This window comes from Bidens hawaiensis, unplaced genomic scaffold (genome assembly GCF_021521415.1).
Source record: "Bidens hawaiensis isolate Kalapana, Puna unplaced genomic scaffold, B.hawaiensis_p1.1 tig00001463_1, whole genome shotgun sequence".
Lineage (NCBI taxonomy): Eukaryota > Viridiplantae > Streptophyta > Magnoliopsida > Asterales > Asteraceae > Bidens > Bidens hawaiensis.
Genome location: NW_027491083.1, coordinates 1,132,822 through 1,204,910, shown reverse-complemented (window position 1 = coordinate 1,204,910; position 72,089 = coordinate 1,132,822). Strand labels below are relative to the sequence as shown.

At 35.2% G+C, this 72,089-nt stretch overlaps 4 protein-coding genes across 7 annotated transcripts; 3 read left to right on the top strand and 1 right to left on the bottom strand.

Annotated features, from left to right (window-relative positions):
• Positions 1-7,214: 7,214 nt before the first annotated feature.
• LOC143579872 (serine/arginine-rich splicing factor SR34A-like) lies at positions 7,215-11,346 on the top strand. 4 transcript variants are annotated; one of them, XM_077063057.1, is made up of 13 exons: positions 7,215-7,268; positions 8,396-8,522; positions 8,791-8,856; positions 8,956-9,030; positions 9,118-9,244; positions 9,486-9,532; positions 9,605-9,662; positions 9,959-10,008; positions 10,102-10,158; positions 10,360-10,481; positions 10,554-10,625; positions 10,968-11,028; positions 11,120-11,345. In XM_077063057.1, exons 2-13 carry the CDS (start codon positions 8,436-8,438, stop codon positions 11,132-11,134), a joined length of 837 nt encoding a protein of 278 aa, XP_076919172.1. In that variant the 5' UTR covers positions 7,215-7,268; positions 8,396-8,435; the 3' UTR covers positions 11,135-11,345. The 4 variants fall into 4 exon arrangements, with proteins under 4 accessions (XP_076919172.1, XP_076919168.1, XP_076919176.1 ...); XM_077063053.1 differs by lacking the exon at positions 7,215-7,268 and adding an exon at positions 7,925-8,245; XM_077063061.1 differs by lacking the exon at positions 7,215-7,268 and having other exon boundaries at positions 8,301-8,522; positions 10,968-11,037; positions 11,128-11,345.
• Positions 11,347-14,670: 3,324 nt separating this feature from the next.
• On the top strand, positions 14,671-15,259 carry LOC143579622 (uncharacterized). Its single transcript, XM_077062873.1, has 3 exons — positions 14,671-14,771; positions 14,853-15,065; positions 15,151-15,259. Exons 1-3 carry the CDS (start codon positions 14,703-14,705, stop codon positions 15,202-15,204), a joined length of 336 nt encoding a protein of 111 aa, XP_076918988.1. The 5' UTR covers positions 14,671-14,702; the 3' UTR covers positions 15,205-15,259.
• A 32,435-nt stretch (positions 15,260-47,694) lies between these two features.
• Positions 47,695-48,361, top strand: LOC143579612 (NDR1/HIN1-like protein 26). Its single transcript, XM_077062866.1, has one exon. The coding sequence runs from the start codon at positions 47,716-47,718 to the stop codon at positions 48,349-48,351; it is 636 nt and encodes a 211-aa protein (XP_076918981.1). The 5' UTR covers positions 47,695-47,715; the 3' UTR covers positions 48,352-48,361.
• Positions 48,362-65,540: 17,179 nt separating this feature from the next.
• LOC143580171 (uncharacterized) lies at positions 65,541-66,502 on the bottom strand. Its single transcript, XM_077063275.1, has one exon. It carries the CDS (start codon positions 66,500-66,502, stop codon positions 65,696-65,698), a length of 807 nt encoding a protein of 268 aa, XP_076919390.1. The 3' UTR covers positions 65,541-65,695.
• Between the last annotated feature and the right edge of the window lie 5,587 nt (positions 66,503-72,089).

Below are 72,089 nucleotides of genomic sequence, written 5' to 3'. Positions count from 1 at the left end.
ACTCCAATGTCTTTCTTATGAACTACCCAGAACACCACTATCCGATAAGTCGAATTCCGAACTGACCCAATCCCAGGAACAACTCCTATTACCCAGGACTCTTTATCGTCTGACATTCTCCGAAATGTAAAAATTATTTAGCTAGCTACAAGAATTATTAGATAAAGATGTCATAGGATCTAGCTATCCTCATTCGGGAGCACCGGCAAAGAAGAATGATGGAAGTTTTATGAGGTGCGTTGATTACTGGGAAATACACAAAATGGTTCTCATAGTTCTCAATTCCCAAAAAGTTCTCACATGATCCTGATCCTATATGTGTATGTGTATATATATATGTATGTATGTATGTATATCTTATTATTAATAATAAATCATTATTATTTTATTAATAACCAACATTAATATTAAGGCGTCTCGTTGTTAAAGTATTTTTATGAAATTTACTTTTATTTATTGGACATATATATATATATATATATATAAACACACACACACACATATGTATTATTTAAAAAAAAACTATAATAAACGTATTAAAAGTATTAATTATATTTTTTCCATCGAAATTCGTTAACGATTTTAAGATATAAATTTTACTATGATTACATATTTAAACGATTATTATTACAATAGATCTCAACTTATATTTATTAAACTAATTATTTGTAAGTTCGATTATACGTTAAACAATGATTTTTATAATGAAACGATAACAATAATCCGTAGAGATCAATCGTTCAATCCATAACAGACCAATCATAATTGTAACTCAAATCACATCGAAATCCCAAATCCATTATACGTATTTATAATTCACTTATAACATTATTTAATTAGGTTCCTTGTCGGTAATTCTCGAAGAGCGTGATTATCGTTCTTGTCGTAAATATTCCCGTTTGGCTTATTCGATCAGGTGAGTTTGATCATTCCCCTTTTTATACACTGTTTTTCTAACGTTTTGGGGACATATGCGTACTTACTCATATGTTCTATTCTATATATATATATATGTATACTCAAAATCGCAAACATAATTATTGTGTGAATATCAATTGAATGCTATTTGCTAATTGCTATATGTTTAATTGTTTACTTGATAACGTTCGGAGAGGTCCAACATATCCCCTTGTATAGGGTTCTCATTAGTATGATCATACGACCGTCTTAGTAACCGGAGCCCGATTTGCTTGGCGAAGGTAAACCGACAATCTAGTCATTGTATCAATGCCCGGTTCGCTTGGCAACGATTCATTGGCACACGAGTACAACTTGGTTTTGGTTTGTTAAGGTTTGGTTGATTATTACCACATAGATTGGTTTGCGCATTTAACACTTGTTATTTATTATTTATTTATTATATAACTATTTGTTATGTCAAAATTGGTGATCATCTCACTCAACATATTTGTTGACAAAACTTCATTTTCTACGCATATGCAGGTTGTTTGAAGTTGAAGTATGAACGCTTAGAAAGACCTAAGGGTTATAATGAAGACAAACTTGAATTTAAACTTGTTATATTTATTTATTTGAATTGCTTTTGTTCTATTTGATTATTGTGTGTAATATTTGAATAAAATAATTAATTAGATATTGTCAATTATAATTATGATAGTATCTTCGAGCTGTGAGCAATCGGATCACACCCTGGCATTTCCGCCTTAGGTTGGGGTGTGATAAATTAGAGTAAAATGTCAAAATCGTCCCTAAAGTTTGGTTACTTATGCGACTTTGGTCCAAAAATCTTTTTTTGTGCAACTGAGCCATTGACGTTTCTCACTTCTTGCCATTGACGTCCAAATCGTTAACTCTATTAGTTTTTTTAACATTAAGTAAGGGGTATTTTCGCCTTTTCAGTTTATTTATTATTTTATAATTTTCGTATTTTCTTTTATCCCTAAATCCTTCTCATGCCCAATGTAACATTTCGGATTTTCTAAACCCATATTCGTTTGCGTTTAACCCAACCCGGAATATTTTGGGATCTTTATTACAAATTAAAAATAAAATGTTTATAAGTAATTAAGTTTATAATGTTCACTTTAGGCCCTTTATCCTTTACATATTGTTTATTTTCTATTTATTTCCTAAAATGTTCAAATATTGACCAAATAACAAACTACAAGGACTAAACATGTACAAAATAAAATTCCCTCTCATTTGGCCGGAGAACCACGTGTTGGGGTGGCCGAGGCCCACCGTGCGGCGCTATGGTGCCTCTGCACAGATCGTTTAAGTTATTTTGTTTCCTAGTTCATTTTTAGCATGTAAATCGCTTATTTTAGGCATAAATCGAGTGAATTAAGGTCCAAGAAAAGGATATTAACTAAAATACAAGTCCATACCCTTAGATTACTGATAATCTTTTGGTTTATTTCATCGATTTGGTCATTAAACTTTTATTCGGTTTCTTAAACAAGTAAATATACTAAATATGGTTCGTTTTTATAATCTCTATATAAACGCATCATAATTCTCCTGCCACAAACTTCCTCATACCCTAACTCACTAATCCCAGCCGTCACCTACCTCTGATCATCATAAAATCCTTCGGTTTTTGCTTATTCATTAAAGATACAATGCTTGTTCGTTTGACTTTGCTTATGCATGGACCTTTGACTCGTCGTTTCTGTTGATCCTTTCACTTTCCGGGTAAGTTATAAACATAGGAATCGTTCATACAAACATTCCCTAGTCAATAACCTTCAATCAATTTTAGTGGTTGAAGGGTGTTGACTGGTCAAATCATTTAAAACTCGTTAAAGGGCAAAATAGTCAACTAGTTTGACTTAACGTTTTCTCATACTTTTGGTCGGATTCAACGTTCGGTCCAGAAGAATTTTATTCTTGTAACTTAATTTTAAGGCTACTGACCAAAACCCGACTTCCGACTCGCTGTTCGGATTCTAGTCAGTACGAGCTCACTTAAATCTTAAAACAAACATAACTTGAATTCTAAACGTCTGTTTGGATTGATTCCAGCGTCAACGAGTTCGTTTTACTTATATTATCTTATCTCAAAATTCCAGATTCTGAATTGTTTATATCGTTTGACGTGTAGCGGACGACTCGCTTATTCGTATTTATATTCGTTTGTCAATAATCTAAGGTGAGTTTATCATTCCCCTATTTTACCAAGTTTTATAAACGTTTTGGGGATATATATATATATATATATATATATCAAACAATAAAAAACGTGTAATTGTGTGTGACTTAATCAAATATACGTGTTACATGTTTACTTGTGTTAATATTCATTCATTCGTATATTCAAAGGGGTCCAACGTATTCCCATGTATTGGGTGCTCATGCTATTGACCAACGCCCGATTCGCTTGGCAACGGGCTACATACTTGTTTATGGTTTGATTACATTTACCGCATTTATCACGTTATGCTTATTTATATTGACATCAAAACTGGTGATATTCTCACTCAACTTTATGTTGACAAACTCTGTTTTTTACGCATATCCAGGTTGCTTGAATTGAAGTTTGGATATTTAGTCAAGACCATAGGTTTTAATAAAGACAATTGTTAAATCATGTTTATAATCACTTATTTGAACTGTTTTGTAATATTTGTAAACTTATGTGTATATTTGAAATAAAATAATTAAATAGATATTGTCACTTTTATATTATGATAGTATCTTTCAGCTGTTAGCAATCGAATCATGTCCCGACATTTTCGCCTTAGATTGGGGTGTGACAGATTGATATAAGAGCCGAAGGTTATAAGATAGGTCGTTAGAAATTGTCCTAGTCATATGATAAGAACCCTATACATGTTTATCTGAACTGCCTTATGTGCTACTTAATTGTTTGTATAGATATAATATAAATATAGTACAAAAAGAAAGTGAATAATTATTAATCTATTACATATATTAGGGTCAATTAAGATCTTAGTTTTGGAGTGAAAATAATTGTGAAAATTAACCAAAAGATGATAAGTGTTAACAATCATTTTACTTTATTAGAATACTAGCTTTAGAGCCCGTGTAACACACGAAATGACCCAAATAATAAAATTATAAATAAAGCAAATAAGTACATACTGTACAGGTAAAAATGGATACATCTATGCTTATATCTATACTATGTCTATATAAATTGACTTTATTTATATCAGAAAATGATTTTTTTCAAAAAAATAAATGAACTTAATAAAAAATAAAAATAATAATAGCGCAAATGCAAAAACATACCTGAGAACGGTCCATTTATTGGAAATTTGATTCTCTCATATTATATAATTGAAAGAATTTTGGTTATGAACCAATTTCAAAAAAGACTTTTCAGACAATAATAGTTCTGAGCTACACCATAAAAATAATTTTTATAATTTTGAGGGGGCTTCTCGACTTTGCCATAATAACAACACATAAAAATAAACGTTAACATGTTCAAATTTGTGAATGTTTTACTTCGCTTGAGCATAATTTTGTATGGCATGTTTCACACACTACATTTTAATCACCATTAAAGGAAAAGTCAATGCTGACACAAATGTTTCAAATTTGATAAAAGTCATAAGCATTGATAGGCCTGGAGGTAGCATGTCGAAAGTGTTCGCCGTCTTTTCTTAAATTTTAATAGTTGTGGAAAAAGAGTCAATTAGCCAAATCCCCAATCTTTTCATTATTTACAAAAATGTCATTGAAAATAAATTCGAAACCTAAATCACATTTAAAATTCTAACTTTTTTGTTTGACATTTTCAAGTCAAAACTTTGAAACCGTAACAAATTTGATGATAAATCTACTTGCACTCTCAAACTTTTAAAAATACTCATATTACCCCTTTTTGACCCGTAACAAATTTTGAGCCAAATGTAGTTAACTTGTACCACACAATCTATTTACCAACTTTTGACCCGTAACAATTAAATTTAAGTTCCACAATAAACTTGAAACAATTATTGATAAAAAAAAAACCAAGAACCTGACCATGAAAAACTTTATTATATATGAAAGTGAATGATATATATTATAACAAGTCAGCATATATATAGTTTAGTAGATTAACTGAAAAAAATAAATGGATAGATTTAAAGCATATTTTTATCATTTATAAGAATATTTATTTTTATAAAAATGTATGGTATATATAATAAAATAGAGTTTAAAGAAAAATGAATAAATTAATCATGTTATAGATATAATATAAATGAACTGTAAAAGGAAAGTGATAATTATTAATCTATGAGATAGTTATTAGTTTGGAGGGAAAAAAATTATGAGGTTTAACCACAAACTGACACGTGTACACAGTTATTTTACTTTATTAGAATAGGTAGATAGGTGTGTGTGTGTGTGTGTGTGTGTGTGTGTATAATATCCAAAAATTATTTCTTTATATTTATCATGTCTGAGTGCTCTCCGAGTACACCCAACTAGCCAGTCAGTCGTCTAGGATCTGACTACCGACTTTTGCTACCTTGCCTATATAAATCAACAAATCATCATGGATAACAAAAATATTACAGTGCTCAACAAATCACCTTATAATATTACTGACTTATAATTGTAGTTTTTCGTTTCTAACGTTTTGAAATGTAACTATAGCGTTTTATATGTATACTAGAATTTATCTCCCGTATTACAGAGGTCGTTTTATATTATTCGTTTTTAATATTTATATATGTATATTTGGATTTTAATTTTATTTATTGTAAGAAAGCTAGTAATTAATATACTTGAGGTTTGATGATAAAATGGTTTCACAAATAAATGATATGTTATAATCCGGTTTAAAAGCTATCTGGGTTTGGTGATACCCATTACCCTTTTATTTTCTTTATTATAAAATTGTTTCTTAATTATAAATAATATCTTTTTTTAAATAATATAGGATATTAATTTTTAATATATCCTTATTTTATAGGATTTTCATATTAAATATTTTATGAGATTAATTTTTAATATAATGAGATATAACCCGTTTAAGAGCTATCTGGGTTTGGTGAGACCTTTACCCGTGAATTCAGGTCAAATGCGTGAGAAACCTTCATTTACAAATAAAGCAATATGATGGCTTGAGAGAATAGATGTTTTACATTTTTCGTTTTTTAATATTTATTTTTTGGATTTTAATTTTCTTTATTGTAAGAAAGTTAATAATATACTTAGGGGTTGATGATGAAAGAGTTTCATAAATAAATGATATGTTATAACCCGTTTAAAAGCTATCTAGATTTGGTGACTCATGACCCGCTTATGTTTTTTTATTATAAAATTGTTTATTAATTATAAATAATATTTTTTTCTTTTTAAATTGGATATTAAATTTTAGTATATCCCTATTTTATAGGATTTTCATATCAAATAATTTGTAAGATTAATTTTTAATTTAATAAGATGTTATAACCATTTAAAAGATATTTATCATGTCCGAGTGCTCTCCGAGTACACCCAACTAGCCAGTCAATCGTGTAGGATCTGACTACTGACTTTAGCAACCTTCCCTATATAAATCAACAAATCATCATGGATAACAAAAATATTATAGTGCTCGACAAATCACCTTATAATATTATTGACTTGTAATTGTAGTTTTTCATTTCTAACGTTTTGAAATGTAACTATAGCGTTTTATATGTATATTATATTTTGTTTATGATTCTTCTAGTATTAATGAAAAAACCCATGTACTATATAATATACTTGTTTAAATACTCATGGGACATGAAAAAATTAACACTAGTAGATGAGCACAAAAAATCAAGCTTTGAAAAAAAAAATCCAGAATCAGATATTAGAAAACTGGTTTTGAAAACCCGAAAAACCTGAACGCGGACCCAACCCTACTCATAGGGTATGATTTTTAGTGTTGAAACCCGAACTCAAACCTGCTTACCGATCTATACCCAATAATACCCAAAAACTGGTTCCAGTTATACCTGATTCTGGATTTTTTAAATCCCGGTTCAACCGGTTATGTCATTTTTTAGCCCAATCCAGTACGAGTAAAAAACCGGTTTTTAAAACATTGGGGTAAACAGTGAAGATTGAAATTGGGCCAGGCCCATTAAGCCGAAAGCAAACCCTGTATTTTTGTAGGTGCAACCAAACCAAAGAACCAACACCTCCATTCCTCCGCTCAATCCGTCGAGGTACAGATCTACAACTACAATTATTAATTTCAATGATTTGATTTTCTTCAACAATGTCAAATTTATCATTTACTATTACTCCTATTCCATTTTATTAACAGCACCATCGTTCCTCATCAGAAACCCTAGCTGGTCACCACCGTCAAAGTAAGGCCAATTCATCATCATATCATTTTCATTTTTTTAAGATTAATTGAGTGATTTTTATTGTTTATCTCGAGTCGATACCTCAACTGGACTGTATATTTATCTATCTGCAATGTTTTTTTCATTTTCAGTTTTTTGAAATTTGGAGTATAATAAATTTATTGTATGCTATGCTTCTGTTAGGTTTAGAATGTATCTGTAAAATAAGCAGTTTTTTTAATATAACAATTGACAGATATTTTGATATATGAAAGATGGAGTATGATATTATTAGTAAGATTATACGAGCTAAGGGTTTTTCTAAAGTGTTTTATTCTACCGGGCCTCAAAGCCATATGCTATGCTTTTTATTAGTGTTTGGATATTTGTACATTTCACTTAGTTTGAGTACTGCTTTTAAAATGTTTTATTTTACAGCTTTAGGGAAAGAACCAACATCCGAGAGGGAAAATACTTTTTTTTTTATTTTAGACAAATGCATAGTTATTTGAGCCTTGCTGCGAATTAGGTGTAAAAAGTTATGTACTTTTCAAGTTATCATATAGTGACGAAACAACATGAGTTTATGTAAACTTTAAAACACATTACGGATGGATCTTGAACAGATAGCCGGAGAACAGTAAAAACAAGTATGAATGAGGCTAATAGACTAAATATATGGTGATTTTGCATCATCTTATGACTGAGATGCTTTGTTTATGATAGATGTCAACCGCTTGGACAAGTATGAGCTATGGAATCATACATAAGGATGTAAATGAGAATTAGGAGATTTCTGTTTGGAGTTGGAGTTTTTTAAATATAATTGGACCCAAAATTTGTTTCCAAAATGTATAGCTGTGCAGCAAATTGGCGCTTTTGAGCTATTTTAAAGGATTTCGGGAATTTTATTTCAAATATTTTAGCTTTGGAACCTCATGGACTGCATAGGGCTTGGAGCTTTTGAAGCACAGCTCTTCATGAGGAGTGCTTTTTTGGTTTGATTTAATTCTGCTTTGTTGATTGTTAGTTACCACATGGAAGTAAAAATGTATCTCAGGCACACTACAAGTAGTTATAAACTAGGAGACATTACTTGTGTCTTTTGGTGAGTTTTGATTATTTTTTGTTGTGTTTATATCTTGCAGTTTTGGACTAGTGTGCTGAGCTGTTTCTTTGGACCTGAAAATGAGTAGCCGTTTCTCACGCATGATTTATGTTGGGAACTTGCCTTTGGATATAAGAGAAAGAGAAGTTGAAGATCTTTTCTATAAGGTTGGTTTCATTTTTCTTCTATTTTTTTAAATCTCTATATATGTTTTTCAAGTTGATATCTAAGCTTAATTTGTTTAAAACCTTCCATTAGAGTTAATATTTGAATATGGTAGATGTTGAAAATCAATATTCAAATAATAGTTTGTTTAAGATTTGCTGACATAGTTAAAATTCGAACCGGAAGAGTGTTGTCTTAGCATTTGAACCACCATAGTTAAAGCTGGATATTATGTTTATTTTGTTAAAAGCTGGTTTCTGCTTCATGCAGTATGGACGCATCTTGGACATAGAATTGAAAGTTCCACCTCGTCCTCCTTGTTATTGCTTTGTGGAGGTAATTTGCTAATTTTGAATTTCATTTTCTCAAAACTTTTCGCTTTTATAAAATACTGTAGATTTGACTTTTGACTGCTCGATGTTATATAAATTGCAGTTCGCAAATGCACGAGACGCTGAAGATGCAATCAGGGGCCGCGATGGCTATAATTTTGATGGGTGCCGCTTGAGGGTAATACAAAATATTAATTAGTTTATAACTTTTGATCAAACATGCTTTTTAAAAGTTTAAAAACCTTTGATATGCTCTTTGGTGCAGGTTGAGCTTGCTCATGGTGGCCGTGGACAATCATCCTCTGGTGATGGCCGTGGAAGTGGTGGCGGTCGGGGCCGTGGTGGCGGCGGCGGTGGCCGTTATGGCATTTCACAACGTTCCGAGTATCGAGGTATGATCATATATATGTTAAATTATGAGTTAATAATAAACTTTAGAGGTGACAACATGCAGTCGGGTTGGGTAACCGATCAAAGTGGGTTCATTTCAAAACAATATTTATATGTCCAGGTCAAGGGCATCAGGCTGACTGATCAACATTTTTTTGAATTTTGTAAATAAATGTTTTAGAGATGATTAAAGTTTTCTTATTAAAATAATATATCTTCCAACCTTATGTTTCCTATGTGCAGTTATTGTTCGAGGGCTACCATCATCTGCTTCTTGGCAGGATCTTAAGGTAACATGTCTAATGCATTGTTTTATATTATATTCCTGCGACATCAATAACTGGGATAATATTTTATTTCAGGATCACATGCGTAAGGCTGGTGATGTATGTTTTGCTGAAGTTTCTCGTGATAGCAAAGGTATATATTATCACGACTCTGTTTTATTTCCAAAAACCTTCTAACTCATTTTATTTGATATAGTTGGACTATTATAGAAATAACCTAACTTTTGTAATCGTATATGATACAGTAATCTTTTGGATAAAAGTTGTTTATGGTCAACACAATCTGACTTAACCCATACAAAATCACTTAACCTGTTTCGACCTGATACTCAAATCAGTCAACGTGCATGACCTACCCATAATAGTACCTTTATGTTTTACATTTTATTTTCCATGAAAATCTAATTCTAACCAAAAATTCATATTTAGGGACATTTGGTCTTGTTGACTATACCAACTATGATGACATGAAATATGCTGTAAGTTTGTAAAATTTTGTTTTGAATAGCTATTGCAAATTTAATGTATTTGACTAATTGTATGGTTTGTTCAATTGTTTTTTTGTTGCTTAGATAAGGAAGCTTGATGACACTGAGTTCAGAAATCCATGGACAAGAACTTATATTCAGGTACTTTGTTGTTCTTTTTTAAGCTTTGCATTGTGTGAACTTATATGTACATGATTAATGGATTAATTTTGATACAAGGGTTTACCTAAAATAATAATCTATGCGTTTGTACCAAAAGATTTTTGAGGTTTTATTCATTATAAATATTGACTCTCAATTTCAACCTTTTTGAGATAAGACAAACCAAACTTATTGGTGCAGGTAAGGAAGTATGATAGGAGTCCTTCTAGGAGTCCAAGTAGGAGCCGGAGCAGAAGCCGGAGCCGGAGCAAAAGTCAGAGCCGAAGCAGAAGCCGTAGCAGAAGCAGGAGCAGAAGCAAGAGGTATGAACAGACAATTTTTTTTAGGTTATTTTGTTTTTTATTGAGTTTGAAAGTTGTTTTTTTTTCTTAAAGCAAATCCTTGGAGCGACCAGGGTCAAAATCGCCACCAAAATCTAGATCAGCATCTCCTGTGAAGCCGCCTAGGTATTATAATTTAGCCTACACACATATGCATATGCATTTTATTTGTATCCTGTGTAGTTGTGGTAATTTGACCCATTTACTGTAATCAGTTGAGCTAAATAACTCACCTGAAGGAACCTATATAATCAACAATATTGTAGATCACTTTACTAGAACTGGAGCTTACTTTTGTTATAATGTAGTTCTTATGATCATGTTTAACACGATATTTATTCATATACTTCAAATGATAGTTGGATCTTGTGTTTGCGGCTGGTACAGCCCGACCCGTTACCCCCTCTCACCTTTTTCTCACTTCTAGTTTTCTAACAACAGCCTTTCTTTCTTGTTCAACTTTTGCAGAGCTAGATCCAGGTCAAGGTCCAGATCAAGGTCAAAGTCAAAGTCAGAATCTCCACGCAAAGTATAAGGCGTTTCATGTTTACGTACATGTTTTAGTGTGTACTAAATTGCTTCTATTTGCATCTAATTCTATTTTCGTTATGTTGTTTCAGGAGCGAAGCCCTTAAGCCAATGACAAACTATCTATCTGTGTTTTGGCAGTCTTTATTGGAATTGATATGTTTTAGCAGCTAGCTATTTGATGACTGATAATTAGATGGCTGAACCTCTAGACTCTTTGTTTGTGATACTGTCTGTTTGTTTGTTTGTGATACTTGAGAGAGAAACTTCTACTTTCATTTCAGTTGGATTCAAATTTTTGTAACCCTGACTTTGCTTGATTAAGCTGCTCTTAGATTTACTTATTTTTGTGTATTTTAAGATTTTGCTGAGTCAAACCTGGATTCGGGGTACAATTTTTCTGAACTGATACCTGATTTGGATCCGCGGGTACACCGGGCTGGGTCTTGAACCGGGATTTTTGCCCACCTATATGTAAAAGGTGTTTTGAGCTAGCCAAAATAATAGTGAAAAAAGTTTTTCGGACAAATAAGAACGAAAATGCTGTTTTCATAGCAGATGATGCTTAAGGTAGAGAACATGTCCAATGAAAAAATATATAAGCGCCCAGAAACTATATATGAGGGCTTGAAATCTTTAAGATTGCCAAAGCTAGAGAGTGGAGGTGGTAGGATCTAGGAGTCGTGAAGTTCATCAAGGATAAGAGTGAACGGGTTCGGTGAGCGGACATGACATCAAGGTGAGATAGGAAACATAAATCCATAATCTTTTCAACGGTGGTAGTAATCATCACAAAGAAAGTGAAAACTCCACTACCCAAAGATGGCAACAATATAACGGCTATTGTCGAATTATCACTACATAGGAGGTGAGGATAGCCCTTAGAAAGATGAGAATAAGGCGGTTGACCCAAATAACATCTTTGTTAAGGTATGGAAGTGTTTGGCAGAGGAAGGAGTTCAATATTTAATAAATTTGTTTTATAATATTTTTATTATGGAACGATGCCAAATTTTTCTCTCTACAAGAAAACAGAGAGGGACGCGGTTTGCCGAGCTATATTATACGAAACCGATTGTATAGCTATGAAGAAGACATTAATGCATAAGTCGAAGGGATAAGAGATGAAGATGCCGGTGGATTTGTAGTCACACAAGGTCGGATTAACTAATAATTAAAGTTTCTTTTAGCACATTTTAGGGTGACGCATTTTTTTTATAAGACAAGAGGAGAATGAAATTGTATGAACATGTGTAGTGGAAATGGTTGTCGACGCCGATAATAACCATGAAAAACCCTCACAATAGATGAGAGGAGTAGAGGCGGACTCAAACTGACATGGTAGGGGGGACTCGATGCATGCATCTTTCTATCTTTAAGAATAAGTCAAATCACTTTATCTCACCATATAATAAGTGGTAGAGCTGAGCACGGTTCGGTTATTAGGCGAAACCCAAACCGAAACCGAAGTAACCGGTTATTTGAATATGCAAACCGTTCGGTTTTCGGTTTTTTCGGTTAATTTCGGTTTCGGTTCGGTTATTTTCGATTTTTTTCGATTATGTGTTAACATTGTAAAAAAAAAAATTTTAAAAATGAAAATGCATATTTTAAGCTTGTATAAGAACATGTTAAATTATCCCAGTCCACATATATATTGAATTAGAAAACAAAAATAGGCACGCATTACGTGGAACTATACGAATACAAAGTTGCTATAGAGTTTAAAATTAAAAAAAACATTAGACGTTTAGTCCTGATCTTTATTCATCATCTTATTTATTTATCTTAAAAGTCAAGTCCATTCCTCATCATCTTGATAATCTTTATCATAATCAATCGGTTCGGTTCGGTTATTTTTGATTTTTTAAAAATGGATAACCGAATCGAAACCTAAATTTCGGTTTTTCAAAAAAACAAAAAATTAACCGTCGGTTAATGCTTCGGTTCGGTTTTTTCGGTGCGGTTTTTCAGTTAATTCGGTTTCGATTCGGTTAATTCGGTTTTCTGCTCACCCCTAATAAGTGGGATGATGTTAGATACGTTTGTTTACTAATTTATACCCAAAGTCTATGATGAGAAGTTTATAAGAAAACATGTATTACCATTAATGACTTTATACAAGTACCTGAGGGTCGAGACCCATCCGCATGCTTGGTTCAGCTGTTGGTTTTAACTTTTAATTATGGGGTGAATTTAGGTTCAATTGAATTCAAGTAAAACCTAACATAAAAAGAAAATTAGTAAAGTGTCAAAATCGTCGTTAAGGTTTGATTAATAATGCAACTTTCATCGAAATAGTTTTCTTTTTGAAACTGGACCGTTGAGGTTTTTCAGTTATTGTCAATATCGTCCAAAGCACTAACTCCATCCAAACTTTCCGTTAACTTTTTTAAAAAATACCAAAATATCCTTATTTTTTAATAAATCATTGTTTTGAAAATATTTAAGTCTTTAAAAACTAATAAAGCTAATAACAAATAAATTAGTAAGAAAACAAACAAAACCCTTTCCAGTTCCCACTCTCTCTTGCTACCATCCCAGCCATTCTCCCCGACCGTTCTCTGGCCATCATCGAAGACCACCACCACCACCATGACCATTCTCCGACAACCATCAAAAACCATCACCGAAGAGTACAGCATTCACGAAAGATATCGGACACCACCACCATCATTGTACCTTACCGCCACTACCAGATTTGAGGTCACCGTCTAATCCAGTCATCGTCCTACACCATCTCCATATCTGGGCGACCCTTGTTTCTCTCCGATTCCACGGTTAGTGCATCACCATCATCCCCGCCACACACGCATACACCATCGCCGGAAAAACAATTAGTAAGATTTCGGGAGTGATTTGTATTTACAGCATCTCCGGATAAACTATTGACAAGATCTCCGATCGGTTGTCATTGTCGGTCGCTTGAATCGATTTTTGGATTTTAAACTTGGGGGTTTTGAAATTCGGGTAAGACGAAGAGTGGAGGCAATGGTAGTTGGAGAAGAAGGGTGGGCCGGCTGAGGCTGCGATAGGTGTTGGAGACTGTAGATTGATGAAGATGAATAATGGTGGGTGGTGGCCGGTTGCCGGTGGTAGGCTGGTAGTAGTGAGTAACTGAGTGATGTTAAGGACTCAAATGTTGATTAGGTTATGGTGGTGATGGATGGTGGGTGTAGGGCAAAGAGGATAATAAATTGATGATGGCTAGATGATGATGATGTAATACGTAATGTTGATTATGATGACATCTATTAAAATAATTTAAACAAAATAAAGAAAATGACTGCAGACGGTTTTGCCCTTCACTTAACGTTGAAATTCTAACGGAGTTAGCAATTTGGATTATACTCGCAACAACTAACAAACCTCGATAATCCAGTTACACAAAAACAAAATTTTAAGCGAAAGTCGCATAACTAAACAAATCTTGGAGACGATTTTAGCACTTTACCCGGAAAGAAAAAAAAAGAAACATGCAAAAGTGGAGTTGGGCCGAAAAAGTTTATTGGGCTTCCAAAATGCTAACTCCAGTTGTAGTAATTAGCAAGCACATGCCATGACATGACCCTAATTCTCAACCCTATATAAACCACACTTTGTCTCGTCTTCAACCCTTAACCTCATATAATTCGTAACGCCGCACAGCACAGCAGCAATCCATCCATCAGTTCAATGGCGGTTAGCGAGCTTGCCTGTACCTACGCTTCCTTGATCCTTTACGATGACGGCATCGCAATCACTGTAAATCCAAGCACTTGTTTCTTGCCTCATTCGTTTTGTTTTCTTCTATCTGATTTTCATTTCATTTCCTTGTGTTTTCAGCCCGAGAAGATCGCTACGCTTGTAAGCGCAGCGAATGTAAGCATTGACTCTTACTGGCCTGGTCTCTTTGCCAAATTGTGCGAGAAGAAGAATCTCGATGACCTAATCTTGAACGCCGGTGCCGCCGGTGGTGGTGCGGCCGTTGCAGTTGCTGCTCCGGCTGCCGGTGGTGGTGCTCCGGCTGCCGATGCTCCCGCGGCTGAAGAGAAGAAGGTAAGCAATTTGTTCATACCTACTAATATTGACTGCATAGGTTTTTGATTTTTGTGACCTAATTTTGATTTTGGGGATTTTTTAGGAAGAGGCGAAGGAAGAGAGTGATGATGATATGGGATTCAGTTTGTTTGATTAGGTTTCTATCTGCAACATGTAAGGCTTCATTTACAACTTTTGGAACCTGTTGAATTATGTGTTCTGTTTTTGTTGTACTTGAGATTTTATTATTGGACTTGTGATTTTGACATAGTGTTTTTTGGGGAACAAAGTGAGAGTTTTGGTTTTGGTCTTTACATTATTTATATTCTTGTTAACCATTGCTTTCAAGAACTTGAATCTAGTTACGCTATTCATGTTCATGATAGTTTGTTAGTCTAGCTAGGTGTAGGATTGTTAAATGGTTTAGTTGATCAAAGCTTGGTTTAGTTTACTCAAATTTTGAGCCTTTCTTCTTGTTAAGGTCCAAAGTGCATTCAGTATGTTTAGCCTACCATGAGTTGCCCAAAATCCTCTCACTGCAGAACTAAGTCCAGTTTAAATAAACTTGAGCTTAGATATGGTCTTGGTTAATAAAGGAATTCTGTCTTGTGTTAAAAGTAAGTTGTTGAGCAATGTAAAAGAGTTGTGAGCTACTCATAATTACCTTGCTGTGAAGCCTAAATCAAGCAGATCTTATTGATCTTAGTTGATAATTGAACTCTTGATATTAGTTGACAACTGAACTCCACTTGATAATAGTTGATGGACAGAAATACAAATTTTGTCCTTTAAACATAGCGGATTTATGGATCATGTCCTTTAAAAGGTTTACTTTCAGGTGATGTCATTTACAAGATGTTTATTTGGTTTTCGTCCTTTAACTAACGGACATCCAAAAACCCAGTTAAGTGGTATCATGTGAGCTGCACGTGATGGGCAATTTTGTAATTAAACTTTCACCTAATTATTAAAAAAAAAAAACCTAAAATTACAAGCCCCCACCTCTTGTAACCTTAGCTTCCTCACCAACCACCTCTTGTAACCTTAGCTTCCTCACCAACTGTCACCACAACCACGGTCTAGCCATCGTATTGTAATGATCACTAACCTTAGCTTCCTCACCAACTGTCAGCACAACCACGGGCTAGCCATCGTATTGTAATGATCACGGCACGTCCGCAAAACCTCTCCAACTTTCAACACCCAACAATGATTTAAGAGAACACCCAAAACTGGAAGTTGTTGTCAAACCCCAACAATTGATTTAAGAGAATCGAAGTATATTAAAAAAACGGTAGCAGTGTCGACATCGACTTCGAACCATACGGCGGATGCAAACCCCACCCAGGGGCCGGTACCGGATCTCAAAGCCTGCTTCACCCTTGCAACCATCGCCGGAACCCACAACCACCTCCGTGTTCATCCCATCTTCGTTTTTCCGGTGGTGCCGATCTCATAAATCGACGGCGGAAACTAACCTGTCTTTGTTTTTCTGGCTAGAACGGTGGTGGGGGGAATCATATGCTGGATAAAGAAGATGTCGCCCGTGGCGGTTTTTGATTGTGGCAGTTTTCGACGGTGGCCGGAGATGAGCGTTGGTTGAGTTGCTGCTGCTGTTGATTTTCGGTGGTGGTGATAGTGCTTGTTGGCGGCGGTGGTTGTTTCGAAATGGTTGGCGGCGGCCGGAGATGAAGATGATTATGGGTTGAAGATGATGGGGTTGAGATGAAGATGATGATAACATTGTTTGATGTTTGGAGAATAAAAGTTAGGGAACCCATTTATTTTTGTTTTTACATGATAATTCACATATATTATTTATTAATAATAAGAGATGGAAGTTACCTTGTTGCCCTCACATGTCTTTCACATGATACCGTTTAACTGGGTTTTTGGATGACCGTTAGTTAAAAGGACGAAAATCAAATAAACATGTCCTGTAAAGGACACCGCCTGAAAGTAAACTTTTTAAAGTACGTGTTCCGTAAATCAGCTATGTTTAAAGAACAAAATTTGTAATTTTGTCTAGTTGATGATAAAACTTGGCTCGAGCTTTGTATACCAAGTTTGACTAAAAACCTAATGTTTTGGTAACTATAGTAATTTCTCCTATAATAAATATTACACTGCGTAACTGTAGAGGTGGGCATAAACCGGCTAATCGATCTGTCCTGAAAATCGGACCGAAATTGAACCTGTTTGAAACCGATTAAGTAGAAACTGGATTGGAATTGTTCGAAATAGTTCTGGAATTGATTTGTAATTTTCTACTTCGAAATCGGTTACAAACCGTTTGACCGATTAAAACCCGAACCGAAACCGATCGTAACATGGTATGAAATTGGTTTCAGCCCGAACCAAAACTGATTATAAACCGATTGACTTTTGTCGACCAAACCGAACTAGTTTCAACCCAAATCGGTTTTGAGTTTTAAAACCGATTTGTGCACCTTTACATAAATAATTGTGAGAATAATGACTTGTCTTAAATAGTCAAATTATATGACGTCTTAAATAGTTTATTTGTTCACACTTCAAAAGCATAGATAAGAGTGTGGTATTCAAATGATTTAACACATTACAATAGAGGTGGGTATAAAAATAGGTTAACCGAACCGATTTGAAAAGTTAATTGTAACTAACCGGTTTTAAACTAATTTTTATCAAAACCGGTTTTGAATAGCTACAGACTGAACCGGTTTGAAGTTTTTTCTAGCTATTATCGGTTTAAACCTGACTTTTAAGAACCGGTTTGCCTATAAGTGCGTTGCAAAATTCATTATTAGCTTAAATGTCCATTTATAGCCTAATTCATTTAATGCATGATATTATGTTCAAATTTGTAAGTCATTAAATTTTGAAGAAGATTATATCAGCTGAAAATAGAAAGTCGCTAGTGGAAGTTTCTGCAAATAATGTCTATTATTATTGCTCGTCTTGATTTTAATGCACGAACGGAAAGTCCTTTTACTCGTTTCTGCAAATAAATATACAGTTGTCATGCCATTTATTACTCGGTAGAAGTGCACAAACTGTTTTTTTTAACCTAAATGGCGTGACAACTGTACATTTATTGGCATAAATGAGTCGGACGACTTTCCATTTGCTCATTAAATCCATTTGAGCAATAAATGCATCAAACCGGCATTCTATTTTAAAATGACAAAATTAATTGACTTAAAATTTCAAAAGAATACCATGCACTTAATGGATTGATCTATAAATGAACATTTAAGCTAATAATGAATTTTGCAACACGCATCTAGGCAAACGGGTTTATAACCGGGTTTTATGTAACCGGTTCTTAACAGTCGGGTTTAAACTAGTTATAGCTAAAAAAACTCCAAACCGGTTTGGTTTATAGCAGTTCAAACCAGTTTTGGTAAAATCAGTTTTAAATCGGTTCAGTTTTCGGGTCGGTTCGGTTAACCGTTTTTATGCCCACCTCTATTACTCAGTGATTTTTTTCAAATTCACAGCCTCAAAACTAGTTTTAAACCGATTAAGACAAACCGGTTTGGAACCAACCCAAATTGGTTTTTCGGTTCGGTTTTGGAGTGAAATTAAATTGGCAATCAAGAGACACAATAATCAAGTAAAATAGGGTGGATTTATTATTCAAAATAAGAAGGAGATGGGAATACAGAAAGCAAGCAAAATGGTGAGATGAGAGAGAAAGACTCAATTCATTACAATTTTCATGACCAACTCATAGTAGCCTACCCATTATAAAATCCATTGCACTCATGCCCTTACGCTACATGACAAAATCTTTCCATGCTCTTGGTGTATCCCGGATCCGTTTCCCTCTTCTAAGTGGGGCTTGACCTGTATTCGATGGGCCCGGGTCTTGATTCACAACAGGTTTCTAACCGGTTTAGTACAAAACTGGTTGTGACTACGCTGACATAAAACATGTTCAATTTAAACCGAAACTGGTTTAGGTTAAAAAACCGGTTTGTGCACCTCTAAATACTAATAGTTTAACTTGATTAATTTTTTTTTACCGAAAATAGAACAAATAGTCATAGAGAATGTAAAGAGATCAAATACATGTTATCCTAACTGTTACTTGTATTTGCTTGATGTAAAGAATTTCCATGCGAAAAACAAAATTACAATTCATCAATGGTTGATTCACTGGTCGTGAGGTGGAGAGTTTAATCATGAAATTGCATATGGAATTCAAATTTCAAGAGGGTTGGTACTTTGGTGTACAAGACTAGCTTTTATATAGGGACATTTACATATATCTTCTTTCTAAATACCAAAAAGTTAATTACATATTTTCCCTTCTTAACAAATATATATCACATATTTATCCATATTATTATAATTAACCTATTGATTTACTACTTTGCCCTTTGTTTAATAAAAGAAAGAATAAAAGTATAGAAATTATACATCTTTCTTCCATCTGCACTTTGGCAGCCCCACCATCACCTATGTCAACTCCGGCAAGACCTCAACTTCCGGCGAGACAACCGCACACAACCCACCACCACCGCTACACACAGTCCACCACTATCTCTTGTCAATGGTTTGCTCGATCTCATCTCCGACGACCACCACCTCTCGTTTCAACAGTTTGCTTGATCTCATCTCTGGCGACACCACCATAGTCAATGTAACACCCCGGCTTAAGTGGAAACGTCCGAGTGTGGCGTACAAATTGTTCAAACACACGTGACACTATTTGGTGACAATAATAACATTAATTCATTCCAAAAATCATGTAACACAAGTTCCAAAGTAAACAAGTACATCCAAATCAAAGATAAACAATAATAGTAATCCGTTTATTTGAATACCCTAAATAAACTAAGCGTCTTCAATACTTCAATCTCTAATCACGGTACCTGTAACATATGTAATAAAATATGGTCAGCTATAAATATAGCTGGTGAGATTTCCACAGTTTGATATACTACGTAAAAACCATACAATTTTCATGAAAACTTGTAAAATGCGCAAGTAAGGGTTCTTTACACTCGATGCAATGGACCTGAGTGTAAAGAACAAATGAAGGTCCTTTCCAGTTGGGGCTACCAATGTACTTGGATATGAGGTCCCTTTTCCACCCGATACAAATGGACCTGAGTACAAAGGGGGGCGTATGATTATACTTATTGAGGCAACCACTTGAAATCCACTTATATAATAAATAAGCAAGTAAGTATACAAGTCCATGATATGAGTTGTAGTTTGTAAGCAAAGTTGTAAATCTTGAAGTTTAATAAAAGATACATATGGTACCCCAAAATATGAAAACATTTAAAAAGGGGTTGTGAAAACTCATCCTAGGTATTGAAGCAAAAAGGAGAACTCGAAAGCGTTGAAAAATGGCAAACAACCGAATGCGTCACGAAAGCAGAAACAAACGATCCGCACTAACTAAATTGAGTAAAACGAGACTTAATCGATAATCGTACGGGATTATTTATTGTATTACTTGTAAGGAATATTTTATATTATTTTTATATTTTTGATTATTATATAGTTATTTATGCTTTAACGGCAACTCGTTTATTAATATGATTTAAGTATTCTGATGGCGGGAATATGAAGTTTAAACATTCGAAATACTTGAACTATTGTTTATAAGTCGTAAATATAATTATTGCATTAACGAAACGATTTTTAGTAAATTAAAGTTTACGTTAAAATTAGTAGACGATTTTTAGTTATTGTTTACCAAAACGAGAAACTCAGTTTTTTAAGTGTGAAATGGTGATATATATTTTATAATTAATTTACAAAATTTTTATTTACTTTAAGAAGGTTTTTATAAATTTATTTTAATTTTTAATTGATTAAAATGATTTATTAATTATTAATAAACTGATATTAAATAAATAATATATATATATATAAGCGTGTCTGACCCGGGTTCTTGAGGTTATAAGGTTCGTGCATTAACCAGTTGTGCTAGGTGGAACATTCGTTTATGTTTATAATAACAGTTTCTAATGATTTTAATTATCAATAATAATAACAATGCAGGTTTAATAAAAAAAGAGAAGCGCTTGACCCGGGTTCGAAACCCGGGTCTCATGTTTTACAATGTAATGAGTTAACCAGTTGGACTAGCAAGTAAATCAGTTAAGGTATAAGAAATAAAATGTATAATAACTGATAAGTTCATCTTCTTCATCTCAAGAACCCTAATTTCAATTCGATGCTTATGTTTATTGTTTGTTAAAATTACTTTAGGGGTTTTCTTTGTTGGATCAAAACTAATCAAATGCACATAACAATTACCTTGAATGGTGTTGTTTTGGCCGAGACCCGGTTGTCGGAAAACGAAACCGTTAAGTTTGGAATGAGTGAGTTGTAATGAAGCTTAGGTCCCTATTTATACTACTTAGGGGAGCGTATACGCGTTAATGTCATTAATTTGACTTTTCCGTAATTCCGGCGAAGACTTTGGGATTGATTCGCGGGTTTTAGTTTGTTATAATATAATTAATAAGTTGATTAAGATATAATATCGACGTTTATTGATTAATTTATGAATTTATTGGATTAAAAACGTGTTTAAAGGGGGTGACGGCCACCTCCGGCGCCGGATTTCGGCGGCCGGAGGCCCGTCGGAAAAACGGGCTACGGGGACGGGGGGTAGGGTTATATATATTAGGGATTACTCCATAGACTAGTAACCAGGTTTCTAAATTGTTCCAATCAAGTCACTTATAAAATCTTTTGTTCCAATTAGGTCACTAAAGTTTCATTTTTGTTTAAATTCTAGATATTTTACCTGCATAGCAGGTAATCTAGGTTTTTTTTATTTTTAAATTAATTTGACATGCATAATAATTTTTAAAGGTTGCGAAAATTAGTAAAAATTATGAAAAATAATTTTAAAATTCCAAAAATTTGCAAAAAAATATTTCGAAATATTGCAATAATTTGAGAAAATTTTAAAAAATTGCGAAAATGTTAAAAAAAAAATTAATGGCAAAAAAACAACACTTTCTCTATAAATTTTACAACCTTTGATAAACAATATCAATTTTTTAACAAAAATATGAAAAATCATGACCCTTTTAATTATATTGTTATACAATAACATGATTAAACAATTATAAAATTTCAACTTTACCATATCAAAATAAACCAAAGTAAACATCTTAAATGCTCAAACGTTCAAATTACACCAAAAACCTTAGCATGTCAAAATAAACCAAAATAAATCCAAACGATTCTGATAAGGCCAAATGGGTCAAAAATACCCCAAATACCCCACAAACAGAGACTAAATACACCAAAAATGTGTCCAACTGAGTATAATCACCTACTCTACCCCCTCGCGGCTCACACTTCTTGACTCTTCTTTTTTATTTCTACCTTCTGCTCTTGCCACCTTTGGTTGTGGATTTTTTTTCTCCTTCGTGCAAGACCTCATGTTATGTCCAGTTTCTTTACAGTTTTGACAAGTCACCTTTCTTACAGTTCCAACTTTTTTGTTCTTCTTTTTTTTTGTTCTTCCTTTCTTTCTCTAAAGGGTCTCTTTTCCTTTTCACTGACGGTCTACCGGGCATTCATCTTTCTTTGGAGGTAGGGGTTTAATATCATCTGTGTTAGGCCAATGCATACTTCCTTTCAACGGTTTGATACAATGTTTATATGCTTCCTTAAACATGCCTTTTGTAAACCACTTGTTGACATAAGTTTCTGGGTTTACGTTGATGAACCCTAAAGCAGCTACCTATGAACACAGGGGATGCCTGACAATTTCCATGACCTGCACGTGCAAGTTTGTTCCCGAATCTTCACTACATATGCATTTTCTTCACTCCTTACTTCAAATATGTCGTTACCGCTGGGAGTAACTTCATAGCGCCTACATCATCAACCCAAAAGTGTATTAAAATTCATTACAATATAAGAAAAAGATAAAAATATAACCATTACCTTTGTTTCTTTTTAATATCTTCTAGTTTTTTTCTGATTATAGGGCAGACTTCATGTTCAAATTTTTTCGCCATTAAGAACATTCTATGCATCACAAATCTTCTAATATATTCTAACATACTGATAATGGGCTTCCTTCGTGCGGTTCGTATGCGCGAATTAAAGCTTTCACTCATTCCATTCTCAAATGCATCATATGCCCTACCAACTTCAAAAAAATCTATTGACCAAGTAATCGGATTTCTTTCCATAAGATGATCATACGCACCCTTACTACTGGTTTTCAACTCTTCCATACGCCTTTCAAACCATTGCTTACTAGTGGACTTTGCAGCAGCCCAAAACAAATTTTTAGATTAAAGCCCACGAAATTTCTTTATAAAGTTAGCATAAATGTGTCTTGTACACTGCCTGTGCTCGGCATTTGGAAATACATCCTTTACGCCCTCTATAATTCCCTATTCAATACAAAAACATAACATAGAAGTTATAAACAACATATAGATAGGTGTGTAATAAGTACAAAGTGCCTTATGTTGATCGGAAATTAGAGTTAGTCCAAGTCCACCTTTCATTTCTCTGTCAACCCGCAATAGATTAAGAAACCATTTCCAGTTTTCTTTATTCTCAACAGACACAACAGCCCATGCCAAAGAAAAAATATGATTATTCGCGTCTCTTCCAATAACCGAGAGTAACTGACCATGATTTTTCAGAAAACATCCATCTAAACAAATAACTTTCCTACAACCACTGATCCACCCATCTTCAACAGCTTTAAAACAAATATAGTAACCACTAAAATAAACTTCTCCATTTGGCATCGTTTCCACGACCATCTTCACAGTACTCTCCGGGTTTGTTTCCAATATCTCTGCTTGATAATCTGAAAGTCTTGCATAATGCTATTTCAACCCACCCTCATAGTCATTCAATACCTATCTCTTGCTCTACCACATTGACCAGGACTCACTTTGCACTGGTACTTTTTTAGGATATCTTCTTGTATTTTCCAATAACTAATTTCGGGATTTTGAATTATTTGTTTGAAAAATCGTCTTGCAATCCAAGTATATGTAACAAGCGAACCCAAATAAAACTTCCTTGAGCATGCATGCTTATCATTTAGTGATTTTATTTGAAAAGAATCATCATCTTTAATCCTAGAGGCCCAAAGCCTAAATGGACACTTCCACACATTCTTTTTCCCCCCATTCACGTCGTCTTCAATTTCGTTGGTCTTGCATCTTACTAACAACCTATTGTGGCCGTTTACCGTGAACACTAATTGGTGACCATTTGCAACACCATAATCAGTTAGCATGTCTTTCAGTTACGCCGGGACTCTCAAATTTCATTGACACAACGGGCTTTGCCAATTTCCAATCCAGATTAGGAACATACCAAGGATACACAACATCTACATCCTCATAATCTTCATCCTCAACATCCTTTTCATAGTCTTGTTCACTTCCACTCCAATCTTCAACAGAACTAAGATCAACTTTATCCCCATCATCGTTGTCAAAACAAAGTAAATCCAAGAAAGGATCATGAACATCAACATCATCATTATCACGTATAGTATCTTCTAAGTTCACCTGACAAAGTAAATTTATGGTTTTTAAATGGACGAAACAAGTTTTTAAAATGTGTGTGTGTTTTGCTTCTTTTTGTGTACTTGTGTGTACTGATGAAAATGAATCAGCAAGCTGGTTTATATATAGTGCACGTTTAGTAATGTATAGAGGTGTCATTTTAGACTTTCTTTTTGTATCTAGCTACATATTTTTAAACTTGTTTATACACATACACTTTTTAATATTCTGTTAAAAAAATGTGGTGAAACAACTACAATACAGTTGGTTTGAATAAAGTGGTTAAAAATAAGAGTTCTGTGATATATATCCTTGTTGCTGACTCTACTTTGAGCTTGAATGAACCGGTTCAAGTAAGATTTCTACTCATTTTTAGCCGACCCATATTAATATTAAACAACTTGGTTAATATTAAACAAATTAGTGCATAAATAGTTACTCTTGTACCGGGTTAACATTATCAACTAATTTTACTCAAGTTGGACAAGTAATCAACCCAAATCGGTACCAATTTCAGTATCAGTACCGGTACCGAATTTGCTCATCCATTAAATAAACGATTCGTGCATGCGTGTTAACAACAAGTGAAGAACGTGCATATGTAGTAACCTGCATTTGTAGACCAAAATTTCCAACAGAATGTTCATATGCAGGTTGCTTCATTGAATAAACCATTTATGCATGCAAAACGGGGTGTGGTGCAAACCGTTTCAAAACCCGGACCGGCCCATTTGCAAATGGTCCGGTTCCGGGTTTCATAATTTCATGTAAACGGTTCCGGTTCCGGTGTGGTTCCGGGTCACATTGGCATTTTATCGAGCAGTTGGCGTGCACAAAAATGACGCAAGTCTCACATCGACCATTTATCGAGCAGTTGGCGTGCACGTATTAAGAAGTAAAGGTAAAATAAACACACCTCTTGTTCGATTGGTACTGAAGCCATGTTGTGATCGTTGTTGGATATGTCGACTTCCTCCTCAACACTAGTTGTTAAATCTGGTTCTTGATTCGACATCAATATTGATAAAGATGTGTTCTTGATGTATGTAAAGATGATCGATTGAATAAGACGATGGTACTAGGGCTGGTAGGGTTTGAAGATGGAAGTTGTAATTGTGTATCGGTCTTCTATATTATATTTATTTAATTAATTTAAAAATGAAAAAAAACCTAGATTACCTGATATGCTGGTAAAATATCTAAGATTGGAACAAAAATAACACTTTAGTGACCTGATTGGAACAAAAGATTTATGAGTGACTTGATTGAAACAATTTAGAAACCTGGTTACTATTCTATGGAGTAATCCCTATACAATAATATATTATAATTTAAATATTTTTCACTTAGGACCCTTGAAGTTTCATAAACATTTAAGCTTAAGATTGTTATTTGAATTTTTCATTATTAACCTTGGACTTTTATAATTGAATTATATAATTTTTGGTTTTGGATAATTTACGCATTTAATCCGCACGGCTCGATTAACGTTTAAAGCTCGGAATTTTATAAGCAATTGAACAACAACGATACATAACATTGAACGATAAATGTCGGGAATACTTTATTAATGATAAATAATACATCGAAATGACCCAACGGGTCGGGTTTACAAATACAAATCCGAATCGAAAATTGACGAATGTCACAGTCAAGGTTAGCTTGTTTTTCAGATTTGAATCAATGATTCTGGTTAGATAGGTGGAGGGAAACAGTGATTCAAAGGAAAGTGTGTGGATGTTAGTAAGGGAGAGGTTTCTGCTGAAATCGGTAGCGGCGAGACCAACAGCGGTATGGCGAGGGTCGAAGGAAGGGGAGTGCGGTTTAACAGCGTGGAGGAGGGGATGTGGGGGTTGTATCAGGCGAATAACTTTAGATCCGGAACTGGTTCCGCAATTAATGTTGATGGTGTTGGAGTTGAAGATGCTTTAGAGGTCATTGGAGATATTGCCAACTGTTGAAGATGGTGAAATGGTTTGGTGGTCTCACAGTTTGTAGATTATTTAATTTTAGTCTTTATTTATTTTCAAGATGGGAATTAAAGTGTTAAAAGTATTCCAACTCGTCGGATGAAGAGGGAAAGAGCGGTGGCGGTGGCAGTTTCTGCCAGTTATGAAATGGCCGGAAACTTGACAAAATAGTTAGGTTGAGCTCTTAGTGAAGATGATCTGATGAGGTCTTGGTTTCTTGATCTCTTGGTGTCCCATGCATCAGTTTGTGGATCGTGGTCTCACACGCTAATCCCTACAGGTGCCCGTAGTAGGCCGGTCGCCCTACCTAAACCAATCATCATATCAGTCCCTAGGCTCCATTGCTGGAAAGGCTCAGCTTCAAAACCGTACGTGGAGCTTCCGCCTCATACGACTCCTCTAGGGATGGAGGTAGGCCCAGCCCAGGCTTGTGCGGTTAAGGTAGTTTGTTTCTTAAGTTAACTTAATATTACTTATTAGTTGAAAACGCCAATTTAAATATTTTAAACAGGGGTAAATGGGTAATTTAATATGAAAAGGAAAAATATGTAATTGATTCTTTTTGTTGGGGAAATATGTAATTAGTGGTGCTTAAGAAGGGAAAATATGTAAAAGACCCTTTTATATACAACACATTGAGGGAGGGAGGATGCGCTTCTCTTAACTCAAGGACCCTAATTCCCACCAATCTCACGCTGCTATATATATTATCTACTAGGTTTTATCCTCCGTATTACTGAGGTTGTTTTACATTTTCTTATTTTTAATATATATGTTTTGGATTTTAATTTTCTTTATTGTAAGAAAAGTTAATAATATACTTAAGGTTTGATGATCAATGGGTTTCACAAATAAATGATATGTTATAACACATTTAAAAGCTATCTGGATTTGGTGACCCATGACCCACTTATTTTTTTCTTAACTATAAAATTGTTTCTTATTATCCCCCGTATTACGGGGGCTGTTTTGCATTATTCGTTTCTAATATATATTTTTTTAGATTTTAATTTTATCTATTGTAAGGAAGTTAATAATATTTTTAGGGTTTGATGATAAAAGGGTTTCACAAATATATGAAATGTTATAATCTGGTTTAAAAGTTATCTGGGTTTGGTGAGACACAATACCCGCTTATTTGTTTTTTTACTATAAAATTGTTTCTTAATTATAAATAATATATCTTTTAAAAAAATATATATTAAATTTTAGTATATCTCTATTTTATAGGATTTTCACATCAAATATTTAGTGAGATTAATTTTTAATTTAATAAGATGTTATAACCCGTTTAAGAGCTATCTGAGTTTGGTAAGACCCATACCCTTAAATTCGGGTCAAATGCATGAGAAGCCTCCATTTAGAAATAAAACAATCTGGTGACTTGAAAGAATGTAGGAAGCAACCAGAGAGCTTTTAAAAATTTCGTTAATATATATTATAGAATGATTATAGATACTGTTTTAGGATTTAAACATGTAGCACTTCTCCTAACTCCCAATAACCCTAAATATCTTATTATTAAATTAAATAATTTTATGAAACCCAATAATTCTTAATATAACAAATAGTTTGAAGTAAGCATGTTGGGATTTTAAAACAAACCCTCATGTCTCTTTCAAAAACAAGCCTTGAAACCCAAATTCAATTTCTGTATTTTATAATTTGCAATATAAACTTAGCGTGTTTGTTTCATAGAATTCGTAAGAATTCAAAGACGTTGAGATTAAAATTCCAGGATATGACATGTTTGTTTCATTAGAATTGGAATCTTAATTCCATTTTGGTGTGTTTGGTTCAAAAAATTGGAATTGAAATTGGAATTCAATTTCTTCAAATTCTTTTAAATAAAGGGATTCCAAATCCTTCCAAAATGTGGAGAATTTTAAGTAAATTCATTGGAATATTTTCTCGAGGCTTTTTTTTTAACGAGACAACGAATAAAATATTTTGTTTTACTTTTTTTTTTTATTTTTTGAGTTACGAATTTTTCATTAATATTTTTGAATATTTTTTGGAGGGTTTTTTTATCTTAATAGAAAACCCCAAAAAAAAGTTAAAAAAAAGAAATAATAAAAAAATCATAACGCAAAATATAAATAAAAAACAAAAAAACTGTAACATCACGAAAATTTTAGACAAATTTTGACAAATAATAAAGTCAAGGGACTAAAAGTACTTATGGTATAAGTAATGGGTAAAATAAAGTAAAGAATGAAATAAGCTTATGGGAGTAAGGATACTCCATCTCACATCGGAAGAAGAAAGAAAATAAAACACTTTATAAGAAGAGAACATTCCATGGAAATGTTCTTATGTGGCCAACCACTCTCCCTAGTCCTAGCGAAGGGTGCGAAGCACCCGACGCGCACGGGCTCGAGCTCGGGCAATGGGCGTAATGTGGGGCTTTGATGGCGCACTTTGCACTTTGCATCGCCGCGAGCCGCCTTTGTATTTTTGGATGATGAGACGAAATCAAAATATGGCAAGTTACTAAAAGATCAGGGACTAAAACTGAACAGATTCAAAGTTTTGCATCTTCGCGATACGCGAAGAATCCACGTTGCGCGAAGATGCAGTACACGTGGCGAGACAGGAACGACTCGTGGCGACACGTGGCAAGCCTACGCGGCGACTCATTGAAGCTAGTGCATCTTCGCTATACGCGAAGCAGCTTCGCGATACGCTAAGATGCAGAAAACTTTCTATAAATAGGCCGGCCATGGGGGTGGTCCTCACTCATTCAACACACTCCTACTCACACACAATACCTCGATTAGCGTGCCACGACCCCGAGATGGCGATATCCCGACAAGTCTTACCTCGAAATGCGTGCCATAACCCTACCTAAATACTCTCTCTCGACCTTCTTTCAAGTAGAAGTGCGGTCCAGATAGAAGTGCGGTTCAAGTAGAGTATAAGCGTTCGAGTTATAAGCCATTCAAGGTAGGGGTTCTGCCCGATTATTATAATATAAATGGCTTAGACCCTAGTCAGGGATATAGCCCGTACCTTGATTTTATAAAGTGGAAATAAGATTTTATAAAATCGAGATAACAGATAAAATAATACTTCTTTATTATATATAAAGATTTTATATTTCTTTTAATAAGAATTTGAAATATATTTTTCTTCACGAAGAAGAAACAAAGGTTTATAAATGATTAACAATAAAGGACTAGAGGTCCTTATATTTATGAAGAGACAAAATGTCAAGGTAAAGGCTATGCATTCGGACTAAAGGTCTGAAGCTAGATCGTTGATCTAGTACTTATAAAACGTTATTCTCGTACTATAGGTCCGAGGTAACAAGGCTATACAAATTGGTGAGAACACCAACCAAGAAGAAGGTGAATACGTCCAACTTTTTATAAAACAAAGCCTTAAATATTTGCATGGTATTGTATCCCTAAAACTTTATAAACAAAAGTAATACTGGCCCTCAGGCTATTGTATACGTTTTTCTGGATCCTTACATATGTGGATAGACGGTGGGCACACCGCACCACACTTGCTAATGCCTCCGCCATGTTGGGCCGGACCTAAGTAATGTCCTAGAGGAGATTATCTCGTGTATATTGAATAGTTGCTAAGACCTCGATGTTACGGTATCGCTGAGAGGTTTCGAGTATAACTGGAGGTTTATAATAGTATATTTAACTTGGTTGTTTCCTAAGCCACGATGGGCCGGGTCATAAGATACCCGAGGGGATGACTAAGTAACTTAAAATGTTTTGTGTCAGCGTGTTCACCAGCATGTGTTGCTGACGTATTTTTATAACTGTTTTACAGGTAATGAAGAATAGGTATTTGGAGACACAGGATAGCCGTTAGAAGATCTGATGGCTCAATGGATGTTTTAATATTAAAATAATGTAAATCATGGCTTTAATATCCAAACATTTTTGTATAACTTAACGGGTGTTTTTAAAACCACAGGTTTTGATTATAATAATATAATAATTAAAGTCTTCCGCTTTACAACCATAAACTCTGACATATTTACAAAAAAGGTACCAACTATGGGTCACACGCCCAGGCCCTGAGTCGGGGTGTGACAAATGTTGGTATTAGAGCCATCGATCTTAGCGAAGTAGGTATATAAGTATACCTAAGCTTTGATCAGAGATAAGTTTCAATATTTATTATATTATTATATAAGGATAAGATAGGTTGGTATTATTTCCTATCCCTTATCATTCTAATCTTTTCTATCCCTTCTCATTCTAATCTTCATAGATGTCGGTATTCAAGAAGATAATAGAATCCTTTTACGAAGAGATGAGACGAACAGGACATCCGAAACCCATTGTTCCTGCTGATGGTCAAAGTGATGAATACTATGCTAACTTCTTCGACCTGGACAGACCCCTCACACCAGTGGTCCCATATGGGAATCAACCATTTACTTCCCAGGCACGGAGCAGATGCCAATCAACATTCCAAGTGATCCGCCATCCCCAAAGGATCATCCTTCGGATAAAATGAAGATTGATGCGCCAGCTAAGTCTGGTCCTAAATAGGCTACCCCAAGCTGGATGCAAATCTACTCTGATCCAAGGACCCCAGTTCACAACCCTACAGATTCTCCGTATGCTTCTGTTTCAGGTCCATCGAGGAGACCCAAGATGAGAGTAATGCAACCGGAGACCATTCGAATTGAGGTAAATATAAGCAATGTGGAAGTTGAACCAGAAGAAGACCCCGAAGAGGAAGTTGAAGAGGAGTCGGAAGAAGAACCGGAAGAAGAATCCGAAGAAGACCCGGAAGAAGAACCGGAAGAAGAAGTTTCAAAGGAGATGAGCCTTGATGAAATGAACCCTGAGGTGCAAAACCACCCATGATGTGAGTGTCCGCCGAGTATGGGCTGCCAGCAACCGTTGTTTCACCTGTCCCCCCACTATGATCCATAAGACCCGTATGTCCAGGCACTTGTAGGTAGTTTTCCACCTTTCACCGGTGTCATACCAACCATCTCGGAACAAGCAGAAGAAATCAGGCAGCAAGAAGAGGCTGCAGAAGTTTTTCACAACATGCCAGTTGAATCCAGTCCACCACCGCAGTATCCAAGAAACCATTATGACATAGTCATGATGGGGTATCGTGATCCACCGCCCCAGTATGGATATCCAAGTCTCATTCCTCAGTCCCAGGAAGAGCATTTGGATCGGGCACTGCATGAGACGGATGAATTGCGGCAAAAGTTGGCTACTGATAGTAGCAAAAAGAAAAAGATGGAAAGGAAGTTACTACACAAGTGTAGTAAGTTGAAGAAGATAATCAAGAAATACGTGAAGGATTGAAGACCCCGTTCTGTTGTGACCATATCGTTGTTCCCTGTTCTGTTGTGGTTCTATCGTTTGTTCCTCTTTCCGTTGTTGTAGTACCGATTGTTTCTAGAATAAGTCCGTATTAATTGTAATGGTATCGTTGTTCTTAGAGTTCATGGTGATAGGAGCTGTCATAATATACTCCTGTTTGTGAGATAAATAAAAACTTTTAAGTAATGAGTCAATTTTCTTATAATTTCAGAATGTCGAAACAAAGTAATCCCTCCCAAAATAAGGAAGCTTCGAATGCTAAAAGCAACCAATCGAAAACTGAGCCTGCTTAAGGAAACCATGAGCAGTTGATAACTAAAATGCAAGAAATGATCAATGCCATGAATACCTTATTACCCGCTATGAAAGAAAAATCTGTCCATCAAAGTGAAAACCGACAACCCAGTAAGTCTGTCAAATCCAAATCCCGTCCTAATCCTACCCCTCAAGATGAAGGAAGTGATCAAGGATCAACTAATGGTGAAAAGATCCATCAAACCTTTAAGAAGAAGTTACGAATTGAAGGTTGTTTTTTCAAAGATTTCAAAAATTGTGGACCAAAAGAATTTTATGGCGACAAGGGTGCCATAGCTGCCATAAGATGGCTCGAAGAGATGAAATCAATTGTTATTATAAGTAAATGTAATGAGGAGGAAAATATTCAGTACACGGCACAGATGTTCAAAGGGGAAGCCTTAGAGTGGTGGAACACTCTATTGATGGCAAGAGGAAGGAGGACCATGTATCAGTTAACATGGGAAGAGTTTAAAGATTTGGTTATGAAAAAAGTATTGTCCAATGCATGAAACTGATTTAGTTCAAACCAAATTTTTAAATCACAAGGTAGTTGGAACCAATTTGAGAGAATATAATACCAAGTTTCAAGAATACTGTATGCTTGTGCCACAGTTGGTAACACCTGAATCAAACAAGGTAACCCGCTACATATGGGGTTTACTAAGAGAGATAAGAGACATGGTGAGGTCTCATTTGCCACAGACAGCCGAATCCGCTATGGAGCTTGCTTGTTATTTGATGAATGGTTTAATCCGCAACAAATAGGAAGACAAGAAGAAATATTCAACAAATGACAAGAAAGGAAAAGGAAATAATCGTTTCAAAGGAAAAGATGTGGATAGGAGGAGAGGTGGTTTCAATTCTAACTACCCGTTGTGCAAGATTTGTAAGAGGCATCATATGGGTCGATGCTAGTTCGCAGTGTCTACACCTATCATCTGTGATACATGTAAGAAACCAGGACATGCCACTGCTGATTGCTAGAAAAACAAGATGACTTGCTTTAACTGCAAAGAGATGGGACATCTTAGCTTCGAATGTCCTAAGAAGAATGTTGTTGGGAGTGGAGGTGCTGGAGGAAGCGGCACCAAGAACGAAGGAAAGAAGGGGAATGCTCGAGCCTTTGTACTCAACACCAAGAAGGCCGCAGACATATCGGAAACCATCACAAGTACGTTTTTAGTCAATAACGTTTACGCAAGAGTTTTATTTGATTATGGTGCAAATCAAAGTTTTATAGATTATAAATTTTGTAGTCTATTAAACGAACCTTTAAGGAAATTAATTAAAACCATAAACGTTGAAACGGCCAGCGGTGAGATAGTTAAAATTTCCGAGACCTTAGAAAATGGAAAAATCTTGTTGGCAGGTTACGTCATCCCTGTACAATTACTGCCCATGACCTTAGCAGGCTTTGATATAGTTCTAGGTATGGACTGGTTATCCGACAACCATGCCCATATCATCTGCAATAAGAAAACCATAGAACTTCAAGCCCCTGATAAACGAACAATTCGAATCGCGGGTGACAAAGACGCTGGTCAAGTTAGCATAATCTCCATGATGAAAGCTAATAGATGTTTAAACCAAGGATGCTTAGCATTCATGGCTTATGTAACAGAAGAATCAAAACCGAAGGAAATCAAAGATGTACCTGTAGTATCCGAATTTCCCGACGTCTTTCCAGATGAACTTCCAGGAATTCCACCCAATCGAGAAGTCGAATTCAGAATAGACTTAATGCCTGGAACAGCTCCGATAGCCAATTCTCCCTATCGTTTGGCTCCGACGGAAATGAAGGAATTAAAGAAACAGCTAGATGAGTTGTTAGAGAAAGGGTTTATTCGTCCAAGTTCATCACATTGGGGAGCGCCGATATTATTCATCAAGAAGAAAGATGGTTCCATGAGGATGTGCATCGACTACAGGGCATTGAACAAAATAACTATTAAGAATCGATATCCGCTACCTAGAATTGACGACCTATTCGGTCAATTGCAAGGAGCGAGTTTCTTTTCGAAAATAGACTTACGTTCTGGATACCATCAGTTGAAAGTTCAAGGAGAAGATATCCCAAAAACAGCTTTCCGAACAAGGTATGGACATTATGAGTTCACCGTAATGCCATTTGGACTCACTAATGCCCCAACCATTTTTATGGACATGATGAACAGAGTTTGTAAGCCATATTTAGATAAATTTGTAATCGTATTCATCGACGATATACTTATTTATTCTAAATCAGAAGAAGAACATAAAGTTCATCTTCGGATTTTACTGGAATTGCTTCGAAACGAGAAATTGTATGCAAAATTTTCCAAGTACGAGTTTTGGCTGCATGACGTGCAATTTCTTGGTCACGTTGTTAACGCCAATGGAATTCAAGTGGACCCCGCAAAGATTGAAGCAATAGCTAAATGGGAGATTCCTAGATCGCCAACCGAGGTCTGAAGTTTCCTGGGTTTGGCTGGATATTATAGAAGATTCATCGAGAATTTATCCCGTATAGCAGTTCCCTTAACTTCATTAACCAGAAAGAATGTTAAGTATGAATGGGGAACCAAGCAACAAGAAGCATTTGATTTACTTAAACAAAAGCTTACAAATGCACCTATACTGGCCTTGCCAGAGGGTACGGAAGATTTCATCGTATTTAGTGACGCATCTCATTCAGGTTTAGGTTGCGTACTAATGCAAAGAAAGAAAGTAACAGCTTATGCTTCTTGTCAATTAAAAGTATACGAAAAGAATTATACGACTCACGATCTAGAGTTAGGTGCCATAATCTCTATGGAGTCAAATTTATCGTGTACACTAATCATAAGAGCTTAAAACACATCTTTGATCAAAAGGAATTAAACATGCGTCAAAGAAGATGGATGGAAACTTTAAACTATTACGATTGTGAAATCATCTATCACGAAGGAAAAACAAATGTTGTAGCTGACGCATTGAGTCGAAAAGAACATGAGAAACCCAAAAGGGTTCGAGCTTTGAGATTAAAACTACAAATAGATCTAATCGAACAAATCAAGAAAGCTCAGAAACAAGCAATTAAAGAAAACCATATCTCTGAAGAAAAGCGTAACGACACCATTGATTCTTTAGTAAAAGGAGATGACGACATACTCAGACTTGGAAACCGAATCTAGGTACCAATTGTTGGTGATTTACGCGAAAGGATCATGAGTGAAGCTCATAAATCAAAGTACATGATGCATCCCGGTAGTGATAAAATGTATCAAAATCTTAAACCAAACTACTGGTGGAATGGGATGAAGAGAGATATTGCTTTGTATGTTGCTAAATGCTTAACATGTTTACAAGTCAAGGTAGAACATCAAAAGCTTTCAAGTTTGCTTCAACAACCTGAACTTCCTATATGGAAATGGGAGATGATAACAATGGATTTCATTACGAAACTCCCTAAGACTACCCGACAGCACAATACTATTTGGGTAATCGTTGATAGGGTAACTAAATCCGCTCATTTCTTACCTATCAATGAATCTTATTCCATGGATAGATTGGCACGGATTTACGTAAACAACATCGTAGCATTACATGGTGTGCCATTATCTATCATATCTGATCGAGACAGTAGATTTACGTCTCATTTCTGGAACAGTTTCCAACAAGCGTTAGGAACTCGATTAAATCTTAGCACTGCTTATCATCCTCAAACTGATGGGCAGAGCGAAAGAACAATTCAAAAAGCTTGAAGACATGCTTCGAGCATGTGTGATCGATTTAGGTGGATGTTGGGATGATCATATGCCCCTGATGGAATTTTCATATAACAATAGTTATCACACAAGTATTCAAGCCACACCATTTGAAGCTTTGTACGGACGGAAATGTAGAACGCCTGTATGTTGGTCCGAAACAGGAAATAATCAAATATCTGGACCCGAAATAGTCCAAGAAATCACAGATAAAGTATTACAAATCCGTGAACGACTTAAGGTGGCAATAGACCGACAAAAGAGCTATGCTGATGTCCGCCGTAAGCCATTAGAATTTCAAGTAGACAATAAGGTTTTACTAAAAGTATCACCATGGAAAGGAGTTGTACGATTCGGAAAGAAAGGAAAGTTGAGTCCGTGTTTTGTGGGACCATTTGAAGTACTAGAACGAATCGGTACTATTGCTTATTATTTACGATTGCCAGAAGAGATGAAAGGAATACACGATGTATTTCACATCTCTAACTTACGAAAATGTCTGGCTAACGAAACTCTAGCCATGCCATTAAAAGATGTTGAAATTAATGAAAATCTAAAATTTGTAGAACAACCCCTACAAGTTGAAGATTTTCAAGTCAAGCAACTTAAACGTTGAAGGCTAAAATTAGTCAAGATACGATGGAATTCTCGAAGAGGACCCGAGTTTACTTGGGAGTTAGAGTCAAAGATGAGAAGGAAATACCCGCATCTGTTCTAAGCAAATCTCGAGGACGAGATTCATTTTAAAGTGGGGAGGATGTAAAATAACGAAAATTTTGGACAAATTTTGACAAATAATAAAGTCAAGGGACTAAAAATATTTATGGTATAAGTAATGGGTAAAATAAAGTAAATAATGAAATAAGCTTATGGGAGTAAGGATACTCTATCCCACAATCAGAAGAAGAAAGAAAAATAAAACACTTTATAAGGAGAGAACATTCCATGGAAATGTTCTTATGTAGCCAACCATTCTCCCTAGTCCTAGCGAAGGGTGCGAAGCACCCGACGCGCACAGGCACGGGCTCGGGCAGTGGGCACAATGTGGTGCTTTAATGGCGCACTTTGCACTTCGCACACTCGAATCGCCGCGAGCCGCTTAAATATGATGAGACGAAATCAAAATATGGCAAGTTACTAAAAGATCAGGGACTAAAAATGAACAGATTCAAAGTTTTGCATCTTCGCGATACGCGAGAATCCACGTAGTGCATCTTCGCAATACGCGAAGATGCAGTACACGTGGCGAGACAGGAACGGCACGTGGTGACACGTGGCAAACCTAAGCGGCGACTCAGCGAAGCTAGTGCATCTTCGCGATACGCGAAGCAGCTTCGCGATACACGAAGATGCAGAAAAATTTCTATAAATAGGCTGGCCATGGGGGTGGTCCTCACTCATTCAACACACTCCTCCTCACACACAATACCTCGATTAGCGTGTCACGACCCCGAGATGGCGATATCCCGACAAGTCTTACCTCGAAATGCGTGCCATAACCCTACCTAAATACTCTCTCTCGACCTTCTTTCAAGTAGAAGTGTGGTCCAAATAGAAGTGCGGTTCAAGTAGAGTATAAGCGTTTCGAGTTATATGTCATTCAAGGTAGGGGTTCTGCCAGATTATTATAATATAAATGGCTTAGACCCTAGTCAGGGATATAGCCCGTACCTTGATTTTATAAAGTGGAAATAAGATTTTATAAAGTCGAGATAATAGATAAAATAATACTTCTTTATTATATATAAAGATTTTATATTTCTTATAATAAGAATTTGAAATATATTTTTCTTCACGAAGAAGAAACAAAGGTTTATAAATGATTAACAATAAAGGACTAGAGGTCCTTATATTTATGAAGAGACAAAATGTCAAGGTAAAGGCTATGCATTCGGACTAAAGGTCTGAAGCTAGATCGTTAATCTAGTACTTATAAAACGTTATTCTCGTACTATAGGTCCGAGGTAACAAGGCTATACAAATTGGTGAGAACACCAACCAAGAAGAAGGTGAATACGTCCAACTTTTTATAAAACAAAGCCTTAAATGTTTGCATGGGATTGTATCCCTAAAACTTTATAAACAAAAGTAATACTGGCCCTCAGGCTATTGTATACGTTTTTCTGGATCCTTACATATGTGGATAGACGGTGGGCACACCGCACCATACTTGCTAATGCCTCCGCCACGTTGGGCCGGACCTAAGTAATGTCCGAGAAGGGATTATCTCATGTATATTGAATAGTTGCTAAGACCTCGATGCTGCGGTATTGCTGAGAGGTTTCAAGTATAACTGGAGGTTTATAATAGTATATTTAACTTGGTTGTTTCCTAAGCCACGATGGGTCGGGTCAAAAGATACACGAGGGGATGACTAAGTAACTTAAAATGTTTTGTGTCAACGTGTTCACCAACATGTGTTGCTGACGTATTTTTATAACTGTTTTACAGGTAATGAAGAATAGGTATTTGGAGACACAGGATAGTCGTTAGAGGATTGATGGCTCAATGGATGTTTTAATATTAAAATAATGTAAATCATGGTTTTAATATCCAAACATTTTTGTATAACTTAACGGGTGTTTTTAAAACCTCGGGTTTTGATTATAATAATATAATAATTAAAGTCTTCCGCTTTAGAACCATAAACTCTGACATATTTACAAAACAGGTACCAACTATGGGTCACATGCCCAGACCCTGAGTCGGGGTGTGACAAAAACTAAAATGTTTCGCCGTTATCTTCGTTAAAAAAAACCCGATTACAATTTCTTTGTCAAACGAACACATCAAGAATGGAATTAGATTTTAATTCCTTCAATTCTAATTCCTATTTGAATATTCAGATTCCAAATCCAATTCCTTCTAATTCCAAATCCTAAGCAAATTCCAATTTCAATTCCATTCCATTATGTAAAACGAACGCGCAATTAGAGTTTTTGATCAGGAAGTAAAAATGGGCAGATTGATATATTAATTACCTTAAATTGGGGTAGAATCGGTAACTGACAGATCTCGTCGGAGTTCTTCACGCAACGATAGTGGCGACGGAAACTGAGCAATGTGAAGAAGAAGCGTTATTATTGAGATAATTGAGCTAACTCTGTCTCCAACGGCTGCATTCCTTCAACTTTCATAGTGTAGTAGTACCTCAAAATTGGTACCTGAATTAGGACTCAAAACATCCGGCGGCGGTGTTCATGTTCCCTACCTGAAAACTGGGCTTTCTCTGACACCCCTATGCTTGCTAATCTTTGGTAGATGTTTTTTACATCACCATATTCTGTTCATGTTTGTTAGATACTGTTTAAACGCGTGGCGCGACTGTCAACGCTTTTTAAGACCGTCCGCATCAGTTCAGAGTAATTTTCTCTACAAACAGCCTAGTCAACATGCCACGTCAACTTTCTATTTATTTTTTTCACAAACACTTTTACCTACAACAGTAACATATTCATTCTTCCCACAAACAACCTCATAATTTTCATATCACCAACATGGAGGACCCACAAACCACCATCCTTCACCATCCTTGATGAAGGATCTTTAAGGATGGATGGCCTCCATATCAACCTCCACAACACTTGTCTTTTCCATTCTTCTCACAAATTTCCTCCACATAAGCTATGGATGGCCTTGATGCGGAAGGTCTAAGTATTAAACACTTGATCTTCGAATATTAAGTGGCTAGTTTTTAAACTCGTGCTTTACATGGTATTTGTCAAAATGATTAAAATAAGTAAGATCTGTAATTTGTAATAAATTAACAAAATTAAAGATAAAATAGAAATAAAATAACAAACACGCCTGTGTGGATCTTACAGGAGTGTCTCCTCTTGTTGGGCTCAGGGACCGTGGGTTTGTTGTGGGTCAGGCTGCGTTGAAGGCTGAATCGGGCAAAGTTGTTAAACACGAGAAAGCTTGTTTAGATAATCAGCATGTCTTTCTACCATTTGCCTTTGATATATTTGGTTTTCTGGCTCCAGAGGCTGTGAAATTTTTGAGTAGGGTTCAGCGCGTCGTACACGGAACCTCTTCAGCCTCTAGGTCCCAAAGCTTCGTTTTTAGCAGGATTGGCTTTGCTGTTCAAAAGGGGGTTGCGGCGCAGCTTGTTGCCCGTTTGCCTGCCACTTTATTGTAATCGTTTTATAGTAAATTATATAAAAAGCAATCATTTTCACTTTAAAAAAAAAAAAAGAAGTCTAGAATATCAAACTTATTGTTGTTTTATCACAAGTAACCCCACCGTCATCCAATATTAACAATTTCAGACAACACTAGTTACTTTGGATAATGCAACATATTGTGTTTTAAGGGAAAAAAAAATTGGACATCGAAAGAACAAACCAATCCTACAAAAAGACTGCTATTAGTTAATTTCTACTAGTTTTACTTTCATATTTTTACGTATTTGATCTTCAATAAATATTTTAATTTTAATTTTCTAACTATTTTATAACCCAATTGTCAAAATGATTTTGACCCACGACCCATAAATAGCTAGGATAAATAAAGGGAGAGATAAGAAGATGATGAGGAAAAAACGACTATTTTATAACCCAATTGTCAAAATAGTTTGTACCCATGATCCATGGATTGGTACAAGGAATGAGAAGAGAGATTTAAAAAATAGAAGGGAAATATTGACCACGAATGAATGTAGAATTAACAAATCATCCTCATTATTTATACAATACTTAGAACTTCTAGATTGAACGCATAGTCTTTATCAAATATGTAAATATACTAACTTTAGTAGTGCCTTTAGCTTTTGAACAATTCTCTATGATTATCAAACCTAACATTATTATAGTGAAGGTGCACTTGAGTAATGTGACTTTAGCTTGAACAACATTGCAGGGAATTATAAGTTTGAGCATATGGCTAGCTTATAACGTAGGAGGAAATATGAATTTAACATTGGACGCTAATTTTCCAAGGCTGAATATGATGCAACCAGATGATTTACGCAATTATCAACACATTGTATTCGGGTACATCAAGTGCTCCTCATGAACCAGTTAGGGACTAGGTCTAAAGTGGATATGCCCAATCAACTTTTCAAGCCAATAATTGAATTTATAATTTTTAACTATTGGGAAATAGAATATCATCAAGCCTACAAATTATAAAATTGAGACCTTAGAGAATCCGTATGAGGCTCATATGAACGAGAAATATGCCACACATACATACAAATGACGGATGAGGGGCTTACATATGACATGTTAGACTACCACCAACGCAGACCGTGAGAGGGTGCATTTGGCTTAGGTAGTGCCCTTCAAGATTCCCTATCGGAGAGGTGCACGTACATACGTACGTGATTTTTCAGAATGCAATCATAATTTACTTATTTCTTTTGCTTTAACATTTATTATGCATCTATCTATAATATATATAAACGAAAACCCTAAAATCCTATGTGTCGCGATGTGGTCACTTCTCCTTTTTATGGAAACCACCAGATTTCTTGATTTTTAAATGGAGGGCTCTCATTGATTTAACTCAAATTCTTGGGTATGGGTATTACCAATACCAAATAGCTCTTAAACGGGTTATAACATCTCATTAAATTAAAAATTAATCTTACCAATTATTTGATATGAAAATCCTATAAAATAGAGACACACTAAAATTTATTATCCAATTTAAAAAAAAAGATATTATTTATAATTAATAAACAATTTTATAGTAAAAAACATAAGCGGGTCACGGGTCACCAAAAATCCAGATAGTTTTTAAACGAATTCACGGGTATATGTCTCACCAAACCCAAATAGCTCTTAAATGGGTTATAACATCTCATTATATAAAAAATAATCTTATCAAATATTTGATATGAAAATCCTACAAAATAGGAATATACTAAAAATTAATATCCTATTTTATTTTAAAAAAAGATATTATTTATAATTAAGAAACAATTTTATAATAAAGAAAATAAACATTTATTGAGTATCACCAAACACAGATATCTTTTAAACCGGATTATAACATATCATTTATTTGTGAAACTATTTCAATATCAAACCTCAAGTATATTAATTATTAACTTTGTTACAATAAATAAAATTAAAATCGAAATATACATATATAAATATTAGACAAAATGGCAAAAGACGTCCTTTACGTTTGACCCGATTTTCATTAGACGTCATTTAATGAAAGAAATAGCAAAAGACACACAACATGATTCAAATTCCTTTCACGTTACGTCCTTTGTCACTAACCCAGTTAAATTTTTTCGTTAAATCTAGTCATGTGCAAGGCACACGAGGGTAAATTTATCTTTTTACCTTAAGGGACTATTTGTGTAGATTGCTTAAAGTTTGGGCAAAAAAATAAAAATTAATAAAGATATAAAATATATATTTCTTTCTCTATTCTCTCTCCTCCCTCTCTCTCACACTCTCTCCTCCCCCTCTCTCTCACACTATTCATCACTACCATCCACCACCACTCAACCACCACTTATTCATCCCTCTCTCTCACACACTATCTCCTATCAACTCCCACTGCCACCACAGCCGGCGACCACACCAAACCCAAATGCCGGCGGTTGAATCGAACCATAAAAACCCTAGATCTAGAGGGATGAATCGGACCATATCAGGCCTGAATCGAAGAGAAATTATACCTGAATCAAAACAAATCAAAGTTTATTTGATGAACCAGGCATAGAAGATCCAAAATCAACCCTGAAATTGGGGGTTCGACATCATCTTCTTCGGCAACCCCTCCGACGACGACGGAAATTGGGCAACGGGGTGTTGGCGACGAGTGGTGGTGACGGGTGTTGGCGGAGAGTGGTGGCGGCGGGTGGCTGGTTACAGGTGGTGGCGGCGACGGGGTGTTTTGGAGGCTGACGGTGGTGGAGTGAGCCGGAGATTGGGGGTTGGCGACGGGTGTTGGCGGCGAGTGGTGGCGACGGGTGGCTGGTTACAGGTGGTGGTGGTGACGGGGTGTTTTGGAGGCTGACGGTGGTGGAGTGAGCCAAAGATTGGGAGTTGATAGCTCCGGCGATGACGGAAGTAGATGGTGGCAGCGGTTAAGTAGGTGGTAATGACGGCAGGTGGTTGGTGGTGGTGGTCAGCAAGTGGTTATGGTTGTTTGGTTTTTTATTGTGGTGGTGGATGTTACAAAGAAGAAGAAGATGGTGAAGAGAAGAAGATGGTGAAGTGAGAGAGAGAGAGAGAGAGTCTATCTTTTTTTACGTTTTAATTATTAATTATTAAATATATAAAATTACAAAAATACCCTCATGTGCCTTGCACATGATCATATTTAACGAGAAAAATTAACTGGGTTAGAGCCAAAGGACTTAACGTGAAAAGGATTTGATACATAAGTATGTTTTCTGCTATTTTTTATGCTAAAGGACGTCTACTGAAAAAACGATCAAACGTAAAGGACGTCTTTTGCCATTTTATCTAAATATTAAAAACGAATAATGTAAAACAACCCTCGTAATACGGGGAATAAAATCTAGTATACACTATGTGTCAATGCATTTAGCTCATTAAATTTGGTGATGGTCTTACATAATTTGTGGCTCATGCATCCAAATGGAAGGACGTCTACGATGGAGCCATTTGTTTTCTTTTTCTTTCAATTGTTGTGAACTTGTAAACTATGCAATTTTTGTATCATTTATGTTAAAATTATGTAAACCTTTTAAAAGTTTGTATGCTTTAATAAAGTTAGTAATTTAAGATTATTTTTTGTAGAATTAATAAATATAAGAAAAGTTTTCAAATTTCTTTTATTTAAGAATTTATAAACTTTTTATATATCTCAAAAGATTAATGTTTTTTAAATTTTTAGTCATATACTTTTTAAACATTATTTATTTATACAACAAAAACAATAGTTTTAATTTGGTTGTCTAAAATGAACATAAAAAATGGTGATAATGCGGAAAAACTAAGGACGCATGAATAACACATAGATTGCTTGAGAAAATCCACGGGGGTGAAGAATGAAGGTGTTGCTAATGTGTATGATAACCAGACACGCTCTTGTTGGCTTGCGAGAAATGCTCTATACATTGCAGATGGTCTAAGATACGTGGCGATAAAGCTTCAAAGATAGATGTGGTGCAGGTCACTTCAAGAACCAACCTTTCCAAACATATATAATCAAAAAATAGTTGTGTGCTTTCCATTAAATTTCTTTCTTTCTTTCCTTCACATATAAGTTGCGTGTAATGTACTGCCATCTAGAAACTGCTTAATTTCTAATCCCAAATGAATTCCAAATGCTTTCATACATGCTGGATCAGTAACAAGTTTAACCTATTTACTTTTGATTGTTAGCCTTAAGAAGTAAATAACAGATCAAAAGCCACCAAAATGTGATTGTTAATACATAAAATCTTACAAATCATTTATTCAATCAATTATATAATGACTCATAGAAAATAATTTTATAATTATATTTGATAGACTAGTTATCAGGGTGTATGGAGAATGATGGAGAATTATAGACAGAAATGCACTGATGAGGGAGTGCTACCTCAAACTTAAGAAGTGTATAAAGATTTATTAAGGGTGTACGAAGATTGGTGAAAAAAACAAATAAAATTAATAAATAAATAAAAGGAAATGTTGTTAGTCAATCCCCACTTTTTTTTTTATTCACTCACTTGTGGTCTAGTGGTAGGAGGCTTGGGTTCTCTAGTGGAGACTCAAGTTCGAATCTCACTAGTGTCACTTTTGGATGGATATTGGCAATGAATGATTTGAGCTAGGCCTTGTGTAAAGGTTGTCAGTTCGAACTATGAGTCCACTCGGGTTTTCGTCCCACCGTGTGTTACGCCAGAGAGTTATGCTCATGTGGCGACACAGATTGTCAAGTGGCAGTCGGCGGTATGGTTTCCTGGGGGAACGCCCAAGCCAAATTCTAAAGCCATCGTGGGCCCGGTTAGGACAACATAGTCTGGCCAGAGTGGAGCATCGGGTCTCTCCAAATTTGGAGAGTGCGGTAACCTAAATACATGAAAATCACCGTTCTAAAAAAAAATCCCCATTCTCTTTTCTGTTGGTCTTCGAATTCAGGAAACCGATTGCTTACCCGAATGAATAACCCGATGTATTAGGGGTGGTTTGGAGATTCGGTTGAGGCTACCCGACTAGAAGCCGATCAATGCCCCTAATACCCTTAATAATATTAAATAAAATGTGGCCCGGGCCAACCCAATAGACTCTACCATCTATGTATAAAAAAAGTGTGAAACCCATTTAGTCTTGTTAGGGAAGCTCCTCAACTGCTCCAAAAGGTCTCATTTCTTAGCATAAAAGGCAAATGGTTTGAGAAAGCACTAGTCAATCTTTAGAACCCACTGCCACCTAAAGTCAATTTCCATAGATTCCCCATGTCTCCCCTTTTTAATTTCATACATTTCAACATTTTTCAATCAATAATTAATGTAACATACAAAACTATTTAAAGATGATTACCCTCACCAGAATAGAGAAACTGTTGACTATTTTGTCCCTAAAGCACTTAAAAAAGCTTTTCACTTTCCATTCCATTACTCAACAAAGATTCTTGTTGCACTATGCTTGATACCCCATATATCCTTGATTCAATCATGCTCCTTGTAACTGGATCATGCATATTCTAAGTTCTAACCAGGATTCAACAACCATCACCCTCAAACAAATGAATGTTTGATACTCGATTATCAAACATTATTTTATTTTTATAATATTAGCATTTTTAATATCGTAAAAAACCAAACCTTCTTATTTTCATGAAAAAGCCCTTTAACTTAATCTTGTTATATTAAAGCCCTCAACTTGTAAAATATCTACGAAAAGCCTTCTTATTTTCACGAAAAGTTGTAATTGTATTAACAATATATGATAATTGTGTTATTGATTGTATTTTGTTTAACGTTTAAATATTGTAATTTTTATTAATTCCCCATGTAATACACGAATCTCAAACTAGTATTTTATATATTAAGTTCCTAAACTTGTTTAAAATGCACTTATATTTATAGTTCTTTTTAATTCACACTGGATTATTTTCTTTGACAATTTAATAGTTAACATGTCATTGTTAAAACAGTTCAAAAGTATGTTTATTTAATATACAAATACTAATTTACTGATTTTTCATGTATTTTTTACAAGTTGATAGACTTTATATTCGATTGAGTGATTTTTTTTTCTTTTAAAAAATTTTATGGTAACACGAGTACGCAAAGTTTTTCTTGATATAACATGGGATATTGTTTTGTGGTTAAAACTTTAAACGATCATTTTCGATGTCTACTGAGCTTTCCCTTTATGAAAAGGTTAATCATGTCTTGTGGCCACTTCTTTAGCCTACTTGATATAGTGCTAGTATCAATCAATTGCAAAAAAAAACTACTCTGATTTGATCATTGAGGCTTAAGTCATTATAAAATAAACTTTTAGAGTTAAAGATTAACATACCTTGCTTTTGATTACTAGATAATTTGGTCAATAATATGTTTCAAATGATCAATTCCATACTAGTTACAAGAAGACTGATTATCTAAAGATAAACTAAAATGACTGATTTACCTTTCGTTAGCTTCACCGGAGAGAGATGAGCAAGAGAGATGCCTCAAAGAAAGGAAAAGAACTCTGGAGACGTTAGTTATGCATGAATACTTGCACCTGTAGTTTAAGAATTTGTAATGAACTGAACGGTAAATTATATGAGAGCAACAAAAGTTGCTAATTAGTATATATATAAATAATCACAACATTTCGTTTCATTTTACAAAGCGTGTCTATTTCTCATAAAAATGTTCTGATTGATTACATTAGTTATAAATTTGTTGTAGAACTTACTTTTTTAAATAATCTATGTAATTATTACAACTTCAAGCAACATAAACATATCGAAACACTACCTTTATCTTTGATTATTCAATATCACATAAAACCTTTCAGTGTTCTCATTGCTTATATTATCTATACATTTAAATTTATTGAAAATCATAGTTTTGCAAATAATCAGTCATCTATTATGTTAATATTACAACTTCAAGCAACAAGAACACATCAAAACGCTATCTTGTTGTATTTGATTGTCTTATTTTGATTATTCAGTACCCCATAATCTCTTTCCATGTTCTTATTGCTTATATCAAGTGTTGTTAAAATAGGCCTAGGTGGGGTTTAATCGCTAGGCGCCTCTAGGTCGATGAATTTTTACCTAATCGGCCCCATTAATTGGTAGTCGGAGCTAGTAAGCCCAAATTAACGCAAATCGGACATTTTTTTTCCCTTAATTTTTTTAAAATTTTTTGAAAGGCAATCAGACTTGGTTTAACTTCTTAACGCAATCCATTGGTTTTTCTCATAACAAATCAATGCTTAAATTTATTTGTTTATATTTAAACTATGCCATGCGAATTGTTTGAAATATTTATGTGAACTTTTATATTAAATTTTTCAAAATTACTTATAAAAAATCAAAATAATTAACCTCATTAATCCTGATTAATCGCTAGTTCCTACTCCACCGCTCGACTAGCGCATAGCGAGTTTACAACCATGATCCTATTACCTGTAAATTTATTGAAGACCATAATTTCTCAACTTTAAGCAACAAAAACATATCAAAACACTACCTTGTTACATTTGATTATATTGATTATGATCACTTTCACATAATCACTTTCGAAACATGTGTCCATACAACCCCAAAGATTAGAAGGTCTATCACACACCTTCTACAATAATTGAAGAGCTATAAAGCCCAAAGGCCAAAGCTTCTCCCACTCCAATTGCTCATTTATAAGCCTCCCACCACCCACACCCGTAACTTAGCCTTATTAACTTCCTCCTTAAGAAAATATGTCTCAAGTCGACGAAAAATCACCCGAACATTGCGCCAAAAAGAAACATATAAACATCAAAAAACATCATAAAAAACTAATCTACACATTCATCACCTTCATCCTCTCAATCCTCTTACTCGTACTTCTTGTTTGGTTCATACTCCACCCCACCAAGCCGGAGTTTTCCCTCAAAGAAGCCGATATTTACCAACTCAGCCTCTCGGGATTTCACCTTCTCAACTCTTCCATTCAAATCACTCTTCTTTCGAATAACCCGAATCAAAAAGTTGGCATTTACTATGATGAAATCCAAGTGTATGCTTCTTATAAGGGCCAAAGGATAACTCTTGATTCATCAATCCCTCCTTTTTACCAAGAAAACAAGGATCACAATCTTTTATCATTGGTTTTAGTTGCAAACGGGTTGCCCGTTGACCCATCTTTCGGTTATGAAATGGGTCGTGATCAAATGGCGGGAAGGTTGGTTTTAAATCTCAAGTCAAACGGTCAACTCCGGTGGAAGGTGGGAACTTGGGTTTCTGGCAGGTATATGTTTATTGTGAATTGTGTTGTTGTTTTGCCTTTTGGTTCATCTGCACCCGCAGGTCCATTGACTTCTAACCAAGGGTCTCGGTGTTTGACAACAGTTTGACTACCAAATACTATACTCTATACATATGTTGGATTTGATATAGAAATGATTTATAACTAAATATGTAAACTTAAAAGTGTTTATGATTGCTTTGTATTTTGTGTAGCTTATCTTCTTACATAATGAGAAAGTTTGTCTTTGTTCTATAGTAGTGGATATTTTGATCTAGAATTAGATCTTTAGTTCTATAGTTTATCTTTATTTATTTTTTTATTAATTTATTTTTTAATTTTTAAATTGGTTTAGAAAAGAAAAGAATTAGATTTTCTTTCACTTTCAGTAATAGCCTTTAATATCATGAATAACACATTAACTTTTTATTAAAAAATGACCAAAGTGTTTGAAGGCCAACCTAATTCACTAGTTAGATGCCATTCTTCCTTAGCTGAGGCAGCAAGGTAATAAGGCAGTTTAAGGTATAAAATAAGAGTTTAAGGGTTCAATCCCTGCATGTAAAGTGTTCTACCATTTAGTCGTTAAAAAATGAAAATTCATAGTTTGATAGAAGATTAAAATATAAATATTTGAATTTACTTAAACAACCCATCTAAAATCGAAATATGAACCTTTTTAAAGATCTCAATTATACTTAAACGGGTTGGCATATCAATCCATTTATTAGATGGACATGTTGAAGTTATGCAGCTTACTAAACAAGTCATGTTGAATTGACAATAATAGTCACACCAAAACTTAATTACTTTCTGTGTTGTGTTAGAAATTATTGTCAAAAAACGATGCACATCATGTAAATAAATTATTTAGCTACAAATTTATAAGTCATGTATCATTGAAGCAAAACAAATATGCACAAATACATAACACAAGCTAAGTAATCTAATCAATTTAATATACTAGTAAAAAAGAATAATGAGAATAATGGGGCAATCCCAAATTTATTTTGGCCAATATTTCACTCCTATGCTTCTAGTCTCTTTCTCATTCCTCCTACATATACATGGATCATTAGTTAAAACCACTTATAAAATAGACAAATTTCTCTCATAATCTTCTAATCTCTATTTCAGTAATCCTAGCCATTCATGAGTTATGGTTAAAACTATTTTGGTAATTGAGTTATAAAATATCCGAAAAATTAAAAGTAAAATATTGATTGAAAATTAAACAAATAGAAATATAATAGTTAAAAAAGTAAAAAATAGCCAATAATAATCTTTTTCTAGGTTGGCTTGTTCTTTCTATGTCTAATTTTTTTTCCTATGGACATTATATGTTGTATTATCCAGGATAACTAGCATACGTGGTCTAAAACTTGCGATAAGAATATTTGTGATAAAACAACAGATACTGTATATAAAGTGATTTTTCTCAAATTTATAAGTTTAAGATTCTAGACTTTTTGTTGTTTGTACTACATATTTCATTTCTTTTTTACCTTTAATTTTCTTCCTTCACCGGTGATACACATGTTCAAAAGCATGTATCCTATATATAAGCATCAAAACTTGAATTTACATACTTCAAGATGAAAGATTATCGGAACTAACCCATTTCCAGTAATGTTTCTTGCTAGAAATCGCCTACTCGGACCCTTCTTTCTCATCCAAATCCTAATATTCATCCTCTTCTGCGGTACAAAACTCGGAATCAGGCCAACCATCAACAAATGCATCAACTGTATGTAAAACATAATGCCCTGGCAGTCCAGGGTACGATCCAGAAACCTTTCCTTCCACTTTACTTGAATATGAAACGGGTACAATTTTCACAAATTCATCCTTTTCAAAGTTACATGATATGCTAACTATAGATTCCAACTCTTCCTTCACGGCTATCACAGCGGTAACTCCCGCAGTCTCCCAACACTTCATTTTTTTGAGAGTTGCTGGTGAGATTCGATTAGTATATGATTGTGGTGGCCTGCAACGCGAAAGACAACTACTTGGACGGTACGAACGGGTGGAGTGTAGTGGGTGAGAGAGGTTTCATCCTGGGCGAGCTCGAGCCAGAAGCCGTGGATATCTTTGGTCCCTGGTTTGGTGCCCCAGGAGGAGGAGCTGAAGGGGAGGCGCGAGTAGAGCAAATCAAATAGGGATGGAGGCGCGACGAAGTGGTGGTGGTTACTGATGGTCGACGATGTCACATCCTTAAATTTCAACTAACAGGGTTCTATCGTGAGGCGCGTTGTAACACCCCGTCCGTGTTATGGATGATGCGTCACTTTTATAGTAGGTCAGAACTCAATAAATTTATTTTCTTAAATGATGAAACAATACGTTTTACAATAATTCAATATAAAATACAAAACATTTATTTCTTTCATAAAAATCCTAGATAATTTATTTCTTCGTTTGTAAAAACACTTGATCTTTAAGTTTCCCATTGAGCCTTGATCAGATACACCTGTTACCTAACGTACATATAAACACAATATGCACGCATGAGTAAAATTTACTCGGTGGGACAACTATAAAGATAATGTAATGTCCCATTTAATATCTATCAATCAATATATACACATACATACTCAATAATTAACACTCACTTGGTCAATATGTCGTATTCACTTGGTCAAATAAATACAGTCACTTGGTCACTTGGTAAAAACACTTTTTCAGCGGTGCACCATTCGGTGCGTCAGAATCACTTTTTCAGCGCGTCACCTTTCGGTGCATCGCAATCAGTTGTTCAATGCATCAATTATTGTATAGATCTATATATAACCGAGTATTACTACTCAATACTGTAAGGCCCCGAACCCGGTGGCCCTACTTTCGTGTCAGATTTACTCATAAACACAGTTCTTCAAATCAGAGTTTATTAAAACTTTTCGCGGAATATAAAACATCATTCATTTGTTACAAAACATTAAATCTTTTCTTTGATACCATAACAAAAAACTTTATTTTTAAAACATCTTTACTTCTTTCTTCAGATGCCAGCCGTTCAATCCATGCCGTGTGTCATCCTCATGCTAGCTCTGTAATCAGCTCACCTGCGTGCATACTAAAAGTCAGCTACGCTGAGTGAGTTCTAGTTAATCGAATGCCATACAATACATACACATACATACATATCTGTAGATACATATCCATACTTCACTAGTTGCCCTTCTGTTCTACCTACATACTTGCTACCATACATACAATTTATTCCCATATATTTCTTCCCGTATCCGAATACACATATTACTATCTTAACCTCGTATAAATATCCATAGGAGGATCGTCACGTAATATCTATTAAAAGAACCATTACCATTACCATACTATATATAATTTCCATAGGAGAACACTCTGTATACTTTCCATAGAAGGAACACTTTACTATCCATAGAAGGAACACTATACTTTCCATAAAAGGAACACTATACTTTCCATAAAAGGAACACCATACTTTCCATAAAAGGAACACCATACTTTCCATAAAAGGAACACTATACTTTCCATAGAAGGAACACTATACTTTCCATAGAAGGAACACTATACTTTCCATAAAAGGAACACTATACTTTCCATAAAAGGAACACTATACTTTCCATAAAATGAACACTATTGATAAGTTATTATTTAATATCCATGTAAGGAGCTAATCTCTTCCCTTGACGATACGTGCAATATCCGAAGATCGTTCACGTACCGACAAGCTTTCATTCATAATGTTCATACATCATCCTTACATTACATGCAATATTAATATCTTTATTTATATCCTGACAGTACGTGCAATATCCGAAGATCATTCACGTACCGTCAGACAATCAATCGTATCTATCACATATGTCATACACGGCATACACCTCTTTTCTCGAATATTGGTATGGTTCGGTTCCCTAGTTCCCAAATATTAGTAGGGTTCGATTCCCTCTTCGTTACCTTACAACCATACATCATACCTCGAGTATTAGTAGGGCTCGGTACCCTTTTCGTAACCATACATCCATACATTATCATTTCTTTCTTCTATTATCTCCATCATGTTCATACACATAAACATACCTAACATACTTACCTTATACATAGCGTTACAACCTGACAGTACGTGCAATATCCGAAGATCGTTCACGTACCATCAAGCAATCATTCATACATTTCACATCATCCACATAAGGCATACACTTATCTCTTAGGATAAGTGTATTAACTATCACATTGAGTATGCACACAGCCCCGAAAACATAACAAGGAATGGGGCTAGAACTCACCTGAACACGGTTACGTTCACCGTTAATCGTAATCCCTTTCTTCAGTTGTGCACGGCTGACTGTATAACAAGTATACGTATCAATTAACTATCATTTCTCATAATGTATTTCTATCTTTATATGACCCACAACGAACGGGGGTCCGGGGGCAGCGCCCCTGGCAGCGGGGTCTAGGGGCGGCAGCCCCTAGCAGGGTCTTTTGGAAAGAGCCCCTGGCTGGGGTCGAGCTGCCAGGTCAGCTTGGAAAAATTTTATTTCCATTAACTGTCTTAACACATTTTTCATTAGATTTTTAATTTATTTTCTAATCGAACTTGACTTTAGGCGAAGTTAACCTTAGGCGAACTTAGCTTTAGGCGAAGTTACCAGCTAGGCGAACTTGGCTTCAGGCGAAGTTGTCATCAGGCAAACTTGGCTTCAGGCGAAGTTGTCATCAGGCGAACTTGGCTTCAGGCGAAGTTGTCATCAGGCGAACTTGGCCTCAGGAGAAGTTACCAGTTAGGCGAACTTAACTTTACAGCGAAGTTGCCATCAGGCGAACTTAGCTTGCAGGCGAAGTTCATCAGGCGTACTTAGCTTGCAGGCGAAGTTCGTCGCTTTGAAGGCGAAGTTGCCCAGATGAAGGCGAAGTTGCCCAGACAGCCGCTGTTCGGTTTCTTTTCAGCATTTTGAGCGATTTTAACACCCTTGCTATGGTTCAATATCACCCACTACGCTTCCCGACCATTTTTGGTCGCTTATACACTAAAAAGCTTGGATCTTTAAACCTCAAAGATCAATAATCATACCTTTTTGAGCTTGTTTGGATCTCGTTTAACTTGCTAGCACACTAATCGCCCTCTCTCGGACCTGCCCGATTCTTCCCTTGGCTCGGCCGGCGAAGTTGTGGCGGGTGTGTGTGGGTGTGTGTGTGTTTGGATAATGATAGAAATGAAGATATTTTGGGATTTTGGGGGTATTTATATCCCTGAAATCCCATTCTCATTTAACCCATCTCAATTAATCCAAATCCATAACCAACGTCCATTACCCGACACTAGCCCGACCCATACCAACTCCTATTCTTTTATTTATTTCCTGATAACCCGAGTAAACTTTCCCTCTATTATTAAGTAATATAATTAATATTATCTTGAAATTTCGGGATGTTACAAATACCCTACGATCCCGGCTTATCAGTTCAAAGAGTGTGAGGATAGCATCTGGTATAAACTTGTGATATATAAGAAACCACAAAACCTGAAGCAAGTCGTTGATGTTTTCTCCCCGAAAACAAGTATACGAAAAATGTTTGTGTTTTCTCCCTGAAAACGAGTATACGAAAAAGTAATGAACTCACCTAATGCAGATGTTCAAGGTTTTCCTCAAAAGTTAAATAATGAACTTGACTCATTAACCGTTACCTAGTGTTAACAGTCAGTGGCGAAGCTTGGGCTTCTCCATGGCGGTGACCGAGGTCACGGACCCAAAAATTTTTGGGTCGACGATTCGGTTCGTGTCGGTGGTTCGGTTCGGGTCAGATCAAACAATATGACATCTAAATATCTAACCTTTTTTTCTTTCATTCAAAAATGATTGTTATTACAATTAAAAAAACCTAGACCTAACCATAATAATACGAGAGCCGAGAGGAGGTTGAGTACCTTAGAAGAAGAATTACAAAGCAGCTTGATAACCTTTAAGATTTTTGAATTCTTCAATTATGGATTCCGAATCAAATACTTAAGAAGAATTACAAACCGGCTCACTAGTTGAACCTCTTTGACGTTTACTCGTTTGTTCATCATCCCTTTTTTTTAAAAAAAAGAGTAAATTGTATCTTGCTTTTTTATGATTTACCTAATTAAGAAGATTCAATAGGGTAAGTTAAAGTAACATTTTAGCATACAATACCAATTACAAGGTTAGTTGACTAATTTCCCCAAATCCCCAATTCACAACTGCAAACCCTAATTTTATAATCCTTGAACATAGAACTATGTTTAACAAAACAAAGATAGAGCAAATCAACTACCTTGCGGTGGAGCAGTGGAGGAGCGGCGGTGGTGGACGAGCGGGCCGAGCGGCGGTGGTCCGGTGGAAGGCATAAGTGAAACACCCTAATTTTTTTTATAATAATACTTAACAGAGTAAGTCCCAGATTACATCCAAAATATGTCACTCGTGGTGACGTATTATTTTATGATAATATATATTGTACAGTAAAACATATATGTTTAACAACAAACTTTATTATACAAACTATTAAACACGAGAGTATGGTTCTCTTGTCAGTCCAGTCACGTCCATGAAGCTTCAACCATCTAGGGGTGTTTTTCCTAAAAATATTTTAAAAACATATTTTTATTAGCTTTCGCTAAGTAAGCACACCATTTTATAAAAATATGTTTTATTTTCATATGGAATTTAACACCCAGATTCCTTGGGATTTCAATACCCGAAATCCTTATATTTACTCATCATTATTCTTTGGGAATTCAACACTCGAATTCCTTATGTTTATTCCTCATTATTCTTTGGGAATTCAACACCCGAATTCCTTATGTTTACTCCTTATTATTCTTTGGGAATTCAACACCCGAATTCCTTATGAGCTCATTTTTAACTCATGAGGGTGATTAACTCCCCCTTTTATTTGGAGTTCAACACCCGAACTCCTTGAGATTTCAACTCCCGAAATCTTTTTATATATAATATCAATTGGAGTTTTAATTGCTAAAACTCTCGGGACTCGTAACCCATATATTTTTATTGAAGCTTACCACCATATTTATTTCAAAACTATAGCCCCTTTTTAAGCCACTAATTCCATATACTTGGAACCATAATCTCATAAAACATTTTTCAAATAATCATATATTTGAGTACTAAATCAGCACGTATAACACGCTATAAAATAACATGATTATGGTTCCGTGTACTTACCTTTTCGTATTAGTAACTCAAGTGTAGACGACAACCCGCTATGATGGAAACGTCTCTATAATACAACTATTCTGTTTTCTTGTTTAAAAGTTTTCACCTATATAGACTAAATTTGAGTGTCATATGATGATGTATCAGACTCTTGTGTATGGAAAGCATTTATATATATAAGGCATTCTTATTCATTAAGAAATCTTCTCCATTAAGAAAACTTTGTCAAGAAGATACGAGCTGACATCATTTTCTTACCCTATAAGATTTCTATTATAATACAGATATTATGGATATGCATGACATCCAATGATCAAGGACTTACTCGTTAAGGTTTTCTACAATCTTATCTTTTCCATTTTAATATTATAATACAGATATTATGGATATGCATGACATCCAAATCAAAGACTTACTCGTTAAGTTTTTCTACAATCTTATCTTTTCCATTTTAATATTATAATATAGGTATTATGGATATGCATGACATCCAATTCAAAGACTTACTCGTTAAGGTTTTCTACTATCTTATCTTTTCCAGTTTAATATTATAATACATGTATTATAGATATGTATGACATCCAATTCAAAGACTTACTCATTTAATAATATTTGAATACAAGTTTCGAATGTTTTATTTTTATCCACTAAACAGGATGTTACAATTTTCACCTTCTTAATTTGGTTTCGTCCTCGAAACCTGTTCATACCTTAAATAACTCAGGGTAGTATTTTCTCATTTCATCTTTGGCTTCCCACGTTGTATCCGAACCTCGTTGATGTTTCCATTGTACTTTTACTTGACTTATATCTTTTATTTCAAAGTTGCTTAACTTTACGATCAAGAATTGCCACTGGCTTTTCAATATAGTTAAGCTTATCATCCACTTCGATGTCATTTAACAGTACACATGCCGTTTCATCAGCCAAACATTTTCGTAAATATGACACATGAAATGTGTTATGTATGCCATTTAATTCTTCAGGTAAGTCAAGTCGATAAGCCACTTGCCCCACACGAGCAATTATCTTAAACGGACCAATAAATCGTGGGCTTAGCTTGCCACGCTTACGAAAACAAATCACTCCTTTCCATGGAGAGACTTTTAACATTACTTAGTCTCTTACTTTAAACTCAATTGAGCGTCTCCGTTTATTAGCATACGACTTTTGTCGATGCTGTGCAGCTTTTAAATGTGCTCTAATTTGATCAATCTTTTCATTCGTTGCATTTACGACTTCTTTATTCGCAAGTTCTCTTTGGCTGACTTCTCCCCAATACACTAGAGTGCGACATTTCCTACCATATAGCATTTCAAATAGGGGCATCCCTATACTTGAATGGTAACTATTATTATAAGAGAACTCTTCTAGGGGTAAATACTTGTCTTAATTGCCACCAAAATCAATAATACAAGCACGAAGCATATCCTTGAGAGTTTGAATTGTTCTTTTGCTTTGTTCGTTGGTCTGAGGATGATATGCCGTACTGATCAATAATTTGGTGCCCATTTCCTCCTGAAATTTTCTCCAAAATCTTGAGGTAAAACGGGTGTCTCTATCGGATACGATAGATACTGACACTCCATGTCTTGACACCACCTCATTAATATATGCTTTCGCCATTCGTTCTGAAGAATAGTTTTCATGAATGGGTATAAAGTGTGCACTTTTTGTCAAACGATCGACAACCACCCATATCATGTCCTGTCCTTTGGCTGTTTTTGGAAGTTTCGTTATTAGGTCCATCGTAATGTGTTCTCACTTCCATAATGGAATCTCTAGTGGTTGCATTTTCCCATATGGCTTCTGGTGTTCAGCCTTAACTTGTAAGCAAGTCAAACACCTTTCCACATATTTAACAATATCTCTTTTCATACCAGGCCACCAATAATTTCTCTTCAAATCATTATACATTTTGGTTGCACCTGGATGAATTGAGTACTTTGATTTATGTGCCTCATCAAGAATGATCATTTTAATTGAACAAAACTTAGGAATCCAAATTCGTCCAAAACGAGCCTTAATTCCTTTGTCGTTTTCTTCCAAATGTCGGACTTATCGAAAATTCTTTCGCGCTTTAAATTTTCTTCTTTTAGCGCCTCTTTTTGCGCATTTTTAATTTGATCAAATAAGTCCGAATTTACAATTAGTTTATACGAATGCACCTTAATTGGAGAATAACTCTCTTTACGGCTTAGGGCATCAGCCACTACGTTGGCTTTACCCAGGTGATAGAGTATTTCACAGTCATAATCTTTGACTAATTCCGACCACCACCGTTGTCTCATGTTTAATTCTTTCTGATCAAAGAAATATTTCAGACTTTTATGATCAGTATAAATTGTGCATCTTGTTCCATATAAATAATGCCTCCAGATCTTTAGCGCAAATACTACTGCCGCTAATTCAAGATCATGTGGAGGGTAGTTTGCTTCATGTGATTTCAATTGTCGTGAGGCATATGCTATCACTTTCTCTCTTTGCATAAGGACACAACCCAATCCATTACATGAGGCGTCAGATAAACTACAAATTCTTCTGTTCCTTCCGGTAAAGCCAGTACCGGAGCTCTAGTTAGCTTTTCTTTCAAGATTTGAAATGCCTTTTCGTGTTCTGGGTTCCATTCGAACTTGGAATTCTTTCGAGTCAGCTTCGTTAATGGGGAGGCTATTTTCGAAAAATCTTGAATGAAACGTCGATAATAACTAGCTAAACCAAGAAAACTTCTGACTTTCGTTGGAGTCTTCGGAGGAGACCAATGCATAATAGATTCTATCTTGGCGGGATCTACCAAGATACCCTCCGCGTTTACTACGTGACCTAAGAATTGAACTTCTCGAAGCCAAAATGCGCATTTAGAAAATTTTGCATATAGTTTCTCTTTTCTTAAGGTTTCAAGAACATCGTGAAGATGTTGAGCATGATCTTGTTATGTTCGAGAATATATGAGAATGTCATCGATGAGCACGATGACAAAACTAGGCTTACATACTCGATTCATAAGATCCATAAAGACAGCCGGAGCATTCATTAAGCCGAATGGCATCACGACGAATTCATAATGCCTGTAACGTGTACGAAAAGCCATCTTTGGTTCTTCCTCTTCTCGTACCTTTACTTGATGATATCTCGACCTTAGATCGATCTTTGAGAACCAACTAGCACCTCATAGTTGATCAAAAAGATCATCAATTCTAGGTAAAGGATACCTATTCTTGATGGTCAATTTATTCAATTCACGGTAATCAATGCACATCCTCATGCTACCGTCTTTCTTTTTAACGAACAAGATTGGTGCGCCCCAAGGTGAAACACTTGGGTGAATAAAGCCTTTATCTAATAGATCTTGGAGTTGAGACATCAATTCTTTCATCTCATTCGGTGCCAGCCGATATGGAGATTTAGCCACTGGTTTAGCTCCTGGAACTAGATCAATTTAAAACTCGACTTCCCTTTCCTATGGAACTCCTGGCTGCTCATCAAGAAAAACATCAGGGAATTCATTAACGACAGGGACAAGATCAAATTCCTTTCCCTTTTCTTTTGTGTCTAACACGTAGGGGAAAAACGCTTGATGACCATGCTTCAAATAATTCCTCGCCTTCGCCATCGAGCATATTATGATATCATTCTTTCTTTCTCCATAAACACAAATTTGTTTTCCAGCCAGTGACAGATATTGGACGATCTTTTGATTGCAAACTATCTATGCATGATGTTGGGATAACCAATCCATCCCAATAATGATATCAAATTCCCTTAGAGTAATGGGAATTAAGTCGATAGAATATTCTTCTCCTTGAATATTTATTTTACAATTTTGACACACTTCGGAGACGACAAAGCTCTTATCACTAGCGATTTCGACTTCTAAGGAGTTTATTAATTTACTTCTACTAAAGGAATTATGGCAAGCAAAATTTTGGATACGAAGGATCTACTAGCTCCGGAATCAAATAAAACATAGGCAGAGAGGGAATTTATGAGAAAGGTACCTGTTACGACATCAGGTATAACCTTCTCCTCCTCCACAGTGATTTGAAAAGCCCTACCTCGGGGTTTTGGAGCTTCTAACATCTTTACTTTCTCTGCAGTTCTTGATCCTTCTGCCGCCTTTTCATTCCTTGCCCTCAACTCTGGGCATTCATTTTTCATGTGACCCGTTTTATAGCAATTATAACATAAGTTCACCGGACTAGTACATTCTGGTGCTGTATGCCCGAGTCTTCCACACTTATAACACGTTGGGTTCTTATAACGACATCCTCCTAAATGTCTTTTTCCACAAAACTGACAATTACTAAACTCCTTCTTAAAGCTAAGTATTTTAGCAGGCTTAAAAATTTTCGCTTTCTTTGTAGGTGCTGGAGGTATTACAACATCTAGCTTTCGCTTCCCATCTCTTTCAACTTGTCTTTTTAGTTCCACCTCTCGTTCACAAGCCCAATTATGAAGCTCCTCAAGACTTCCACACTTTGATGGAGAAATAAATTCTCTAATTTATGTTTTGAGTATTAGGTGGAAACGAGTCATCCACGCTTCTTCACTAGTGAAGAGAGAAGGGCAAAACTTTGCTTTATCATAGAAAATTCCAAATATTTCGTCCACCGTTTCATTGCCTTGACGCATATGAAGGAGTTCCTCAGTGATACGATCATGCAACATGGGGACTGAAATGTTTTAGGAAGATTGGTTTGAATTCTTCCCAAGACATATTTCTTATCGTTTCTCTACCTTTTCCTTTTTAACCATATCCCACCAGTCTTTAGCTCTTTCAGAAAGCTGGTTTGTTGCGAACATCACTTCATCAGCCGCGTCGCTATGACACGTATAAAAATAGTCTCCATGGCTGTAATCCACCTTTGGCTGACCAAGGGATCTATTTCTCCCTTAAATTGTAATGGTTTACAAGCCATGAAATTCCTATACGCACATCTATGCGTTTCTACTTCCACTCTTGGTGCCGCTCCCACGTTCTCGAGAGGCTTTTTCGAATTCAATTCATTCTTTTTCAGATTTTCTTCCAGCATAATTCCTATAGAATTTTGCATTTCGACCAGAAGATATGGAATATTGGTTTCGAACGCCTTCCCCACCTTAATTGCTATCTGCTTGCAAATTTCGTCGGCGACAAAATTTTCAGTATCGTCTTGACGAGGTGAAGACGCAGATTTTCCGAAGCATTATCTACATGCTTTTCTGCAATACAGCTTCCATCATCGTGTACAGTATTTTCTTCCGCCATGTCTCTTTACTATGACGAATAATTTATTTATTATTATTTTCATTCCATAAACTTATCATTTCTAAGGTACTTATCTAAGGCCTTTATACTTCTTATCTATTGTTAATTCTAGCAATTTATCTGAGGCCATAAAGCACCCTATATGCACGTATTATGCAATAAATACAAATACATCATTATATGCATATTTATGTTTCCCTCACTTACTCTTGTTGTTTCCAACACAATATAATTATTGGGAATTCATAGCGGTATGATACATTTGCTCTCATACTGGCCAGGTATGAAAGGAATATATTATACTCATCCAGATCCCCCAACTACTATATTGTCTTTTAAACATACAAATTTCAGTTTTCACATATTTCCCTTTTATTTTCATTTATACACCCATACAAAACTTCCCTTTGTAGCTTCCGTGGACTGCTTCTGGACTGAACCCTCTCGTTTATATATCAAGAGCACTTATGGTTCGAGTCTAAATATTTTTCTTGAATACTTAAATCTCTCGAACCTGGCTCTGATACCAACTTGAATCACCCAACTTCCTTTTTTTTAATACTTTTTCAATATACATATCAGAGTAGGTCCCAGATTACATCCAAAATATGTCACTCGTGGTGACGTATTATTTTATGAAAATATATATTGTACAAGAAAACATATATGTTTAACAACAAACTTTATTATACAAACTATTAAACACGAGAGTGTGGTTCTCTTGTCAGTCCAGTCACGTCCATGAAGCTTTAACCATCCAGGGGTGTTTTTCCTGAAAATATTTTAAAAACATATTTTTATTAGTTTTCGCTAAGTAAGCACACCATTTTATAAAAATATGTTTTATTTTCATATGGAATTTAACACCCAAATTCCTTGGGATTTCAACACCTGAAATCCTTATATTTACTCCTCATTATTCTTTAGGAATTCAACACCCGAATTCCTTATGTTGATTCCTCATTATTCTTTGGGAATTCAACACCCGAATTCCTTATGTTTACTCCTTATTATTCTTTGGGAATTCAACACCCGAATTCCTTATAAGCTCATTTTTAACCCATGAGGGTTATTAACTCCCCCTTTTATTTGGAGTTCAACACCCGAACTCCTTGAGATTTCAACTCCCGAAATCTTTTTATATATAATATCAATTGGAGTTTTAATTACTAAAACTCTCGAGACTCGTAACCCATATATTTTATTGGAGCTTACCACCATATTTATTTCAAAACTATAGCCCCTTTTTAAGCCACTAATTCCATATACTTGGAACCATAATCTCATAAAACATTTTTCAAAATAATCATATATTTGAGTACTAATCAGCACGTATAACACGCTATAAAATAACATGATTATGGTTCCGTGTACTTACCTCTTTGTATTAGTAACTCAAGTGTAGACGACAACCCGCTATGATGGAAACGTCTCTATAATACAACTACTCTGTTTTCTTGTTTAAAAGTTTTCACCTATATAGACTAAATTTGAGTGTCATATGATGATGTATCAGACTCTTGTGCATGGAAAGCATTTATATATATAAGGCATTCTTATTCATTAAGAAATCTTCTCCATTAAGAAAACTTTGTCAAGAAGATACGAGCTGACATCATTCTCTTACCCTATAAGATTTTTATTATAATACAGATATTATGGATATGCATGACATCCAATGATCAAAGACTTACTCATTAAGGTTTTCTACAATCTTATCTTTTTCATGTTAATATTATAATACAGGTATTATGGATATGCATGACATCCAATTCAAAGACTTACTCGTTTAATAATATTTGAATACAAGTTTCAAATATTTTATTTTTATCCACTAAACAGGAGGTTACAATAAGGCACTCAGGCAAAACGCAGGTAGCAGTAGGGCTTTTTGATTAAAAGACTCTTTCCATGTTTTTTTTTAAAGTTTTTGTTATGTTTTTTATTTTAACAATTTACAAAAAACCCCCTCAAATTTGAGTTTTATTATAAACAAAGCTTTTTACATTTTTTATAACTTTTGTTTATAAAAACCGTGATGTTTTATAAAAAAAAACAAACGATAGCGTATTATATTAAAAAAAATATTTGTGGTGACCGGTAGCTTTTTGGAAAAATACATTGGCAGTGACCGAGCTTAATACTTATAAAATTTTTCGGAAAAAATCACGAAATTTACCCTTCTAACCGGAGAAAACGGCAGCAACCGAGGCCACCCCGGGCCCCTTTATAGCTGCGCCACTGTTAATAGTGTCACCTTGAGCAACGTCAGATTATATATCGGGTGCGTAATGATTGTTCATAACGCATGGCACTATTGAAAGTTGTAATATTTATTCACATTATTATACACATAGTTGCACTATGAAAATAAATCTAACAAGCAAGTGAGTATGATGTGTGCTTTTAAGTTGTATTCTAAGGTCCATCTATGATTGCTTTAACTTGAAATTTCATTAAACATATGTAGCTATAGCATGTATAAAAATAATGTCAACTAAAAACTTGGTGAGTAAACATAAGTTTGAATATGTAAGAATGAGAACATGTAATTCCCAAGTAAGTGGCATACAATCCTAGCATATTTGAAATATGTAACAATAAATCGATGTGTGTTCATTATTGAGAATGAATAAATAAAAATTGAAGGGTATTCATTGTCGTTGGCACAAAGTCTAACATATATGAATAAGTGGTATGATCATACTCGAGATTGAGATTGAAATTGAGAAAACCTACAATAATATTATAAATATAAACATGTAGCATCACTAAATAGCATAAGCACATAGCAAGAATAATAGACATGGTTGTGAATTGTTTAGGATAAATGAAATAAAAAATTGAGTTTGATAGTAGGCATACATGCTACCCCTATACTATTAAGAAGTAAAAGTGGGGTATGAATACTCAAATGAAATATGTGTTTGAGAATGAGAGATGAGTTTAAGCGAGTAAAGAGGATAATGCAGGTTGATTCGGCACGATAAGTGATCATAGATAAATAAATATGCTAGGTTCAATATTGAATTTAAATGAACTATATTAACGAGAAGGATTTTCTAGGGTTCGGTTTATGATTTGGGGATTTGGACGTAAACGGAAAATAAATGAGTTAGAAATAATTATTTCTAATGTTTATGTTGTTTAACGAGTTGAAATAATTAATTTTAGGTTTTCAATAAAAAGTTTAGTTTGGAAAAAGATTTAGTTATGTTTTAACAAGTTCAGTTTGTTATAATTAAATGAACCGGCTTGAAAAAACGATTGATTAAAAGAGTGTTAAACAAAGAGTTCGAGTGGTGGGGCGCGAACTCGGTTCTACAACGAGTTGGGGTCCAACACACTTGTAATAATCACTTAAACTAGTCTACAATTGTTGAACAAATCTACTTTTGAAATTTATAAAGTTCAAACAAAAAAACCCAAATTAGAAATAAACCCTAGAATGCAAATTGATGAAATTAGATGATCAAACACCTCTATCAATAGGAATTGATAGAGTGGTTTCGTTCCAAAAGTGAAATGAATGACATGACTACAATTACCCAGGGGAATGAGTTAAGAGGAGGACATTGAGGATCGGTTTGACTTTAGTAAGTTAAAATAGTCTTGGACACCACATTTAAGAGCAAGAACATGAATTGGGAGTCAACTGAAGTGTGGTGAAATCTATTCCCTTACACTTGATATGTTATTTAACCATTTTATGCAAATTGAAGTCAATATACCAGATTAGGTGCGACCATGTCACTGATTAAGGCGTAGTTCTTTTGTTCTAAATCCAAGTTGGGATCTCAGGTTGTCTTAAGGACCGACAAATAAGCTAGATTAGCATGTGAATTAAGAACATGATCGCTTCGAATGGAATTGTGGGGAACGCAAATCCTACAGCTCTTGCGGAACAAGGCTAGTGTTCCATGACCACAACAGACACGACAATGAAGGGTTAACCAGACTTGGAAGAATATTGAGTGAGGTGGTACTAACGTCAACATAAGAAGGGGTTGGTTCAAGGACACCGCCTCTAGTCCTCTGCTAATTGTTAGGGGACCAAGTATATTTCACAAAGGAGGGTTCAATTGGAACACCTAGTTCTACATTACCTGGCCGCTACAATTGTATCTTGACGCGTGAATGCATGGATTGATATCCATTCAATTCAAGTGAAGGATTGTTGAAATATCGGTGAACATGAGAACCTTCTTGCCTATTGTGTGCCTCTTCAAAGTCCCTTTTGATATTAAACTCTTAATGTCCATAATTGAGATTAGACTCTTCTATGAACCCTTGGTTTTGCATGAATAGATGGTTTTTGTGCCTTGTTTCAACATGAAAAGTCTTCGACCAAACGAAGAAAAGTTCACAATTGAAGACCTACAGGTTTCAGAAACCACACACAAGAATTTCCAGCATTTTTCCCCTCTGCATTCTCGTTTCAGTTTCAGATACTGTGTCGGGTGCTTGGTTAATCCCGGCAGTACAACTACTGCTTTTTGGTGTTGTACAGAAAACAAATTCATGAGCAAGCTATTGTCAAAGGGTAGTGTGTTGAACATGTCGCCTCATAAAAACTTTAAACCTTTTGTTTATTTAATCTTGGCAACGGATGACCATGTTTAATAATAAAAAAAAAGTTAGATGTATTCTTATTTGCCAAATAAGCATTTCATATTCATATTTGTTTTGTAAACATTTTGTACTATGTAATTTCCTAGGGATTCTGTATCACTAAATAAAGATGATCAAAGCAGGTTAGCTGCAACTACTACTAGACTCTGCATAATCATATACAAGTTTAATCACTAAACAATAATACTCAATAGGGGGCACCAAAATTTACATACTTTTAAGTTTTACTCATCCAGACTTCATTTACCTCGTATAATTAAGTTCAGAAAACATAAAGCTTTAACCTTTATAAAGCCCAAAAAGCTTCTGATATCTATTATAAATACATATAAATCAAGAAAGACAAAAATGATAGCTCAAACTCACTTTCACAACTGCAAAATTCAAGACGAAAGAGTATCGGAATCAACCCATTTCCAGTAATGTTTCTTGCAATAAACCGCCAATTCGGATCCTTCTTTCTCATCCAAATTCCGATACTCGTCCTCTTCTTCGGTACAAAACTCGGAATCAGGCAAACCATCAACAAATGCATCAACTGTATGTAAAACATAACAAGCAGGCAATCCAGGATACGACACGGACGCCCTTTCTTCCACTTTACTCGAGTACGAATTCGGCACAATTCTCACAAATGTTTCATCTTCTTTATTTTCTCCAACCCTAACCCTAATTATTGATCCCAGCTCTTCCTTCACGGCTCTCACCACCGCAGCTTCCACAGTCTCCCCGGGCTTCATTTTCTCAGATAACGGTCTTGACCGGCTTCGAACATCGCCGTTGGACAATTCCTGGTGCGATTCGATCAAAACTCGGTTTTCGGGATGCCGAACACGAACGACAACCACTTCGACGGTGCGGACGGGCGGCGTGGAGTCGGCGAGAGAGGTTTCACCTTCTTCGAGCTCGAGCCAGAGGTTATGGATGTTTTTGGTGCCGGGTCTGGTGCCCCAGGCGGCGAATGAGTCGGCGGCGAGACGCGGGCGGAGCCAATCGGAGAGTGACTGCGGCGTGGCGAAGCGGTGGCGGTTGCCGGTGGAGGTTAAGGGCATGACGGGGAATTTGAATTTGAAGAAACGGCGGTTAGGGTATAGAGATTTGGGGGAAGAGTAGAGGACGAATAAGGAGAAGGCGGAGAAGATGAGATCGGAGAGTGAGGGTTTGGTGAGTGGTGGTGGTGGTGGAGACATTGATTACTTCACCGGAAGAAAGTTTGCTACGGCCATCGGAACAAGTGGTGGTGAGGATGAGATGATGGGGTTATTATGGGTTTTGTGGAAATTAATTGATTGGTTGCCAGCGACGCCGCGTCACAATGTCGTCGATACTATGAGATAACATAATTTCCTGGTTATTGTAATTTGTTATATTTAGATGAGAGTTATTATTATTATTAATTTATATATACATTTTTTTGATGAAAATAAATATATAATATGTATCATATTTATATATGAAATTATACGTAAATAAAATAATCATAGATGCATGTGGCTACAACAAATAATGAGACAAGGTACCGATATTTTTAAAGGGTTCGATACTTAAAATGGATTCTGTAAAACGAACATAATCGTTAGCTCATTACTGGAGGGAGTCTCATGTGATCCACTTCCGACACAGGAATAAGTTAGTTGTTCTTGGGTGAAGGTAAGTAAGATATAAGAGAGCAAGTATAAGAGGTCGGTGAAGAAGATGATGCAGGCCTGAGGTGCTAAGGCACATTTTTTTTTAGCGAGGGAAAAGCTTGAGTTGGTTAGCTCGTCGAGTGCATAAAAGATTTGAAGGGGTAGCATGACCTTACTCTTTCTGAGATCGCATGGAGACCTTACCCTTTTGAGAACACGATGGGCTTTATCCGTTGGACAATAGGTAACCCTCTTTTCCACCACGTGCTACAGTAATGCCTTGATCTACAAGTTTAGCTCATTGATTTCATGGCATACTGTAGTTGTCTGTAGTTGTCATGTCAAAGAGATGTTAGACTTTCTGAAGTACTTAAGGATTGAAGGTAGCAAGAGATCATAATTAATAGGCATTGAAGCTTTGGCTTTTTGGTGGTGTACCCACCTACAACATCAATCATCATCATCATCATCATCATCATCATCATCATCATCATCATCGTACTCAGTATATCCCACCAATAGCAAAGCTATGGTAGGGTCTGAGGAGGGTAAGATGTAGGCAGCCTTACTTCTACCCCATAGGGATAGAGAGGCTGCATCCGGTGAGACCCCCGACTCGATAGTAGTTTTGCATCAAGCCTTGGACATAAGGCACATAGCACTCAATCATCGGGACACCGGCTGATCGGTGCATGTACCCTTATCTTTCAGCTATCAACGCCACTACATGATGCCTGATTAACCGTCCGTCACTTTTAACGTTATTTTCACGAGATTAGTAAAATAACGTCAAAATTAGTGCAATTTCACTTTTTCCCACCCGAGGGTTCACACATATATACATCATATGTGCGCACCGCAAGCAGGGCTACCTACAACATCAATGCATATAGAAAATATATAAACATGATAACAAAAAAAAAAGAGTCATTAAAATCAAGTAGCGAGTTTAGGATTTTTGAAATAGAGCTCAAACTCAAGTTTTTTTTAAATTAAACAAGTCTAGCTTAAGTATCGATAAATTCAGGCTCGTTTACCTCACAATATATATATATATATATATATATATATATATATATATATATATATATATATATATATATATATATGATAATATGGTTTTATCGTGTAAACTCGTCAAACTAATGGTTCTAATTTGTTTGCCCAATTCCCTAAAATAAAATTCTAGTTTGTAAGATTTGTAAAAAACGTGTGTGATGTAACACGTATGAATCCTACTCTAAAATTTCTATACGCAACCACCATAAAATTATCAACAATTTTTAAAGTTAGACAAAATTGAGGAGTATCGTATAACGTTAGGTTAAATGTTTGGTAGTTATGCTTATGCGTCCTTAATTGTAATACTTAAAAAAATATATGATATAACGCATGTTGAAACATGAGTAATGTTATGAATGTCAAAATTACCAAATCAATTTTTTTAATCAAAAAGGAGACTCAAGTCCAAGGAAGTTGCGTTACGTGACACTTTAATAATGTTTTTAACTATTAAAACCTTTTAACTTTGACCAAGAAATTAAAATTTCAGGAACAAATATTTAATTGTGGTAAAACAAAATCACATAAACAAATACAATGTGTTTCCTTTCCTCCATGCCAAATGGACTTTGATCCAAACTTAAATATGCAATAAAAGATGATATTAATAGATCAAGGGTATGCAAAGATAAATCAAAAGCTTGAATTCATTGAAAGGAAACTTACAACGGAAATAAAAGTAAATAAACTAACAAAGAGAAATAACGTGAAACAAACTGTTAGAACAAAAAACTTGCATCTGACTTGGTTTATTCAGCTCACGTGCTTGACTTGATCAACTTATTCGAATGGCTACCCTTCAAACGTTCACCAGCACATTTACTCCAACAAACCATCCCTCAAACTTGTTATGGTACTCATGGCTTGTTTGCCCTTAAGAGGGCACACTCCAAGCTTTTCCCTTAAATTTATGAAAATATTTCTTTCTAAAGGCTTGGTTAAAACATCAGCCAACTGACCATGAGTTTCACAATACTCCAACTTCACCAGGCCTTCATTAATCATCTCTCTAAGAAAATGAAATATAACACCAGTGTGTTTGCACTTAGCATGAAAAACTGGATTCTTGGACAGCTTGATTGCAGAGGTGTTATCACATAAAATTGAAATACTTTCTTTCAACTTGACACCAAATTCTTCTAATATATCTCTAATTTAAACAACTTGACATGCACACGTGGCTGCATCCACATATTCAGCTTTAGTTGATGATAATGGCACTATGTTTTCCTTCTTTGGCGACCATGTAACAGCTACATCATCCCACAAAATTAAGTTACATGATGTACTCTTCCTATCATTTAGATCACCTGCATAATCACTATCTGTGAAGACTGTCATCTCTCCTTTGCCACCTTTCTTGTACCAAACACCATAATCAAGAGTACCTTTAATATACCTTAACACTCTTTTTGCAGCTGCATAATGTTCTTTCATTTGGTTAGCCATAAAACAACTAATCAAGCTAACCACAAACTGTATGTCAGGTTTTGTGGTGGTCATAACATCAAACTTCCCACAATCTGTTTGAACAATGTTTCATCCACACGTTCTCGTTCGTCCTGCTTCAACTTTCTACCAGGTACAATTGGATTCATGGCAGCATTACAATCTGACATTTTAAATCTTGACAAAAGTTCAACAGCATACTTCCTTTGTGAAATATGAATTCCAGCTATTTATTAATTCACTTATATTCCTAGGAAATGTCTCATCTTTCCTAGGTCTGTCATTTCAAACCTCTTTTTCATAATTTCTAAACTCTTCCATCAATCATCTATGAATATGAGATCATTTACATATATATTCACAATCAACATCTTACCATTTTGGCCCTTTTTAATAAACAATTTGTATTCAGACGTACTTTTCTTAAACCCTTCACCAATAAAATATGCCTCAATCCGATTGAACCATGCCCTAGGGCTTGTTTCAAACCATATAAAGCTTTTGCAAGCTTGTATAATAACATTCGTTACCTTTCAAATCCGAAAACCTGACCCATTTCAAATTTTTTGTTTTGTTTATATATATATATATATATATATATATACACACACAGTGTTTTAAAAACCGGTTCAAACCGGCCGGTTGAACCGGTTAAACCGAATTTCGCACATCAGGCCGGTATTCTGAGCCCGGTATTTTTGGCCGGTTTGCTAGAACATCGTACCAGTGGTTTTTTCTAAAATACCGGTTTTTACTGGCAAACCGGTTTTATGTCCAAGAAATTTTTGATATTTGCGACCCATATTTTATCAAAATTACTTTTAACCCAACAATTAATATTCAAGCGTATAAACTTTAGGACTGGTTTTTTTAAATTAAGTGCTTTTGTATTATTATTTTTTTTTACATGGATTAACTTTTATATTATTTTTTGTTATGAAATCATTTACTTTTGGGTTATTTTTGAAGTTAAAGTTGTATTTATAGTAAATTATAAGGTAAACTGTTCAACCGGTTGAACCTCCCGGTATAACCCGGTTTAACCGGTTGTACCATTTTTTAGCCCAATCCGGTACGAGTAAAAAACCGGTTTTTAAAACATTGTATGTATATATATATATATATATATATATATATATTAATCTCAAGTTCGTTACATGTAACAATCACTAATGTTTATTTGAATTTGCATTTTTATTCGTTAGACTGACTCGATTTGTCGTTTCGATGTATTCTTGTTTATCGTGCATCATTAATATTTCAATCTCGATGATTTACGGTTAACGTTCGTTTGTTTCTATTCGTTTTGTTCACTTAACGAAACTCTGAGATTTATAGTTGTTTATTTCCTCATACTATGCGAGAATAATGAAATAAATATCCAAGTTTTATAACCTCTTATTACAATTTTTTTAACACATCTCAAAGCTAAGGGATTAATATGAAAATATATTTTAATTATTATCTTAAAATAACTTGAGAGATCAAGATTCATTTTGTAATTATAACTTAATCTCTAATTTAAAACAAGTTGTAAAAGCAGGGGCTAATTGTGTAAATTATTTTAAAATTATATTATTAAAATATAATCCACCGTCATCCCTGAAATCACAGTTTTCCGGTCACACTATTCTGGCGACGCAGCACGTTTCTGCCGAGCTCCGAAACCTATTAAAACGAGCGTTTTAAATCAATTAAATGCCCGTAACAGCTTTAGACCATAATGTTGACCAGTAATCAACAAAAATAACTCGTTCTAACGGCATATTGTAAGGCCCCGAACCTGGTACCCTACATTGGGTGTTGGATTTACTCATAAACACGGTTCTAAATATCAGAGTAAATTAAAACTTTTCGTGAAATCATAAAACATCGACCAATATATTACAAATCCTCAAATCTTGTCTTAACAGAATTTAACTTGTCTTAAACATAGCATAAAATATCATAACATTTCTTCTCAAGATGCCAGCCTCCCAGTCCCTACCATGTGCTATCCTCAAGCTAACCTATTTACCTGTGTGCATACAAAAAGCAGCTATGCTAAGTGAGTTCTAGTTAATTAGGTAACATACATTACATTCGCATTCTTACATATAGGTATCTGAAGATACATATTACATACTTGACCTGCTTACCTTTTATTCAAACATACTTACATACACTCTTACTTTCATACTTTAACTTACTTTTATTATTATTTAGTACGCACATAATCGCTCTATGTTTTAAAGTGCCTTTCGCCCTATAACCTTCGTAGATATTATTAGGGTCTGCAGCCCTTTATTCTTCACAGATATTATTAGGGTCTGCACCCTCTATTCTTCGCAGATATATTAGGGTTTGCAACCTTTATTCTTCGCAGATATTGTTAGGGTCTGCAACCCTTTATTCTTCGCATATATTATTAGGGTCTGCAATTCTCTAACCTTCACAGATATTATTAGGGTCGGCAACCCTTTAATCTTTCAACCATACAAACCATACATTCTTTACCATACCATCATACATACATTTAGTTATATATATTCTCGTATACATCTTCGTACATACCCTTAACTCTTTCCATACCAATAAAGTATAATTTATAAACATTCATACGGCATACACTTAACACTTAAGGTAACTAATCACATAG

Bases quoted from the DNA above. Each gene is read 5' to 3' on its own strand.
- LOC143580171 (XM_077063275.1), bottom strand. From the start codon at position 66,502: ATGTCTCCACCACCACCACCACTCACCAAACCCTCACTCTCCGATCTC.
- LOC143579612 (XM_077062866.1), top strand. From the start codon at position 47,716: ATGTCTCAAGTCGACGAAAAATCACCCGAACATTGCGCCAAAAAGAAA.
- LOC143579872 (XM_077063068.1), top strand. From the start codon at position 8,436: ATGAGTAGCCGTTTCTCACGCATGATTTATGTTGGGAACTTGCCTTTG. The intron at 9,031-9,117 runs GTAATACAAAAT...TCTTTGGTGCAG, and splicing joins TTGATGGGTGCCGCTTGAGG to GTTGAGCTTGCTCATGGTGG. The intron at 10,159-10,359 runs GTACTTTGTTGT...TTATTGGTGCAG, and splicing joins GGACAAGAACTTATATTCAG to GTAAGGAAGTATGATAGGAG.
- LOC143579622 (XM_077062873.1), top strand. From the start codon at position 14,703: ATGGCGGTTAGCGAGCTTGCCTGTACCTACGCTTCCTTGATCCTTTAC. The intron at 14,772-14,852 runs GTAAATCCAAGC...TTGTGTTTTCAG, and splicing joins ATGACGGCATCGCAATCACT to CCCGAGAAGATCGCTACGCT. The intron at 15,066-15,150 runs GTAAGCAATTTG...GGGATTTTTTAG, and splicing joins CCGCGGCTGAAGAGAAGAAG to GAAGAGGCGAAGGAAGAGAG.